This window comes from Solanum lycopersicum, chromosome 2, assembly GCF_036512215.1.
Source record: "Solanum lycopersicum chromosome 2, SLM_r2.1".
Taxonomy (NCBI): Eukaryota; Viridiplantae; Streptophyta; class Magnoliopsida; order Solanales; family Solanaceae; genus Solanum; species Solanum lycopersicum.
The window spans coordinates 44347253-44419341 of NC_090801.1; the positions used below are offsets into that span (position 1 = coordinate 44347253).

The window sequence follows — 72089 nt, forward strand, 5'->3', positions numbered from 1 at the left end:
TTGAATCAAAACGGAAAGGATCTTCAATGAACTGGAGAAGAATTTAGAATCTCAAAATTTTTGACAATCTTGAATCAAAATCGAAAGGATATTTGATGAACTTGAAGATTCACAAAATAAATCGTTTCTCCAACAACAATTCCATACAATTCTTCATATCTCATCTCGCCTTCCAAAATTTTGACAAATTTTTTTATGAGATAGAGAGAACGATGAACAAGAAGAAGAAATTTAATTTTTTGATTTTTTTGGTTAGTTACACTATAAGATTTTGAATTCTTGACAGTAATTTTGAATGGAATAACCTAATTTGTGGGATATTGATTTAACTTTCAGCTTTCCCCCTTAATTAGTGCAACAAATGAATTATATGAGATTTTAAATTAATTTTACTGTTTGTTTTCCCTTAATAAGTGCAACACATTGATACATAATATATCAAAAATAGTATATACGGATCCTTAATTATGTATCTCAAATGCCTAAAAAAATATGATATTTAGGTAATTATAAAAATAATAGAAATGGAAGGTAATTAAGATTTTACACACTGATATTTATTTAAGTTATGCTAATTAATATGGGGTCAATATTGGGAGGGAAATAGTAATTTCATGATAATAGTAAAAATGACCAATCAGGTTATTACAGACATGAATTTTTAAAAAAAATAGGAAAAAAATCAAAATTTTAAGCACAAAAAGAATTTTGATAGTTCAAATTAGAAAACGAATACAGAAAAAATTAAGTAATTACACAACTTTGAGATAACATAATCTCCAAAAGATTCCGACCTATGAATTAATTATGACTGTTTTTTATCTTCTCTCTGAACCTCTGATTATATCTCTCCACCTCAATAAGATACAATATAACTTTTATTGGTGTATAATGTATCTAATATAAATATTATTGTTGATACATAAATTTAATTATTTCAAATTAAAAGCAATATGAATTTTGTTTATAGTTATGTATATAATACATAACTTATATCTGATACATTGATTATGTATTGTTTGTTATATATTGTGAAGAAATAATATATTTGTGAGTTTTGGAAAATCCAAAATTATTGTAATCTGAGAAACTTTCGAATTAAGATGTAATTAATTATTTTGTGGGCTTCCAGGCAATATGGTGTGTTGTTTCCCATTTCTTGAAAGAAAGGCCAAGTTCAAACTTCAAATTATACAAGAATTCATAATAATCTCATTAAGAATAAGAGTACTAAATAATGTATCAAAATGAGGTAAAATGGGGTTTGAACATACAACCTAACCTTTGAAGTTTATAACCAAACAAATTGAAATTTAGTTTAAGGATTGTCACCATTTGGTATTTTCCTCTTCTCACTATATACACATATTTGGTAATCTTTGTAATGTCATGTGACACCATTAAACCTTCCTAAATCTGCACCTGAGTGTATGATCTTCTTATGAGTTACTGTAAGAAGAATATTAATATCAAGACCATTCTGAAAGTATATCAAAGACAAAAGTATAAGGACCAAAATGGGCCGAAGCAACAGCCAAAGTTGGAAGTGTTAAATGGGTGAGATAGGTTGAAATTAGAGATATTGAAATTGGGTCATGACATGTCCAGATTTACTTTAGGCTCAGATGGGCAAAAAATCAAGTTTCGTCATGACTCGTTTAACCTCAATAATTATATACTGTGATTTAACTTTGGGGAAAGAGTCAACAATACTCTTAAACTAGGGATAATGCACAAGTATCCCCTCAACCTATGCCCGAAATTTCAGAGAGACACACTTATACTATACTAAGGTCCTATTATTCCTCTGAACTTATTTTATAAGTAATTTTCTACCCCTTTTCGGCCTACGTGGCACTAGCTTGAAAGAAAAAAGTCAACCAGCGTTGGACCCACAAGATAGTGTCACGTAAACGAAAAAGGAGTAGAAATTTATTAATAAAATAAGTTCAGGTGAGTAATAAGACCTTAGTATAGTATAAGTGTGTCTCTGAGATTTCGGACATAGGTTGAGGGGGTACTTGTGCATTATCCCCTTAAACTATGTGTAAGGAACAATTCAAATGCCCTTCGTTTATAGTTTGGTTCAAAAATGTCCTTACCGTCAATACTTTGGCTCAAAAATGCCCTTAAACTATATGAAAGGAACAAAAATGCCCACCTTTTGTTGTTTGGTCCAAGAATATCTCTGTCGTCAATATTTTGATCCAAAAATGTTGTTATTGTTGTATAATGGGTCAAAAATGCTCATTTTTCAAATAAGTATACTATTATTTCTTTTAATACGTTCTTTTTCTAATACTATATTTTTTTAAAAAAAATAGCAAATGCTAATCCTACTTCAATTTAGAAAAAAATAAAAAAATATATTTTTTATTTTATTATCATTATCTATTATCGTTATATAAATATAAATTATGATGAATATACTATAATTATGTATATATGAAATATATTATATGTCAAAAGAGTACATGCAATTATTCTGTTTTAATTGATAAATCGATATTTAATAAGAAGGAAAAAAACATTTTTTACATTTTTATTCCTTGAAGTGATTTTAGAAGAAATATAGCAAGAATAATGTTCTTTAATCACATTTTAATTAGAAAGAAGACGTGTTTAAAAAGAATATATATATATATATATATATATATATATATATATATATATATATATATATTTGTAAAAGGGCATTTTTGACCCATTTTATAACTATAGGGACAATTCTGGATTAAAATATTAACTGCAAGAGCATTTTGAGCGAGAGTATTGACGGTTAGGGTATTTTTGAGCTAAATCATAAACGAATGGTATCTTTTGTTCCTTTCACATAGTTTAAGGGCATTTCTAACGCTTTTTTCTTTAAATTTTATAATCATAATTTGAAGGGAAAATACACAAGTACTCCTAGACTATGATCGAAATTTTAGACACACACCCTTTGACTTATCTTTTTTTGTGATTTTGTGTACTTTTTGTCTTACGTGGCACGCTCTGTGACTCCACGCAATTGATACGCTTTGGAGATATTTGGATGTCACGTAAGCTAAAAAGGTGTACAAAATTACAAAAAAAAAAATCAGGAATAATAGAACCTTAGTTTAGTTAAGTTATATCTCTGAAATTTCGATCTTAGTCTAGAGAACACTTGTGCATTTTTCATAATTTGAATTTCAAGTCAAGAAAATAAGAAAAATAAGGTACAAATGGATGTATAAATCGTATAAAATATAAAATTGATAGTGATGTCCTCTACGGCATGATATGGAAAGAGTTTAAAGAATGGAGGGTGGTAATTTATATAATTTTTGTCAAATAGAATATTTTGTCCAATGAAGCCAACAAGAGAATGTAATAAAAAAGAGAGCTGTGTTGTTTTGTCCAGTGAAGCCAACCACAGAGTAATGAGTGATATCAATCTCACACCTTCGAGAAAATGTATAAATATTCTTTCAATTTATGTCCGAAATTATAGAGACACACTTATACTACATTAAGATTCTATTAATCCTCTGGATATATTTTAGATCGAAAAAGATATAAAATTATTATATATTATTATAAGTAGGAAGATTTTAAGTTTAAAGTTAGATCACAAACATGTCCTTCACTAATTATTAAATTAAAAAATATTTTACTAATTTTTAAAACTAACTCAATAATAACAATTAAACTAGACCAAATACATGATTAGATGTTACAACTTATCATTTTTCATTTCTTAATGAATTTGATTGTTAAAACTTTTTAGCTTCTACTATTAAACACATTCATGTACAAACCTTTTATGTACTTAATTTCTTCCTTTATAAATCGGATAAAAAATATTAATCCACCACACTTTGTTTTCATCATCTAATAGTTCTTCTGTAAGGAGTATTTTTTATTGGTCACTATTTTTCTATTGATTTGTGTATTCTTTCATTTTTTATTTTCATGGTTCTTGGAGAAACACATAATCTAATAGTTCTTGTAATATTTTTTTATTGGTCACTATTTTTCTTATTGGTTTGTTTCCTTCATTCATTTTTTTATTTTTAATGATTGTTGGAGTATTTATATCCCAAGATTGCTCATCACTCACCAAAAAAAAATGTTGATATTTAAGTTGTAGGCAAAAAGTAAACACTAAAAAAAGTTTATGTTATATGCATAAAAAGACATAGGAGTACGTCAGACAATGCCGAACAATTTTATATCTTGGGCCTGTATAAATTATAACAGCAATAGAGGTCAAACGTGCAAAGCATGTTTCCAGAACTAGTTAATAAAATAAATTCAGAGGGTCAATAGGAGCTTAGTGTAGTATAAGTTTATCTCTATGATTTTGAACATAGTTGAGTGGGTATTTGTGCATTTTCCCTAATTTTGATACGAAACAAAAAAAATTATTTAAATGTATTTTTGTGACTTACGGATGAAGACAATTGGAGACAAAGTCCACTTCAAAATAGAATATTAAACATGATTAGTTGACTGTTAAAGTAGCCTTCCCTACACTTGTGCTCCATTGCTTATCTTCACTTTGATTCCACTTAATCAAAAGAAGAAAATGTCTCATCAATTTGTTCATCATGTATTTTTAAGTTTCATAAGCAATACCTTTGGAGATCATCTTCATACAGCTTTGTTAACTGCTGGTATCCCTTCATTTAGACCTGATGATAAAAAGCTGCAGAATGCAATTCAAGAATCAAGAATTCTAATAGCTATCATTTCAAAAGACTATGCTTCTTCACATAGATGCCTTGATGAACTCACCCATATGATTCAAACCAGAAAATCTTTTGGGAATTTTCTTCTCCCTGTATTTTATGATGTCGATCCATCAGATGTGAGGAAGCAGAAAGGGACGTTTGAACAACCTTTCTTTAACTTCGAAAAGAGGTATAAAACAGAGAAGGTGGATCAATGGAGGGCTGCTTTGAGAGAAGTTGCTGATTTGGGAGGAATGGTCTTACAGAACCAAGCTGATGGGTAATGTTTTTCTTCATAAAATTATCTGTTTAGGTCATTCAATTCTTGTTTACTAAATTGTAAAACTATTTCAGATCTGAATCAAGGTTTATACAAGAGATTGTTAAGGTGGTTGTAGGAAAATTGAGACGTACTGTATTAAGTGTTGCTCCTCGTCCAGTCGGAATAGATTGTCGAGTCAAAGAAATTGATTTGTGGTTAAAAGAGGGATACAATTATGTCGATATTCTTGCTATACATGGTATGGGAGGTATTGGCAAAACTACGATAGCTAAAACAGCTTATAACCTGAATTTTCATAGATTTGAAGGCAGTAGCTTCCTTGCTGATGTGGGAAAAGTTTTAGAAAAGTATGACGGTTTAGGTCGTTTACAAAGACAACTTCTTTCCAATATTCTTGGGAAGGATGTCGAAAAGATATATAATGTTAATGAAGGGTCCGTCAAGATTCAAGAAGCTATCAGCTGCAAAAGAGTTCTTCTTGTTCTTGATGATATAGACAACATAGATCAGCTAAATGCGGTACTCGGTATGAGGGATTGGTTTTCTCCAGGTAGCAAAATTATCATAACAACGAGAAATGGTCATTTATTAAGTTCTACTGAAGCATGTAGATGTAGGATGTATAAGCTAAAGACTTTGGATGCCAAAGAATCACTTCAGTTGTTCAGTTGGTATGCATTTGGTGAAGAAAGCCCCCCGTTAGAATATATGGATCTTACGATAGATGTTGTACATCATTGTAAAGGAATTCCGTTAGCTCTTAAAGTTTTGGGTTCGTCTCTTGGTGACTTAAGTATAGAGATTTGGGGAAGTGCATTAAGGAAATTGAAAGATATTCCAGACAGTAAAATCCTTGAAAAACTAAGGATAAGTTATGAATGTCTACCAGATGATAATGTTCAAAACCTATTCCTCGATATTGTCTGTTTCTTTGCTGGTAAGGACAAAGATTATGCAGTAAGAATACTTGATGGATGTGGTTTCTTTTCGGTCATTGGCATTCAGATTCTTGTTGACCGATGCCTATTGGAAATTGACCATAACAAACTGATGGTGCATCAATTACTTCAAGACATGGGAAGAGAAATTATTCGGGAAGAATCCCCTTGGGAGCCTAGTAGTCAAAGCAGGATTTGGAAACACAAAGATGCCTTTAACATATTGCAGGGGAAGACAGTAACAAATCTGACTCTGAGATTTTTAACGTGCAATCATCCATATCTATGTGCCTTAATGTATGATTTTTCGTTTTCCTGTAGGGTACTGAAAGGATCCAAGGTCTAGTTCTTGACATCCGGATGCTGAAGAAAGTAGAATATGTTGGTCAAAAATTGAACGGAAATGATGTTGGGCACCGGCAACTTGATGTGAGATCACTGAGAATGACTGATGCTAACTCACAAGGGAGACAGAGTTTAACTGTTCTTGAGCTGTTCAGAAATGTCTTTTCAGAAACTTCAAATGTTGTACAGTTGGAAATCGATGCATTTTCAAGAATGAAGAAGCTGAGAATTCTACGGCTAACAGAAGCAAAATTCACTGGTAGCTACCAATGGTTTCCGAAGAGATTAAAATTGCTTCATTGGCGTGGATTCCTTTTGAAGTCCATTCCAAAGGATTTGCCTTTGGAGAGCCTGGTTGCTCTGGATATGAGGAGGAGCAGATTGCAACAAGCCTGGGAGGGAACTAGGGTAAAGTTTTTATCGTCAGTTTTGGCATTGACAGTAGGGAAGTTGATAGTAAGTTAATAGACCTGAATCCTGATATACTTGTTATTGGCTATTGCAGATGCTCAAGTTATTAAAAATTCTCAATTTCAGTCATTCTCATTTCCTAAGAAGAACTCCTGATTTTTCCGGGCTTCCTAATCTGGAAAAACTCATTTTGAAGGATTGTGTAAGATTGTTCCATATTCATGAATCGATTGGAGATCTAGAGGAACTTGTTCTCTTGAACCTGAGAGACTGCAAGAGTCTATCGAATCTTCCAAGAAGCTTTTGTAAGCTCAAGTCCTTGGAAACACTCATCATTTCTGGCTGTTATGGACTTGCCCTATCAACAATCGATCTACGAAATCTGGAATCTTTGAGAACCCTTCATGCAGATGAAATTAATTACGGTCACGAGAAATCATGGGTTGCACTCTGGCAATCTTGGTCATCCAAATTAACAAAATCCCCAGATTATGACAACTTCTCTTTATATTCTTTATCAAGTTCCCTGGTTAGCTTAAGTCTGGCAAGATGCAAGCTAACAGATGATGCTCTATCACTTGGTGTTAACAACCTCTTCTCCTTACGCCATTTGAATCTAAGTGGAAACCTGATCTCTAACCTACCACAGAGTATAACAAATCTATGTATGCTTCAGGACCTTTGGCTAGACGCGTGCCCAAACCTCCAATCACTCCCCAATCTTCCTTCAACGCTCATCAAGCTGAAGGCTACAGAATGCACATTACTAGAAAGAGTTACAACTATGCCAAGCTTATTGGAGACTCATAGATTATTCTTGGATGTTAGAGGCAGCGAGAAACTAACTGAGATTCCTGGATTGTTCAAGCTGGAGCCAGTAAGAAATTTTGAAGAGGAAATGGTGAACACTCTGAACCATCTAAACCTGGATGATATACAAAACGCAGAAGTGGAACTATTTAATAGGCTTACCAACACAAAAAAGAAAAATTCAGTGCAGGTAACTTTTGTCTGTCAAATGTGTTTCATCTGTCTTGTAAGCTTCTTTCCTACTAAAACCACCTCGACAATTAACAAAACATGTTTCATAAGAAGGAACGAGTGAAATCTGCTAAATATTTCTTTTTTCCCATAGGGACTCTATGAGTTTGGCATCTTCAGCACTTACTTTCCTGGAAGCGAGATCCCAAGTTGGTTCAGCATGAAGGGCGAAGAAAACTTACTGACTCTGAAAGTGAATTCTCTTACTAATACAAAGATAATAGGACTTAATATCTGCATTGTATATTCACGTTCCGATCATCAGAAATCCCGATGCTGGGAAGAAAACCAACTTGCGAACTGGTATTCCTTCTTCATCAAACTGAATAATTTGTCCAAGGGTGTCAAATGGATTTATGAGCCTACATTCATAGGCATTCCAGGACCAAATGAGAACTTGACATTTTTATGCCACTGGAAATTGGGAAAGTACCTTGAAGCTAATGACGAGGTTAACGTCTCAATAATAGGGTGGAGTAATACTTTTCAGATGAAAGATTTCGGAGTTAGCCTTGAGTGTGACACAGTAGATGCAGATCTATCCGTACCATCAAACGAGCTTGCAATAAAAAGTAGTGATCCCAGTGCTTATCTATCTGGACAGTGTGTCATGGAAAGATATATGCCCGTGTATCAGCTAGCATGGAATCATTACTGCTTTTCTCACCCTGACTACTTTTTGTTTAATGGACACCAAAGGAAACAAGCAACAATGAGGTTTATTTTGTACCAAAAGTTATTCGATGATTTTGGGCAGAGTATGTACTGCAGGTTTAAGATTTATAAGCTTTCTGTTTCTACAATATTTCTTGTTACTGACCAGTAACATGCTTTCATGAAGGTCCTATAGATGCTGGAACACAAGATGATAGTGACATTGATATCTATCATGAGAAATATGCTGAGGAGGCTGCCTTGGCAGAACTAGAAGACGACATGGAATGGCCTTGGTAAAGAGCGATGACTGGTGCAGCGATCTTATATATTGGTTTAGTTAGCTATTACATGATTGACAAACTATTAGGTGATGTGTATCTTATAAAGTACACAACATATATCTTCTGGCTAGAGGATTGGACAACAATTACGCATACAAAACAGAAAAGTTGATGATTTATCCAATTTAGAGTACAAAACAGAAAAGGTGAACTACCAACAGGCAACAAAAAATCTTATTTCAAGAAGCTATATTTCATACTTTTGCAGTATAAAAATAAACTAAAAAGATTCATGTCAAAACAAAAAATTACTAATTCTAATCAAAATTAGCAAACTGCACTAAATAGTTATACATAAAATGAACATCTAAGTTATATCGGAACCAAAACAAGAGCCAGCCATGGAACCAAATGTTGATGAAATGACCACAACTGCACTACCATTTCAGGTTTGAGTTTATTCCTTTCTACTACTTGCATCCAGTTGTTCAATAACACATAACTCGAGCTGTTACTCCTGTCCCATTTTGTCAAATGAATTTTTGTTTGTTCAAGTGAAGGCTCAATCAAGTTGAACTGAATCTTGGTCTTTTTGTTAGACACATTTTTGGTCTCCAACACCATTTTCTGTTGGGGTGTCAAGAAATCCTTACTCACCACTTGGTTGACAGGGATTGATAGACGCATTTGCTGATAACTCAAATCTGTATCATAAAGAGCTTTCTGAATTACAAGTTTCACTTGAGAAATCTGAACGCCCATTCCTGAAATCTTCTCCTTCAACTCATCCGGCAAAACTGGAGGATCAATTATTGGCTTAACTTTTCTTCGCTTTTTCTTTGCATCTTCCGATTTACTCTGTTTTTCATCAAACAGATTTTCAGTCTTCTTTTTCTCCATGGGAAGACCTACATCAACTATTTCGTTTGTTTTGCGTTTAAGAGAGTTTCGAATCTCGAGACCCTTTTCCTGTGACGTTGATTGAGACGGGATAACAATCGGAGGCTTCTTTCTTGTGAAAATCTTGCTTCTTCTAGCCCTTGGCAAAAGATAGTAGTAGTGTTCAACAGAATGTTCACACATATATGGATTCTTTCTAAAGGTTTCATCTTTCTCATGCTCTTCATCATCCACACATTCACATTCAGAATCAGTAATGCACGATTCCTCTTTCCGCCCGCCGCCACCACCATCATCTTCATTTACAATTCCCATGGAAAAAGAAAATCTCCATAAACAGAGATAAATAGAAAAACTATTAGAAAGCAATGACATTGGGAATTCTCGATTTCTTGGACGCACACGCTACTAAATCATCCAAAAATAATATGCTTTTATACTTCACAGTAACTTTTTTTCATGGAATGCAAAAAAAAATAAAAATCTATATATTTTTTGAAATTTTTGCTCCTAAACTTTTATGCTCTTAAAATTGTGTTCTTCGACCACTAAAATGCACCAGTTTTGCCGCCTTCTCTCCCAACATATTCCCTAACCTCATCAGCTTTAGGGTTATTTAATACGTGAATACAGTTATGTAAGTATTAGTAATATATGGTTAATATATATAATCATACACAAATCAATTAAAGTCTTATTTGTTTGATGGAGGTATGGTTAAGACATTACGTCATTAAATATATTTATTTCTTCTACTGATAAATCTCTTAATCGTCTGAAAAGATTGGAATGAATCAGAACTGTGACAGTTATATTCCTATTAAGACTCTTTCTTTTAAAGACATTGTTATTTTCACGAAATTATATATATATGCATAGTGTTTTCACACATTATTATTATTATTATTATTATTATTATTATTATTATTATTATTATTATTATTATTATTATTATTATTATTATTATTCACACAATTTTTTTAATATCGGTGTCTGTGAAATTGTTCTCGAGTATTAACTACTACCACCTATTAATCAATATATTTGAATTTAGCATAATACATATATTGGATCCTAAAGTTGATTTCAAATTTTAACTTTGACTTTCAACTTTCATAATGCACAAACAGGACTTTAACTATCTAACTTTTAAATAAATAAACACATAAGTCCTACATGACACAATACACGTAGGACACCACGTAGGACAAAAAAAGATATGTAGGACATGTGTGTCAATTTGTTCAACTTTATACAAGTTTAAGTGTCTACTTGTGCACACCCAAAGTTGAAGGGCATAAATGTAATTCGAAGCCAAGTTAAATGACACATTTATGTATTATGTCTTTGAAAATTAACAAGTGTGTTTGGTATGGAGGAAAACATGTTCCGGAAAAATATTTTCCAATTTTCTCATGTTTGGTTGTGTCAAATGTTTTGGAAGATGTTTTCCAAATCAACTCATTTTCCTCAAATTTAAGGTATATGACTTCCTTTCAATAATTAAGGAAAACATTCTCTAAAACTCTCTTCCAACCTTTCCCCCCCACCAGCCCCCTACCCACCCCACCCCCGGCCCACTAGCCCCTTACCAGCCCCAACCCCCACACTACTCCACCCCACCCCCACCATGAAAAAAAATTTAAGTTTGTTTTTTTAAAAAAAAAATCAATTTCAAGAATTATTTTCTACTCTAGTAAAAAATAAAAAAAAATTCAAAAATATTTCTTACTAAAAAAGAACAATAAAATATTTTTTCGGAAAATATTTTCTAGTCAGCAAGCAAACATGAGAAAGTTCAAGAAAACATTTTCTAAAAAAACATTTTCCATGGAAAACATTTTCCTTCGTACCAAACACACCCTAAGAGTGAAATTAATGACTAGTTTGAGGACGGAAAAGATAATGAAATAGGGCAAATTTAAAATTTAAAATGGGTGGGGAGACTTTTCAAAATTTTCATATATTAATATATACCCCAAAATTTGTAATTACTCTAACCAAGTCCGCATTTTATTTAGGAAAAATTATATATAATAGCAAACTATTGTTATTTTCGTCTCTCTCCCAAGGTGGAATCTCACTCGCTACTCTAGTTTGGTGGCAGTCTCGCTCTTATACAAACACAAATGTATAAAATGTGTTTGTGTTTGTATAACGCGAAAGGAAATTGTATATATTGCATATATTTTCGTTCCCCTCTCCCAGATCTCACCCGCCACTCTCTCAGATCTCGCTCATCACCCTCGTCTCTCTCGCTTATACAAATAGAAACGAAATGTATAAATTGCATTTATATTTGTATAAACGCAGATAAATATATCTTCGTCCTATACACTTATCATTATACAATACAAATATCCCCCTGCCCAATTTTATTTTGTCTTTCTCTCTTTCTCGTTTTATACATACACAGATTATACAATAGATCTTTTGTATACAACTGCTTTCTTTTGTATATGTATAACGAATTATACAACTGACTTTTTTGTATATGTGTAGCGAATTATACAATTTTTTTTATATATGTATAGCGAAATATACATATTTATGTTTGCTATGGAGCACGATTTTGTAAACTATATCTATAGCATACAAATATGATTTTTATGTTTGCTATGTGTGAAAGTTATTTAATCTTATTTAACTAAACCAATATCACCAATTTTAATTTCTAAAGTTGAATGATATATACCTTCTACTCATTTCACTCCCGAAACATGAGTGTGATACATTCAAGGTTGCTAAGTTGGGGCAGCCTACTCCTATCGAATCGGTATTTCGACATGATATTGCATTTGAACTAGTAGTACAACTCAGAGATTATAACCATCCAAACAAAATGTAAATAAGCTATGGATAATGATGAAATTCCAGAGAAGTAAGTAGATGCAAAATTTCTTGATACAAAAAACACTAAGATGAGACCTTTGAAGATTTAGTGTATCCTAATGATTTTTTCATGAAAATTGAGACTACTCTTGATGGTTATTTTTTTAAGGAGAATGGATGTGGAATTCCAATAAAAAGTATATAAAGCATCTTAGGATTTATGAAACATATAAAGATGCTCCTAACAAAATATGAGCTCACAAATTCATAACTCCATCAATGAACGAGGAAATTGTATTGATCACAACTTATGTGTGTTACATCCCAAGTGAGAGCATTGCGTTGAGTCGTATTAACAAACTATGATAGCTCATCACCAATTATGAATTAACAGCCGATCGACCAACTAACTAACTAATGAAATCTTCCATTTGATCCTAGTATACCGTATACCTATCAACTTGACTATGTTTACAAACACAAATATTTTGACTTGCCTCTTTTTCTCTATAATAGAGTAAAATATCGTATGTTTGTTGAGTACATGATTCTGCATATGATATTATTTATGCAAATCCGCACTTCAAAGGAAAAAAAAGGGTGTGTTGTGGCTTCTGTTTATACCACTTTAAGTAATTTTGGAACATTTAATAATCTTTGCAGAACGCGTGATGGAGCTCTTTAATGAATGAAAGTGTAAGATATCGTAGGTCAGAATGCATTATTACTTGTGTATCTGGAAACAAAATCCATTGAAGCCTTGCTACTCGGCAGTGACAAAATCCATTCTGCAGCTTAGTGAAAAGCCATTTTCATTGAATACAACGGAATATGATCTGGTGTTTTTACAGTGTAAGTAAGCTATTTGCTTATCTATTGTTCCTTAGTTCAACTCATATTATGAAAAGAATTATCAATGATCAGATCTCCATGATATCGTAAGCGTGGTTGGTTTTCAATTAAAAAAAAAGATCAGTATGAACTTATTTTTGTCAGGATACTACAACTATCTCTTATTTGATGTTGATTCTATATGGAGGAACCACCTGAAAGGGGAAGTGGTGAGCTCCCGCCTTATCTTGAAGAGGAAACTAATGACTAGTGTAGAAAGATCCATTTACATTTTCTATGTGTCGAAATCAAATCACTAATGCTGTAAAAGGACAGTCATTTTTTATTTTATTCCATTTAAACCATGTGATTGTAGCATCATCACCAAGTTTTTGGGCCAATGGAAAGAAAGAGGTCGAGACAGTACCGAATCGAGTAAGTTATGCAACACAATCCTGCAAGGCAGCTTAATAACACAATGCAGATATGGAGCACTGTGTGTATTGTTACCAGTACTGCAGCTGATGATAGCTGACATAGTTTAGAGTACTGTGTTAATCCTCTCTAGTTAAGAGTACAAAACAGAAAAAGTGAAGTAGCAACTAAAAGTAAAGGCAATAAAGAATCTTAGTGTAAAAAGTTATATTATATTCAAATACACTAAAAACGATATCAATCAAAACAAACAAAAGAAGTTTACTAGGACGCTAATCCTACACAAAAGTTGGCAAACTGTACTAAATAGTTACAAATGAAATCAACGTCTAAATTATTATCGAACCAAAACAAGAGCCAACCATGGAACCAAATCTTGATTAAATGACCATAACTGCACTACCATTCTAGACTTGAGGATATTCCTTTCTACTACTTGCATCCAGCCATTCAATAACACATAATTAGAGGTGTTACTCATGTCCCATTTTGCCAAATGAATTTTTGTTTTTTCAAGTGAAGGCTCAATCAAGTTGAACTGAATCTTGCTCTTTTTGTTAGACACAATATCTCTCGTCTCCAATACCATTTTCTGTTGGGGTGTCAAGAAATCCTTATTCTCCACTTGGTTGATGGGGATTGAAAGACGCACTTGCTTATAACTCAAGTCTGTATCATAAAGAACTTTCTGAATAACGAGTTTCACTTGAGAAATCTGAACACCCATTCCTGAAATCATCTCCTTCAACTCATCTGGCAAAACTGGAGGATCAATTATTGGTTTATAAATCTTTCTTCTCTTTCTCTTTCTGTCTTTCGCTTTACTCTGTTTTTCATCCAACACAGTTTCAGTCTTTTTCTCTCTATCTTCCAATTTACCCTGTTTTTCACCGAACAGAGTTTGAGTCTTGTTTTTCTCTATGGAAAGGTCTTGATCAACTTCTTCAATTGTTTTACTTTTAAGAGAGATTCGAATCTTGAGACCCTTTTTCTGTGACATTGATTGAGACGGCATAACAGTAGGAGGAGGGTTGTTTCTTCTAAAAATTCTGCTTCTTTTAGCCCTTGGGAGAAGATAGTAGTAGTGATCAACAGAATGCTCACACATAAAAGGATTCTTTCTAAAAGCTTCCTCTTTTTCACGCTCTTCAACATCTATACATTCGAAATCAGTAATGCAGGATTCCTCTTTCGACCCACCATCAACATCGTCTTCCATTAGTATTCCCATGGAGAAAAGAAGGAAAATTTTAAAGAAAGAGAGGGAGATTGTAATTAAGAAGGCAACAACTTTGATGAATGTAATTGACGAAGAATAATTGTTGATAAAGAGGGTTTATATATTGAGGGTTTTAGAAAATAGGGGATACTTGATTTGTTAACGTTGGGGAGTTCTTCATTTTCTTGGACGCGCTAAATTTACACGCTGACTAACAAGTTTCTAAATATCTTCTTTTTTTTTTGAAACAACCAGTTCACCATTTATTTAAATAAAACATTGAAACTTAGCTAGTGGCTAGAATTATAATTTTTATTTTTCTTTGAATATACTTAGTTATGTACATGAGGGTGTAAGTTACTCAAAATACAAAACCCATTGTAAGAATGAAAAACGGCTAATCGTGACAATTTAGAGAATCAAATTATTTGTTCCCGGATGAGTCGCTAAAATGTGAAAACCTTAGCTCCACATCATAATCAAGGTAATGAGTAATGACCAAGTTTTATCATCCTCCACTCCAGATATATAGAAGTCTATAGACATTCTGGCTAGTCGTAGGGAGACATTTCGTTTGAAAAATCATCAGAATTATCACCAAACAAGAATTCAAACCAGCCCGTTGAATCCCATCCATAGATGGAACAATTTTGATGAACATCAAAGTCATGATGACAGAGGAAGTAGGAGCCTTGAACCTTATATGCAGAAACTAGCTTTTGAATACGTGCGATGCATGTTAATTGATAAATTTAATCTAAAATAAAATACATAAACATAGAATATGTGTATCATGAGCTACATGAGATTGTAGAGAAAAAAAATAAAGAAAAAAATGCTTAGAGATGTGTAGAGGAAAATTGAAGCATTAATATGATGCCTAACATCCTCAAATATATAAAAGAAAAATGTCAAGACATGAAAATTGGAAAAGAAGATAATATTTTTCTTCCGTAAGTTTATAGAAAAATAATAAAGAGTGAAAAAATTAAGCGATTATCAAATGTTTATCAAGACTGGCTAATAAGAATTTAAAAACAGAAATAGAGGAAACAATTCATGAAAAAACTATTTGAGATAAATAGAAAGTATTAAAATTAATATCATATTGTAGGCAAAGACACCAACATATATTATGAACAAAAAATGACCAAGTGATAAATATTTGGTATTTACATGTCTACATACAAGATAAAAATAGAATAATAAAAGTATAGTTACAAATTACAATAATATTTCAAAGTATAAATAAACATCAATCAAATACTAAGCTTCTGAGATACATGAATAGGTAGAGCAAAATGAATATCACCTAAGATTTGTAGTAGTGATTTATGTGTTCCGCCTTACCAAAACTACTTATAATTATAACACAACAAAAAAATTACTCTCTCCGTCCCATTTTATGTGGCACCATTCCCTTTTTGGTCAGTCCCAAAAAGAATGTTACATTTCCTTATATGGTAAGTATTTAAAGGTATAATTCCTCTTTTACCCTTGTTGATCCCACTTAATTTTAAACATAGTACTCTAATATATTTACGAGGAGAGAGAAAAGTGAGTATACTTTTTTGAAGGGCAATTCGATAAATATTTTAAAGTCTTCATTTTTTATTAAACTCCGTGCCCGGTCAAATATTGCCACATAAAATGGGACAGAGGGAGTATCAGATTTGAGCTTTTTGACTTTCTGTTCCATCGGAGTTTCCTTCTAATTGTCCATTCTTCATTATTTTTCCTCAAATCACTTTTAGTATATGATCTAGAGGACATCTACCATAATCAACTACACTATCTATATTAACTACGTCTGTAAAATGACGACGATGACAGATTCAAAGCCAAATTACAATGTAATTGATAATGAGAAAAGACACAAGAAATTTGCACAAATATGAAAGATATTAAGCGGGATGCAATTAAAACTAATGTCATCATCAACTCGATCTCTCTCTCCAAAGAAATCACCAAAATCTCTATTTTTATAGTGGAAGAAATGTCAATATTTGGTATGAAGGAAATTAAATAGGGAAAATAATTAAGTAAACTGGAGAATTTTATCTAAGACTTTATATAAGAATCTAAGGAAAATTGAATGGTTTCAGAAAGAAATTAAAGAATATGAATTATATTAAAGCTGGCAAGAAACTAAAACATTGGAAAATTTGGGTAAACGAATGTTGAGATATAATTATAGAATTAATTGACTCTTAAACATACTATACGACTCTTCACCACCCTTCACCTATATCTCTGTGTTACAACTCTTCATTACCCAAGTCTCTAACTTTTCACTTAAGTTTTAGTTAAAAGATGAAAACATCTAAAAAGAATGAATATATTAATGTCCAAAAAGATTAATAGATTATACTAAATGTTGGGCACATGCAGAGAATTCAGCTAATATTAAAATTTAATTGATAAGATATTTCATATAGTATAGGGGTATAATGGTAATTCAATTTTGAAGTTAAAACCTTCTCACTTATAATAATACAAGACAAAACAATAAGCAATATTTATAATATAAAAATAATCTTTCAATTTTAAGATATTGATAATAAACAAATGCAAAACATGATCTATATTAAAGAAAAAAATTATCTTTCAAATCTGAAAATTAAAAAAAAACTTATGTTGGTCATCTCTCATGGAAGAAGTATAGTTATATATCAATATAGTAATTGAAATATTCTTAGAGAAGACATAATTATTTATTAAAAAATTATGACCTATGGACTTCTATTTACTTAAATTTCCAAGAAAATAAAAATTTAAAAGGCAAAATGGTAATCTAACTTTGAAGTTAGGAGTTCATTTTTTCATATCGAATTTATGTTTAGTTCTTTTATATCATATGCTTAGTGCGAGATTGTTATAACAAAACTTAATTTATTTTTTCACGTTTAAACAATTCATGATTTAATTCATATTTAAACAAAACTATTATTTACGTCTATTATTATTCTTTTTATATCTCGATTCTCATATTATTATACATGTATTTATAATTTCACTGAAATGAGAAGAATAGATGAAGAAGATCATGTAAAGAGAAAATAAATATAAATAGAGAAAAGCCAATAAAAAATAAAAATAAGAAGAACGACTTATATATATATATATATATATATATATATATATATATATATATATAGAGAGAGAGAGAGAGAGAGAGAGAGAGAGAGAGAGAGAGAGAGAGAGAGAGAGAGAGGAAGAAAATCACCCACTAAAAAGAATCAGCAAATATGCTCACATTTTTATTTCATATTTTGCGTTGACTCACAAACAAAAGTTGAAGTTGAGATTTACTTTCGTGGTTCCTTCTTTTGGTGAAATTTTTGAAAGAGGTACTATTTAATTTTTATTGTATAATTTAATATCATGTTTATACAAGCATTGATTGCAATATATTGAAGTTTCAAATTTCACATTTGGTTAAGCCATTATGTTTTTATATGAAGTATGTTCAAATATTTCATATCAACTTTATGTTTAGATCGGTTATATAGTTATACTAGTCTCTGAAAACGTGGATTGCACCTTTATCCCAAAATACTTGATATAAATCTTCTATAGCAAATGATAAAATTTAAATGACATATATTATTAGACTTTTTATGTGCTACAAAAGAAAAATCAAAGTAAATACAATAGAAAACAAAAATAACTCAAAAGTTAAGATTATAAATTCTTGCAAACTTGATAGTACTTTAACATATATAGTATTAATTTAAAGATAAATATATATTGTAATGAAAAAATATTTATCTTGTGAAACTATTCATGAACAATAAAAACTAAATTGATGCATTGAATTGCTTCATGATCAATCCAAATGTGGTTAGAAGTCACAGAACCTTGTATTGATTCAGTATGAGAATTAAGAAAGTAAGCAAAAAAAAAAAAAAAGAAAAAAGAAGATGGGGTGAGTGAAGTGGATGGGATTGATAAATATCGAAAACTGAAAATGGTGGAGGAAAAGTCTAAAAAATATGAATGTTAAGACCAAATAAAATAGCAAAAAAAGTTATTTATAACGTTATATTAAGAGTAGTAGAAAAGACTCAATTTATTATGAGATGTTAGGAGAAGTAGAAGAGATTCACATTATTATAAGATGTTTGGAGTAGTTGAAAGACCAAAATTATTATGAGATGTTCTTTTTCTTTTTTTTCAAAACATAGATTTGATTTCTCAAACTTAATGCATTATACCTACATCCAAAGTGAATGTTAAAAGCCTAAAGCATTATCATATTAAAAGTAAATGAACTATTAGTCAAATGAATCTGGATTGTACTTAATTGAATTTACTCAAATTCATCATTTTTGGATTTTAAAGGAATAATTGAATTGATTTTTTTGGTTACATTTTTTAAATATTTGGTTATATTTTTTTAATATTTTAATTAAGTCTAGGAGTAAAATGATAATTTAATTTTATTATTTCGAAGCATTCAATATATATATATATATATATATATATATATATAGAGAGAGAGAGAGAGAGAGAGAGACAGAGACAGAGATAGAGAGAGAGAGAGAGAGAGAAGAGAGCATAGAGAATTATACATTTTTCCAACTATTTTGAGTGTGTACAATCTTGTATCAAATGTCATATTAATTATAGGATATGATTGAAGAATAAAAAGAGTTGTCATGACTCATGTATATGATATTAACTCATATGAGATCATGAATGAGAGGTAGGAGTAAACATCATAATGAACATAATTAATGAAAGTTATTATATTTACATGAAGAAGTTAGTGAAAATAGAATTTATGTTACTACTTTACATTAATACAAATATTTACAAAAAAACTCTATATAATATAGATCCGATTTTTTTATTTTTGGGAGGACAAACAACCATTCATATTTCTGATTGGCATACAAAAAGAATAAAAGATTCATGAATTTACTCCAACATGAAATCAATGCAAAGATATCCAATAGACATTATGGTGGTTGATTCATGACTAATGTTATGAGTTACTATTTAATATTTAGTTTATTAAATAGTTAAATATTTTAATTTAATATAGAAGTAAAACGGTCATCTATCTTTTGTCAAACATCCTTTTTACTTTTAAGCGTATATTACTCTTACGAAGGAAATATAAACTTCTTAAAATTCACAAAAACATTATATAAAATCTGTAAGTGTTAAAGGAATAAATTCAAGTTCCTAACAGTAATGAAGGTAAACATTAAATATCTATTTAGCAAATAAAGAAGTCATATCCAATTACTTATCATGAAAAATAGAAGCAACAACGTAATTCAACTACCTGCAAAAGCATCACATATTTATCCATGAAATTAAAAATCTACCTCATAAGTGGTGATAACAAAATTTTAGTAATTTTTTTTCATGTGAAAGATCAAATGCTTAGACAACAATTAAAGAATTGAGCATAATTTATATGATAAATAAAAAATTAAAACATTAGATGGAATATAAAATAGTTGAAAAAACATACCATAAGAACTTTATGCCAAAAAGGAAGAGAAGATGAGAGACTTACGTTGTCTAAACAAAATTTAACTACACACTATTGTCAGTAAAAGAAAACATGAAAGAGAAAACATGTACATTAGGGATGAAGAAATACGAATTATTGGGGATTGTAATATATAATAGTTTCTTTTAAAAGTTTTCATTTGAAATGCTTGAACTTCCACTTAGCAAATTAATGTAACCTATTTCATTCATTTGAATCCCTTTTTTATCTTCCATTATATATTTACAACAATTTCAATTTAATACATTTGATTTGATTATTTAATTAGTTATTAGAATATATTTTACATTTTATATATTAAAAAAAAGAAATAATATTTTAATGAAGGACAAATGGTAATTCAACTTTAAAGTTAGGAGTTTCAAACTTTTAAGGCATAATACATATATTGGACCTTAAACTTGGTTTCAAATTTTTAACTTTGACCTCCAACTTTCATAATGCACAAACAAACACTTTAACTATCCAACTTTTAAATAAATAAACACATGAGTCCTACATGACACAATACACGTAGGACACCACGTAGGATGAAAAATGACATGTATGATGACATGTAGGACACGTGTGTCTATTTGTTCAACTTTATACAAGTTTAAGTGTCTATTTGTGCACATCCAAAGTTGAGGAGCATAAATTTGATTTGTAGCCAAGTTAAAAGGCATATTTATATATTATACCAAATTTTAATAATATATTATATCATATGATGATATCCAACCCATTCATGAGATGGTGTGCAGGAGGAAAAGATGATGTATTACATCTCAAATTGTTGTCATTTTGCTTATAGAAAATGTGGATGCCAAATTCCTTCGACTGAGCACCAGCAAATAGAGTCACTGAAATGCATAGAGCTCTAGTATCCAAGTGCTCTCCTATTTCCCAATGGCATAGATTGTGATATCTTCACCATTATCTAGAAGGCCCTTAAACTTTGGACTGTATGTCCATCTCAAATCCTTCGTCTTATTTGCTACTCTAACATGAAATTCATTTCAAAATTTGTTTCTCCTTGTACAATAGGATGTTCTGGCATTCTCATAGATAATAAGTTCAAACCCTGAATATCATGATTAGGCACATCAAATCTGATTGAGGAAGATCCCGTAGAATTGTAGCTTAGCCAGTATGGAAGCTCACTTCCATGAAAAGAAGTGCTGAATATACCAAATTCAGAGAGGCCCTGCATATTAAACGCAAATATGGAAACGAAATGAGATTATGTTTTATCCAACTACATCTTGGTATCTTACTTCATATATAAGTGTGACAGAAGCAAGAAACTCGTATTTCTTTACCAGACATGAAATATAAATGGGACTTGTAAGAGATGGAGCAAACCTGTATAGAACCTTTCCATCTTGTTAGAGTCAGACTGTTGTAGAGATCCACTTTCATGTCACTCAAGTTCTGTAATCCCAGAACACTGATTAAATCAGCATGAAATGAAGAAATACATATTAACTGGAACATTTCCTGAACCTCAATAAGTTTGCTGCAAGATAATCCAAGAAAATTCATTGTTGTCAATAAGTTTGGTAAATTGTGCATCCGTTGGAGTGACCTGCATTGCCAAGTACTCAAGATTTTCACACTAGCTGGGATCTCTGGAAGATATTCAAGTTGTTCGCAATTTTCTAAATCAAGTTTCCTGAGATTGGTAAGCCTCTTGATGCTTTCTGGTAGACTGTGAATTGGATTCTCACTTAAAAACAAGTTCCGCAGCATGGAGAAATCACCAAGCTCCTCTGGAATCAAATCACTAGATAGACCACATCCAGTAAGGCTCAAGGTTACTAATGTATGAGATACCGTAGTTAACAGGATTCCAGGAGATTTTCTTGGGCTTAAGACTGAAGAGCACATCAGCAACTGCTTCTTACATACAGAAGTAGAAATTTGATCTTTAGCAGTTCCACCGACATCAAGTTATAGCAATGGCTGCATCTTATTAAGCTCTAATGAAGACCATAAAGTTTTGAGCAACCATACATTATTATCTTCTCGAGGGAATGAAGACTACTAATACATCTGGGAAGCTTCCTTAGGCTTTGGCAGCCTCTTAGATACAAAATGATGAGTCTCTTTAGTCTCCAAATTAATTTATCAATCTCAATCAACCTAGTGCAGTACTTGAGAATTATCCTCTCAAGATTTGGGAGATTTGAAAAGACAGGGGTGCAGGACAGACCTTCTGAATGACTAAGATTCAGAATCTTCAACGCACTGAGAATCTGTAAGAGAAACAAATAAAAATCAGTATTTGACTCATCTATCAATCTTTAAACAATCAACGACTCAAAGGGTTTACAGAAAAACTGTTATTTGTAGTTTTGATGATTTGACAAACTTAGGGACCTCATAAAGGTACCGGGTTTTCTACTTGAGTATTGCAGGTGTATTGTTCGAAGTATTGCAGATAAAACAAAACTCAGGGACCTAATAGAGGTACCAGGCTCTCATGATGACGAGTCAGTCAACTGCCAGCTGGAGATGGTGCAGAAAGTAGGTGCACTGTCACGACCGGAATCTAGACCCCAGACGAGACCGGCGTCGTTGACCTCTCAGAGGTCGCAGACAAGCCTACTTACGTCATTCTTACTTTACATAGATTAATTTTAGCGGAAAATTTGAAATTTTTGATTCTTTAATCATACTTGCTGAACATTCTTAACATTTCGTAATCGTTCATCATCAACCATCTAACATTTAAGAGATAAGCAACTGAAAGAAATAATTCATTAAGTATTAATTGTATATCGGCCAAAATAGCACCAATACAAAGTCTGAACCAAAACAGGAAAGAAACGCTAGTGGAACATGCTCCACTAGCTCAACTCTAAAACTACGCTAGAATGTAAAACAGTAGCATCCTCGAAAGAATGAGGACCTACTAAACTCCGGATGAATACTGACGTCCGGATAGCTGCAACAACGAACCTGTAGCTCTAGCGTCCACCTGTGCCTGCACCTAAAAGTAGATGTTCGTATGGAATTAGTACACACTTGTACTAAGTATGGGTATATGCAAGTACACACCAGGGACATGCATGAGGAAGAAGAGCTCTTTCCTAACAACATGATGTTTGGAAGTCAAGTCAGTGGACTTGCTAAAATGAGATTAGGAAAGTTATGCCATGAGAGTGACATGCATCATTATAATCATCGTATTGCACACAAGACATAACATCTTCACATATCACATAACATATAACACATAGTTTCTTTCATATTATTCATTCATATACCATGAGACCTTATTATCATAGACTTAACCTTAAGACTTTCCAAAATGAGGGCTCAACATATGGGACCTCAACTAGGGAGCCTTCTTTAGCAAACACAGAGTCTGCTTCATTCATTCATTCGTATTTCACTTCAATTCATTCATAGGCCAGTGCGAACACCAGCTATACCTAGATGTAGTTTAAGACTTTCATCGGGTTTGCTGTGCAATGATCAGGAATGACCTAATGTCATTACCTGAATCTAGCTCACCTCTTGATTATCCTATCCTAACACCTTCGGTATCATTCATTTCTTTATATGATTCATTTGAGGCTGGCCTCATTCATTCATTGGGAACTTTAACTTTAACCGACATAGATCATGTGAGCATCATGAAATCCAGTGTCTCCCCCACACTGAAAAGAGGTGGAATCACCGGCCAAAGCGATTCAATAACATGCTAGCGTATATGGGAATTTAACCCCGCCAGATCCCTATAGTGGCAATATAGGTTCAAAGACTAGGAGATGTATGGAGACCCATACCCGGCAAGCCGGACAGTCTCATCTCGTGAGAATTACGTGAACCTCCGCCCTTCCCGAAAGAAGGCATCACCACTCATAGCTAGCCTATCGGTGCTCGGTATAAAGTTCCATTACATTCAACTCATACATCATAGAAGTTTGCTTCTAGTATGAGGACATCATATCTCAATAGATGATTTCTCATCTCATCATTAGTATTAAGTGTTTTAAACTCAATATTTTTATTAGAGTATTCATAGAGGCTAGTCTCTTCATTATCTCACATTCACATTGGTAAATACGTATTAGTAACATTTACTTAGGCTCATTTGAGATTTCTCTCATCATATACATTAGCCTCACACCATGGTTGTCACCACATTCTTCATTTCATTACGTATATCTTAGGTCCACTTATTTTTGAACGTATGTTAAACTTATGTGTCTATACATACAAGCCACGGGACTTCATTTATAGTTCGTTAAGTGATTCTTATTTCTCTAAGATTATGTATTACAAGACTTATGTATCTTGTATATATGCCAAGATCTTTGATTTTTGATCTAAGTAGATGACATTACTCTTGAATATTTCACTCACGTATGACTTATGTATCAATACGGAGGTTTGGACACGAGAACCCAAATCTTGAATTATTTGGATATCATTTATATTTTTCATTGACTTTAGTTCCAATATTCGTAAATTTAGAACTCTAAATTAAATCTCAACATTTTCGTGACATAATAAATTTTCTATTTTAATTAGAATTCTAAATTAAATTTCAATCATTTACATGAAAGAATAATTTTCTAATTTAATTAGAATTCTAATTTAAATCTCAATATTTACATAAAAGAATTAATATTCTATTTTTTAATTAAAATTCTAAATTAAATCTCAATGTTTACATGAGAGAATTAATTTTCCAACTTTAATTAGAATTTTAATTTATTATTATTATTATTATTTTTAATTAAATTCGCTTGAATAGGGAGGTTGTGGGTTCGAACCCCCACAGCCCCCCCTTATTTTCCTCTTAATTTCGCTGGGAATGGAGGCTGTGAGGTGGTGGGTTCGAACCCCCACAGCCTCACCTTTATTTCCTTAATATTTGTACTCCCCCTTTCAGCCCTGAGGTCGTGGGTTCGATCCCCACGCCTCGCATCCTTTTATTATTATTATTATTTTTTTTGTTTCTGCGAACTGGGGTCGTGGGTTCGATCCCCCGCCCCAGCATTCCCTTTTAATCCTTTTTTTTTCTTTTCGCGGACGGGGGTCGTGGGTTCTATCCCCGCCCCCAGCATTCTTTCTTTTTTCTTTTCGCGAATGGGGGTCGTGGGTTCGATCCCCGCCCCCAACATTTTTTTTTTCTTTCCTGCGAACTACTACTGCCTCGCGGGTGAGGTCCCAGGTTCGAATCCTGGTGGCCTCATCCCTTTAAAATTTATTAAATTTCCAGATTTCCTTCATTAAACTTTAGTCTAAATTAAAGTTGCATTTTTTCTAGAATTTTTGGTCATTTTTCAATTCGTTTTTATCAATATTTTCACTTGAATTTCTAAGAAAATTCGTAGACTATTTTAACACATTTTAAGTGTATCTTTTATGGGTTTGTTTGGCTAAAAGATTGTTAATCAATTACTATATATTTCACCATAATGGACATCATCTTGTACACCCATTATACACATAAAATACACAATAAATACAATCATATTACATTAAACTTTTGGAGCATTACATAGAGAACCTCATTCACCGTAACATACTTACACAAAATTTCAAGAAAAACATGATTGCCATTCATACGATTCCAAGTACACAAACATAATCATATTCATCGCGAAAACATAATATACCTCTAAATCTACCAGCAATCATACCCAACCTAAAGTTCATTGGGAGCTAGTGACAAGGACATACAAAAGGGAACAACCCTAGTTTTCGGAATGAATATCTTGAACCTTAAGGGGGTCTCTTGGGAAAGGGACCAAGAGAGAAGAAACCCATACCTTAATCGATGTTCAAACTTTAATGTTGCTGCCCGGAAAACTCCTCCAAACCACTCCCAATTCACTTCAACGTACACCTCTCTCGACAAACCTCTCTTAGCCTTGACGTTTTGATTACTTTTTCTTTTGCTTAAAAGTTTTTGTTAGTTCTTCAAGCATGAAAACTGTTGATGTTTTGGCAGAAATAATGTGAGGAAGATGGAGAACGTGAGAGAGGGAGTTAAGAAGCGTGAGAGAGAGAGGACTATTTGGATTAGGAGACTAATTCAAGAATTAGTCAAATAACATTTAAAATAAATAAATACAAATCTGCTTTATTTATTTACTTATTTATTTATTTATTCATTTAAAACGTGAAAGGACAATTATGCCCTTAAATACCTATTTATTCTTATTTATATAATTCTCTTTTTTTTGAATCGTTACATGCACACTTTCCGATGGCGTCAGAAAGTGTGACCCTTCCAGCCAATGGCAAAGAAGTTTAGGAAAGTGACTTGCCCATATAAAAGGCACTTTCCTAAACACTTCTCTCTAGTTTTTGCAACTTGATAAACACTTTTCAAGAACTCTTGCAAAGGCTAATACAAAGCAAAGGCAGAATCATTCCTAGGACAACAGCAACATCTGGAGCTTTTCGTCTAGTTGTTTAGGAATTTATTCTCTTGTTCTTAAATTGTAAATCACTCCTAAATCTATAAAGGAATTGGTGTGTTGTGTTCAAAGTCTAGGTTGTCCAGGTGGGATAGCTTAGTGGGTAGATTGTTTTTTCTACTTTGTCTTGTTGAGCAATAGAGGTCTATTGCTTAACGGTAAGATTGATAACTCTTTCTTACGTTTGGTGTAATCGTGTTTCGCTTTTGCTTTTGAAGATTAGTGAAAACGATTGAAAATCCTGTGAGACAGGTCGTGGTTTTACTCCCTTAAGCAAGGAGGTTTCCACGTAAAATCATTGTGTTAATTTTACTGCATTTAACTTTCTGGTAATTTTCTGAAGTAAAGTAAGGGACCTGGTCCATTACTCGTAAAGTGAAGGCATACATTCTATCAAGTGGTATCAGAGCAGGCACTACCTATTTGGTTAACACCAAGGAAGTGATTTTGTTCTAAGAATGGCAGCTCCACTTAACCTCGAAGAAGGTAAGTCATCACACAGACCTCCTCGTTTCAATGGACACTTCTACAGTTGGTGGAAAGTTAGAATTCACGACTATCTCATGGCTGAAGATAGCGAGTTATGGGATATTATACTAGATGGACCCTTTGTTCCAATGATGGAAGTAAAGGATGGAGAAAGGACCATTACTGTTCCAAAGCCCAGGCAAAAATATGATGATGCTGACAGGAAAAAGATTGAAAAGGGTTTCAAAGCTAAAACTCTTCTGGTCTGTGGGATAGGACCTGATGAGTACAACAGAGTGTCAGCCTGTGAGTCTGCTAAAGAAATTTGGGATTGCTTGTTGACTGCACATGAAGGAACTGAACAAGTCAAAGAATCCAAGATTGATATGCTCACCTCACGATATGAGAACATCAAAATGAAGGAAGGAGAAACTATACATGACATGTTCACCAAGTTTTCTTCTATTACAAATGAGCTGCAAAGTTTGGGTGAACCTATAAGAATGACCAAACAAGTCAGGAAAGTGCTTCGAATTCTTCCAAAGTCTTGGGAGAGCAAAGTTGATGCCATTACTGAAGCTAAAGACTTGAAGGTGCTGACCATGGATGCCTTGATTGGCAATCTTAAAACACATGAGATGAATCGAAACTATGATTTGTCAAAAAGGGAAATCAAGAAGGACAAATCATTGATGTTGAAGTATAAATTAGATGAAGATTCAAGTGATGATGATGATATGGCATATCTCATCAGTAGATTTCAAAAGATTGTGAGAAAGAACAAAATGTATAAAAGAGGAACAAATGGGACTCGAAATGCTGCTCAAGGAGATACTTGCTACAAGTGTGGAAAATCTGGACACTTCATCAGAGAGTGTCCTTTGCTCAAGACTGAAAACAAGGAACATCAAAAACACAGGGGTGACAAAGAAAACAAAAGGGACTTGGTACTTGGAAACAGAGATCGTAAAGCTGCTGCTGATATGGTTGTCAAAAGAGCTCTTGCTGCATGGAGGGATTCTTCAAGTGATTCAGAAGATCCTGATGAGTCAAAAGATGTGTCTATGGTTGCTGTGCATGAGGAGGAAATTGTCTTTAATGAAATGTTTGCTCTCATGGCACACACAGAAAATGAAGAAGAGGACAATCAGGTAACTCTTCTTGACATGAAAATTGACTTGGATAAATATTCTCTTAAGAAATTAAGAACCTTGGCAAAAGTCATGCTAGATTCTGTGATAGATTTAACATCTGAAAGAGATGCCATGAATGCTGAACTTGAAATTTTAACTGAAAACAAAGTTCAATTTGAAGAGACAATGGCAAGAATGGTGTCTCTAGAGTTAAAAAATTCTGAACTTAAGCATCGGTTGTGTCGGTTTACTGAAGAAGCTGAAAAGCTGAATGGAAAACCAAACAGTTTGCAAGCTGAAATTCAAGAAAAATTGAAAAACTCCGAGACAAATCTCAGATTGTCACTTGAAAAGAATAACAAATTAGAACAGGATGTTGTGAAACTTAAGGAGGAACTTGAAAAATCTCTTAAGTGGACCAAATCCTCAAAACTGCTGTCAAATGTGACAAATCAGAGTAATTTCAATAAGAAATGACTAGGAAGTCTGAACATAAGTCCTCCTTATAATCTTCACAGTAAGTATGTGTTTGTGTCTGACAATCTGTTGTGTCTGCATTGTGGTAAGAATGGACATTTGAAGAATGAGTGTGTTAGCTGGAAAAACTCATGTGAAAGATACTCTAATTATGCTGAAAGACAGAATGTACCAAATGAGAAACCTGGTCCTAAAGAACCTGTCTCAACTCACAGATTTTCAAAGAACAAATCTGTTCCTGCTCCTAGGTCCTTTGTTAGAAAGATTCAAAGTCTACTATATTGGACCAAGTACAATCTGATCACTTCTTTGTCTGCCTACTGGGAACTCAAGCTGAAATGGGTTCCCAAGCTTAACAAGTGATTTTTGGTGCAGGTGAGTGAGAGGGGTAGCAGTCAATGTTGGTATATGGATAGTGGCTGCTTTAAACATATGACTGGTGATGTAAAGAACTTCTTCTCACTCAAGACCTCCAAGGTGGAGGTGTCTCATTTGGTGATGGCAAGAAGGGGTACATTTTGGGAGTTGGCAAAGTAGGAAGATCTCTTGAAGATTCAATTGACAATGTTTACCATGTGGATGGGTTGAAGTACAGCTTGCTAAGTGTGTCACAAATCTGTGACAAAGGAAATGAGGTCAAATTTACTTCTGAAAAATGCACTGTGGTGAGTTTCACTAGAAACAAGGTAATTCTCACTGCACACAGAAGTAAAAATATGTATGTGGCAAACTTGGAAATCTCTCATGGAGATGACTTAACATGTCTCAGTGCTCAAAATGAAAATGCTGATCTCTGGCATCGTAGGCTGGGACATGTGAGTTCATCTTTATTGAATAAGTTATTTCAAAGGACCTGGTCCGAGGGTTGCCCAAAATGAAGTTTGCTGAAAATAAAATATGTGAAGCTTGTGTTAAAGGAAAGCAAATCAGATCATCATTCAAGCCCAAGAATCAGATTACATCATCACGAACCTTAGAGCTGCTTCACATGGACCTCTGTGGACCCTTGAAGGTTCAAAGCAGAAATGGAAAGAAGTACATCTTGGTGATTGTTGATGACTTTTCAAGATACACCTGGACGAGATTTTTTAGATCAAAGGCAGAGACAGCTGATGAACTGATGGTATTCTTCAAAATGATTCAAACCAAATTGAATCAAGTTGTTTGCAGCATTAGATCTGATCATGGCACAGAGTTTGAAAACTCAACATTGGATAGATTCTGTATGGAAAATGGTACAAGCCACAACTTCTCTGCTCCAAGAACTCCTCAACAAAATGGAGTGGTGGAGAGAAAGAACAGAACCTTGGTGAACATTGACAGAACTATGATTATTGAATCAAATCTTCCTCAAAGTTTCTGGGCTGAAGCTGTTAACACAGCATGTCATGTTACCAACAGGTGTCTAATAAGAGCTGTGTTGAACAAGACTCCATATGAACTGCTCAACAACAGGAAGCCAATGCTGAACTATCTTAGAGCTTTTGGATGCAGATGTTTTGTGCTGAATAATGGGAAGGATGATCTGGGAAAATTTGATCCCAGAAGTGATGAAGGAGTATTTGTTGGATATTCTTCATCCAGCAAAGCCTACGGAATATTCAACAAACGAACACAATGCGTTGCAGAGAGCATTCATGTTGTGTTTGATGAAAATGGAAGCTTGAAGAATGATGGATCAAATGATGATGATGATGTACTCAGAATGCTAACATCCAAGAAGATTGAAGGTGCTGAAACTGATGCAGATCAACAACTGAATAATGATTGTGATGATCAGAATCACAGTCCACCTGAAGAGGATGCTGAGGTTGAACAGGATGATAGGGTACCTGGTACTACTCAAAACTCCAGCCAGAGTACATTAGACTCCCCAAAAGATGATGTCACTCCTGATGAAGAAGATCATGATGATCTGCCAAATCAGTCTGCTGCAAGGTCAGGATGGAAGCATAGTTCATCACACCCTCTTGATAATCTCATTTCTCCCTTGAATTCTGGGATTCAAACTAGATCAAAAATAAGAAATTTAGTTGCATTCTCAGCATTCATATCATCCATTGAGCCTAAGAATGTCAAAGAAGCATTAAGTGATGCAAACTGGATTAATTCTATGCAAGAAGAACTTCATCAGTTTGAAAGATGTAAGGTATGGTACCTGGTTCCTCGACCTGAAGGCAGAACAATAATAGGAACCAGGTGGGTATTCAGAAACAAACTTTATGAAAATGGAGTTATTACTAGAAATAAATCCAGGCTGGTGGTGCAAGGATACAATCAAGAAGAAGGAATTGACTATGATGAGACTTTTGCACCTGTTGCCAGAATTGAAGCTATTAGAATCTTAATAGCTTTTGCTGCTTTTATGGGGATCAAGCTGTATCAAATGGATGTGAAGAGTGCATTTCTGAATGGAGATCTCAAAGAGGAGGTGTATGTCAAGCAACCTCCTGGTTTAGAAGATGCAGAGCTACCAAATCATGTGTTCAGATTGAATAAGGCATTATATGGTCTGAAACAAGCTCCAAGAGCTTTGTATGAAAGATTGTCAAAGTTTCTGCTAAGAATGATTTCAAAAGAGGCAAGATAGACAATACTTTGTTCTTACTAAAAAGAGAACAAGAATTGCTTATCATTTAAGTTTATGTGGATGACATAATTTTTGGAGCTACTTCAGAACATCTCTGTGAAGAATTCTCATCATTAATGGGAAGGGAGTTTGAAATGAGTATGATGGGAGAGTTGACATTCTTTCTGGGGCTGCAAATCAAGCAATCATCAAATGGAACTTCAATATGCCAGGAGAAGTACATCAAAGAGCTGATGAAGAAATTCAATATGTTTGATTCCAAACCTATTGACACTCCTATGGGAACAAATTCCAAGATGATAGTAGAAGAATCTGATCCCCTTGTGAATCAGACAATGTACAGAGGAATCATTGGCTCCTTGCTATATCTAACTGCCAGCAGGCCTGATATTGTTTACAGTGTTGGAATGTGTGCCAAGTTTCAAGCATGTCCTCGTGATTCACATCTGAAGGCTGCAAAACGCATTCTTAGATACCTGAAGAAAATAGGGGACCTGGTTCTCTTTTATCCTGTAGGTGATACTTTTGATCTGGTTGGCTTTGCAGATGCTGATTTTGCAGGTTATCAAGTTGACAGGAAAAACACCTCTGGAATGGCTCATTTCCTTGGATCATCACTTGTCTCTTGGGACACTAGGAAGCAGAACTCTGTAGCTCTCTCAACTGCTGAAGCTGAATACGTAGCTGCTGCAGCTTGTTGTTCTCAATTGCTGTGGATCAGGCAACACTTAGAAGATTTTGGGATCCACATCAAAGCAATTCCTCTAATGTGTGACAACACTAGTGCTGTGAGTATGGAAAAAACCCAGTTCATCATAAGAGAACAAAGCACATTGATGTTAGACATCATTTTTTGAGAGATCATGTTGAGAAGGGAAATATTGTGCTCACATACTGTCCAACAGAGGAACAGATTGCAGACATCTTCACCAAGGCTCTCAGCAAGGATCAATTTGAGAGAAATCGACTAAAGTTGGGGATGTTGATCTCCAAGTGATGTTTTTAGCCTTCAACAGTAGAACTCCCTTGATGGTTAGAATTGTTGTGCAGGTATCCTTTGCGTGAATTTTAAATATTTGTTCAAGATCACTTTTTGTATCTTTCGTAGGTATACTCTCAATAGGGACCTGCTCAGCAAAAGAAGAGACTAGAACAATTAAGGAATGAAGTTAAACTCTATCATGGTACCTGGTACCTGTCCAAATTAGCATTTTTACATTAAATTTAAACTAAAAATTTGACCGTTGAAAATGCCACGTGTCAGTCATCGGTTACTCTGACCGATCAGACCAATCGTTTCTCTCTCAAACGACGCATCTAATGAAGGACCTGGCACCTTTTCACATCTTTTAAAAAGGGTTCTTTTCTTCTTGAAACTCTCATCCGTCTCTTAACTTTATCTCTCTCATTTATCACAAAGGCCTCTCACATTCAAAGGCAAATCTGTCTTCATCTTCTTTTTGTTCTTCAACGACCCCTTCCAGTATCACAAATATGTCTTCTTCTTCATCTTCTTCTAAGCAAATGCTGGACGTACTTAGTGAAATTGCACCCCTCGCATTCTATTCTCCAACCCCTGCTCAAACCAGCATTCCTCCCCCACCCAGTCCTCCACAAAATACTCCAGATAACCCTTTCTTCTCCATCGATCTAAACACCTCTACAGTACCTGGTACATGTGAAGACATGTTGCCTGACAACATGTTTGAGGGAGATCTACCAAAACACAGGGCTTCAGAGTCAAATATTCTAGCAGCGAGTGAGGAACTCGTGATTGAGAGCCTGGCAATGATGAGAGAAGAGGCCAGAACAGAACACACTGATGCCCTGGAAAGAGAAGAGGTAAGGCCTTCTCAACCCATTTTTGATAAAACCCTAGATTTGGGGCGGTACTCTTCTTCCTCTTCATCTGAATCTGCAAGTGAGGAAGAACCATTAAAATGGAAGGTGGAGAGTAGAAAGGGGAAGGAAAAGGTTGTGGAGGAGGCTCCTAGGAGAAGACCTAATACAAGGTCTGCTGCACAAAAATTGATGGTGGATGCCTTGAAGGCAAGTGCACGATCTGCTGCTGCAGTCAGAAGTGCACGAACTTTCAAAGTATCCAATTTTAAGATACCTAAAGAAAAATTGGTTGAGTTGTCTGGAGAAGAGGTTGAAAAGAAAAAGAACAAGAAGAAGTCAGAAAAGAAAAGAGAAAGGGTTACAAAGAAGGTTGAAAAGTCACAGTCAAAAGGGAAGAAATCTGAAAGGAAGAGGAAGCGGACACAGGAACCTGGTCCTCAAGCCAGGAAGGTTGAGAATGTCAACTTGTAGGAAGTAGTTGACAGTCTGAGGAAACAAGCAGTTCTCGCTGGAAGAGTGTTTGATATGGGGATTATTACTCTTCCGGGCATGGACTCTCTGCATGACATGGTGGAGATCCAGTCTTGGCTGCACCTGTTCAGCAAGAAATCTCCCATCCATCATGAAGAAGAGGTTTGTGAATTCTATTACAATGTTCAATTTCTGGAAGATGGGAGTCTCCTCACACGTGTGAACAATGTTGCTATTTCTTTGAATGAGGAGGTGTTGGGCAAAATCCTCAGAGTGCCTACAGAGGGGACCCGGTCCGTGCAGGGAAAAACTTGCTCTTCAGAATGTGCATCTTTAATTTCTAAGACTCCCACAACCAAGGTTGCTGGGATCTATAAGAAAATTATGAAGAGTGACTATCAGCTGGTCTTCGAGTTTGTCAACAAAGTGATTCTCCCTCGCACAGAAAAGAGAACACTTGCTACTGCTACTGACTTGTACGTCATGGAGAGGCTGTGCAGCTTTGAAGCTCTGTGCCTTCCTAGTCTCATGATTGAACACATTCACAAAATAGTTATTGAGAGGAAAGGAGTACATGGAATGGGGTATGGATACTTTCTCACTAAAGTATTCAAGCACTTTCAGATTCCTCTTGGTATTGGAAAGATGGGGACAGTTAAAATAACCATCTCTGAGCACACCTTGTTTGAATGTGAGTGTATTGAAGGCAGAGGCTTACCAAAAAGCAAGATGGCTCAACTTCTTGAGGACTTGGATCAGCTTAAACACGAGACTGAAGAACTCACTGTGCGGTTGAGTAGTAAAGAGGCTGAAATTGCTGTACTCAAAGCAGAGCTGCTTACTGCACAGAGTGAGTGACCTGGTTCTTCAGTTGTACAAGCCCTGTAGAAAGAGAACAATGAGTTGAAGGCGAAGATAACTGCCATGCAAGAAAAGTCCATCAAGGATAATGATGCTGCCAATGCACGACTCACTCTTGTTATCCAGTCCCTGTCCAAAACTCCCCCCTCTTCCTAAACTTTCAATCAATCCTTCCCTGTGTCTCTTTTGTTGTGTGGCTACTCATCGTGTTAATGGATTTTTAGTTTGTTTTTAATGTATTTATGTTATAATGGCATGTTGGTTACTTTATTCCTTTGTTGTTCTTCCTATGTTCTTTTGTGAATGCTTTTCCTCTACTGTTTGATTGCTGATTCGCTCTGATCTTGTTCAGTATTTATGTTGACTCAATGGTTTACTGCATATCTTTTTTATGATGCCAATAGGGGGAAGTAAACTGTAAGTAGCTAAATAAGGGGGAACATACTTTAAGGGGGAATATACAGTAAGGGGGAATACACAGTCAGGGGGAACGATTTTGGTATCATTGTTTGTCATCATCAAAAAGGGGGAAAACGTTATTTGTAGTTTTGATGATTTGACAAACTTAGGGACCTCATAAAGGTACCGGGTTTTCTACTTGAGTATTGCAGGTGTATTGTTCGAAGTATTGCAGATAAAACAAAACTCAGGGACCTAATAGAGGTACCAGGCTCTCATGATGACGAGTCAGTCAACTGCCAGCTGGAGATGGTGCAGAAAGTAGGTGCACACTTTCCGATGGCGTTAGAAAGTGTGACCCTTCCAGCCAATGGCAAAGAAGTTTAGGAAAGTGACTTGCCCATATAAAAGGCACTTTCCTCAACACTTCTCTCTAGTTTTTGCAACTTAATAAACACTTTTCAAGAACTCTTGCAAAGGCTAATACAAAGCAAAGGCAGAATCATTCCTAGGACAACAGCAACATCTGGAGCTTTTCGTCTAGTTGTTTAGGAATTTATTCTCTTGTTCTTAAATTGTAAACCACTCCTAAATCTATAAAGGAATTGGTGTGTTGTGTTCAAAGTCTAGGTTGTCCAGGTGGGATAGCTTAGTGGGTAGATTGTTTTTTCTACTTTGGCTTGTTGAGCAATAGAGGTCTATTGCTTAACGGTAAGATTGATAACTCTTTCTTACATTTGGTGTAATCGTGTTTCGCTTTTGCTTTTGAAGATTAGTGAAAACGATTGAAAATCCTGTGAGACAGGTCGTGGTTTTACTCCCTTAAGCAAGGAGGTTTCCACGTAAATTCATTGTGTTGATTTTACTGCATTTAACTTTCTGGTAATTTTCTGAAGTAAAGTAAGGGACCTGGTCCATTACTCGTAAAGTGAAGGCATATATTCTATCAAAAACGAAAAACAATTCATAAGAATGTCAAATCTTAGACGTGGTAGTGACTAAATAGTTACAATAGTTTGTTGCTCAAAGAAACTACAAAATCTCTATAAAAAGGAATTGTGCAAGGAACAAGTTTTCGAGGCAGAGAGAATAGACATTGTGTAAACTAGAATATTCTGGTCAAATTGACAATCCAAAGAAACAAAAAAAACAACGTCCATTATTATCTCCTAAAAGCAGACATGTTCATAAATTTAATGTCATGCAGACTTCACTTCATAAGCTAGATGTTCAGTAAGGTAGGCGGGATTATCAATACAATATAACGATTTCTGTTTGTTAAATATATAATATATATGGAGTTTGTGCCATATTTACCTTGTTTCCTTGGAAAAGATGATGCAATCTACTATGACACATTTTCAGGGACACCACTTCCTCCAAAGGTAAGCCATCAGGTAAACATTTATATGGGAATTTGTGCCAGCACAACCACCTCAACAACCTCGGGAATTCTTTGTAATTTCCTTCAACTGCTAAATTGTCAAGTTGCAGCAGTTTTAATTTGCGTATACCAGAAAAGGAATCAGTGTTGATGTTGTCCACCTTCTTTGATTATGAGTTATTATTATTAGAACCATAAAGGAGAAATTTACGAGGTTGTGGTTGCTGTGGTGGATCATTTTGGCGTGACAGTCTTATTTTCCTCATTATATTGGCACATTTCTGCAAGTACTCTTGTGATGTTGGATGATGGAAACTCCTTAGTGTCTTATGTTTCTCTGCACATGACCTAAGGTTAAGGCCTTGAATCATACCTGAACCCTGATGAAACATAAACTGATCATTGATTAATTGATTTATGAAACAACATGATTTGCAAAAGTAAATGAAGATGAAAAATCTTACATTTTTCTCTTTCAAAACTTTAAATGGGTCCTTGTAATGCCACAATCTACTACGTCTTTTAGAAGGCTTAGGTGATTCTTGATGTATAATTTCTCGTCCCATATCTCTACCTAATGGATGCATCATCAGTCTACCATATTCATCAATTTTTAACAAGAATATATCTTGGATATTCCGAATCCCAACCATTGAATAATACCCATATGCATCAAATATAGATACAACATGGTCTACATTCTTTCCAAGAAAGAAACAGGTGTAGGGGGAGGCGCAAAACAACACAAGTAGGATACAACACCTACAAGGATCGACTTCAAGACAGTCAACCAATTATACTTCACTCAATTTACCAAAAGAAATTCACCACTAAATTAACCAAGCTCAAATCAGCAACATATCAAAAAAATCACAAGCAAATATGAATAATAAATATGCAAGTGACACACGAGATTTATACGTGGAAAACCCCTTCGGTGTGAAGGATAAAAACCACGGGACTTGTAGGAGTCCACCCTTCTTCTTCTGTTATTATGAAAATTGAGGGTAAAGACACCCAAATCATTCTACAAGGATGTCACAGCCCACCAACAACAACATACATAAGAGCCAACATAAAAGAGAAGAGAAATTGGGAAATATCACCCAAAAAACGCAGGTTACACCAGCTGCAATAACAGACGATCAAGAGCTTCGATTGACGATCTGAACCATCAAGATGTAGTGCTATATGTTGTGAACCAGGTGTGAAAATTTCAGAACGATCCAACGGTCGGATCTCCGGAAAACTGAAATTTTGTCAAGGCTGTCCAGAAAATCTGCACTCAAACCCTCTCTCAAAAATCTGCTTCTCTCTCTCTATCACACACCCTCTCAATTTTCTCTTTTCTTCACGTCAAAAAAAAAAACCCAGAAGAAAACAGCAGCTCCCAAAGACTTCTAGAAGAAGTCAACAAAGCCCAAAACATATGGGCCACACATCAATAAGTGATTGGGCTTTCACTTAAAAAAAAATATAACAAATGGGCTGGACCCTTAACAATCTCCCCCTCCAGCCCAGTTCGGGGAGACCAAACATAAAAGGTCATCAAGAAGACATACCTGCAAGCTTGGAACAAAATTCAAGCTTGCTTCCAGGGACCACCTTTGTCAACATATCAGCACCATTCTTGTTGGTGTGAATCTTCTTCAACTTCATTAGTCGCTCTTCAATGACAACACGCAACCAATGATATCTCACATCAATATGCTTTGTGCGAGCATGGTACATGCTGTTTTTGCTCAAGTCCATAGAACTTTGACTATCACAAAATACAATATACTCACTTTGCTTCAAACCTAACTCTTGAAGGAAACGCTTTAACCAAAGCATTTCTTTGCTTGCTTCCACTGCTGCTATATATTCTGCCTCGGTTGTAGACAACGCTACACACTTCTGTAGCTTGGATTGCCATGAAATGGCTCCCCCTGTAAATTTGAACAAGTAACCCGAGGTAGACTTCCGGTTATCAAGATCTCCAGCCATGTCAGCATCCGTAAATCCCTCAAGAATAGGCTCACCACCTCCAAAACACAAACTCAGATTTGATGTGCCTCGCAAATATCTTAAGATCCACTTTACAGCTTCCCAATGAACCTTGCTCAGATTTGCCAAGTATCTGCTAACCAATCCAACAGCATGTGCTATATCCAGTCTTGTACACACCATGGCATACATAAATGAACCAACAACAGAGGAGTAAGGAATATGAGACATACTTTCCTTTTCTTTCTCGGTTGTAGGACAACAACGCTTGCTCAACTTGAAATGGGCTGCAAGTAGTGTATTAATTGGCTTGACATTCTTCATATTGAACCTTTCAAGCACCCGTTCAATATACTTTTGTTGTGACAACCAAAGCTTACCAGCTTTTCTATCACGAGCAATTTCCATACCAAAAATTTGCTTCGCAGGACCCAAATCTTTCATACCAAAGGACTTTGACAAATCCTCTTTCAACCTGCAAATCATCTCAACATCTTGTCCCACAATCAACATATCATCAACATACAAGCAAAGGATATGAAGTTACCTTCAGAGAATTTTCTAAAATACACACAAGGATCTGCAGTAGTTCGCTTGTACTCATTACTAATCATGAAGGAATCAAACTTGTGATACCATTGCCTTGGTGCTTGCTTAAGTCCATAAAGACTCTTTTTCAACTTGCAAACAAAATTCTCTTTTCCCTTAACTTCAAATCCTTCCGGCTGCTCCATGTAAATCTCCTCATGCAAATCACCATGTAAGAAAGCAGTTTTAACATCAAGTTGTTCAAGTTCAAGATTCAAACAGGCAACTAGTCCCAAAATCATACGAATGGAAGTCATCTTCACCACCGCTGCAAAAATCTCATCAAAGTCGATGCCCTTTTTCTGATGGCATCCCTTCACCACTAATCTTGCCTTCCGCTTCACTAGCTTGTTGCCATATTTCTTGTTCTTAAACAACCACCTGTTCTTCAAGACTTTCTTCCCTTTTGGAGGCTTCACCAAGTCATAGGTTTCATTCTTCTTCAAAGAATCCATCTCCTCTTGCATACCTTGAGCCAATGGTTTTTGTCTGAATGTGACAAGACCTCTTGAAGGCTTTCAGGCTCCCCCTCATCAGTGATTAGGATGTATTCTGAACTTGGATAAAGTCTTGAAGGTTGACGAACTCTGGTCGATTTTCTTAGTGTTGGCTCTTCTACCTGTGGGCTGGATTTCTCCCCCTAATTAGAAGACTCTCCATGTTGAACATCCACAGCTTCATCATCAGGTTGTGGTACAACAACATTAGGTTGTACCTCTTCAATATGGTCATGTTCATGAGCAATTTCATGACCATCCTCTGGAGCATCACCTATTAATTGATCATCTGAAGCAGAAACATGAGGCATGAGCATATCAATAACATCATGAGAGAAATTAGAATAATAAGTCTTATCAGCACCCAAGAGATGAAAACCCATGTCGTGCTCATAAAAGACAACATCTCTACTTCTCACAACTTTTTGCTTTGCTGGATCATAAAGTCTGTAACCAAACTCTTCATCACCATATCCAACAAACACACAAGGAGAAGTCTTGAAATCAAGCTTCAATCTATGTTCCTTCGGCACATGCATAAAAGCCTTGCATCCAAACACCCTCAAGTGAGAATAAGAGGGGTCTTTCCCAAACCAAACTCTCTCGGGAATCTCAAACTCCAAAGGAACTGATGGTGCTCTATTTATCAAATACACAGCAGTTCCAACTGTTTCACCCCAAAATGACTTAGAAAGATTGGACATTCGAAGCATGCATCTCACTTTCTCAATAATGGTTCTGTTCATCCTCTCGACAACGCCATTGTGTTGTGGGGTACCCGGTTCTGTTCTCTCATGTCGAATGCCATATTTTGAGCAATATGCTTTAAACTCATTTGAAGTGTATTCACCTCTATTATCAGTTCGAAGACGCTTCAGTTTGCAATCTGTCTCCCTTTCAACCATTGCATGAAACTTCTGGAAGATACCGAACACCTCACTTTTGTGCTTCATCATATAAACCCAAGTTCTCCGAGTAGCATCATCAATAAAAGTAACAAAGTATTTGTTACCACCAAGTGATTCCACCTCTATGGGACCATACACATCAGAGAAAACCAACTCTAACTTCACTTTTTTTCTTGTAGATGTCCTCGGAAAAGAAACTCTGTGTTGCTTTCCTGCTAAACAATGATCACAAGGGTCAAGTGAAATAGTAACATCAGCAGGAATAAGAGATTTACCGGCCAACAACTTTATACCCTTCTCACTAACATGCCCCAATCTTCGATGCCATAAGTTAGGAGAAGTTTTCTCCTCAATAGCATTCAACTCACCACTACACACTTTCAAATGTGTCTTATACAAGGTACAACAAAGCTTGCCACGAGCAACAGTCAAGGAACCCTTAGACAATTTCCATTTACCCTCACCAAAAGTGTGCTTGTAACCCTCTTTATCAAGTACATTAGCAGACAATAAATTGAGGCGTAGATCTGGAATGTGGCGAACATCTCTCAACGTCAAATAGCACCCAACATTGGTTTGGACTCGAATATCTCCAATGCCAACAATACTTGCTGAGCTCTGGTTCCCCATCTTCACACTGCCAAAATCTCCAGCTCGGTAGTCAATAAAGTACTCCTTATTAGGAACACAATGATAGGAAGCTCCTGTATCAATAAGCCATTCAGTGTCAAAACTATCAACATGACAACACCCTCCAATAGCACATATCAAAAAAACATGATCATCAGAACTAGAAGTTGTAGCAGCTGTATTCTTGTCATCACCCTCTTTATGATGGTCATTTTTCTTATTTCGCTGGTCTCTTTTCAACTTGTAGCAAAACTTTTGAATGTGGCCTAACTTGCTACAATAGTGGCATATCGTAGGTTCTCTCCCATCCTTGGACTTTGACCTATACTTTGACTTGCCACGCCCTTTGGGACCTCTACTCTTGCTTCTTCCTCTATTCTCTACCACAAGTGCCTGCGAAATATCAACACCCATCTCCTTTCTTCTAAGCTCTTCATTGAACATGCTCTCTTTGATGACATCCAATGAAAGCGTACCATCTGGAGCTGAGTTGCTAATGGACACAACCAAAGTTTCCCAACTGTTTGGCAAAGAACTCAAGAGGAATAAAGCCTGCAACTCATCATCAAGGACAATTTTCATAACAGTCAACTTGTTAATAATATCTTGAAAGTCACTAAGATGCTCAGAAACAGACTTCCCTGGCTTCAACTTGAGATTAACAAGCCTCTTAATCAACGAGGCCTTGTTATGAGCGGTCTTCCTCTCATAAAGACCCTCCAATTTTCTCCATAGTTCAAGCGGCTCAGTCTCCTGGGATACATGATTGAATATGCTAATATCAATCCACTGTCTGATTGTCCCCAAGGTCTTTCTCTTCAGCTTTTCCCATTCTTTATCTGTCATCTTCTCTGGCTTAGTGGGCTGGACATCTTTCTTTGTTTTATCCACATCAATTGGGTCAAACAAATCCTTGCAATATAGCAAATCTTCCATCATCGGACGCCAAATGGAATAATTGGTTGATGTCAGTTTAACCATAGAGTTATTTCCATGCTCCATGTCTATGGTTTAACACTCCGCTCTGATACCAGATGTAGGGGGAGGCGCAAAACAACACAAGTAGGATACAACACCTACAAGGATCGACTTCAAGACAATCAACCAATTATACTTCACTCAATTTACCAAAAGAAATTCACCACTAAATTAACCAAGCTCAAATCAGCAACATATCAAAAAAATCACAAGCAAATATGAATAATAAATATGCAAGTGACACACGAGATTTATACGTGGAAAACCCCTTCGGTGTGAAGGATAAAAACCACGGGACTTGTAGGAGTCCACCCTTCTTCTTCTCTTATTATGCAAATTGAGGGTAAAGACACCCAAATCAGTCTACAAGGATGTCACAGCCCACCAACAACAACATACATAAGAGCCAACATAAAAGAGAAGAGAAATTGGGAAATATCACCCAAAAAATGCAGGTTACACCAGCTGCAATAACAGACGATCAAGAGCTTCGATTGACGATCTGAACCATCAAGATGTAGTGCTATATGTTGTGAACCAGGTGTGAAAATTTCAGAACAATCCAACGGTCGGATCTCCGGAAAACTGAAATTTTGTCAAGGCTGTCCAGAAAATCTGCACTCAAACCCTCTCTCAAAAATCTGCTTCTCTCTCTCTATCACACACCCTCTCAATTTTCTCTTTTCTTCACGTCAAAAAAAAAACCCCAGAAGAAAACAGCAGCTCCCAAAGATTTCTAGAAGAAGTCAACAAAGCCCAAAACATATGGGCCACACATCAATAAGTGATTGGGCTTTCACTTAAAAAAAATATAACAAATGGGCTGGACCCTTAACAGCAGGCAATATCAGGAAATAAGCTTTTGTCATGATCATCTTGTATAAAGGCAAACCTAATCTGAAATTTCTTGGATACTTGACTATTAGGAATTAACCCTAGTTTCCTCAGTGTACTTTCCCATACATCTAGACTTTTACCAGAGAGAGAAGAACCAAAAACTTGTAAAGCTAGAGGACATCCAATACAGTATTCTATAATCATTGTGAAGAACTTGGTGTAATGCTCGACTGGATGGCCTTGTCCGAATGCATGCCAACTAAATAGTTCAACATATTCATCTTTGTTCAGTTTTTGAACATCATCAATCAATTCAATTTCACAAGCCCTCAGCAACTCTATGTGCCTAGTTGTCACTATAATTTTACTACCTGAGTAAAAGCAATCTCGCATTACAACGATAGCAGATAACTGGTCCACTTCATCAATATCATCCAGCACAACAAGAACCCTCTTACCATAAACAACACTTTTTATCTGATTCGTTCCATCTTCAACACTGTGAATGTCAATTTCCTCCCATCGGTAGACTCGGAAAAATCTCTAACATTGTAGAGGAAGTTGCTTCTTTCAAACTTTCAAAGTTAGAGTTAAATGCATATTTGGCGATTGTTGTCTTTCCTATACCACCCATTCCACAAATTCCCCAAATACCAACATCGTCTGTTTTATGTTGCAACCACAAGCAAATATCGTTAAGCAAAAAATGTATACCAATTAGGTAAGGAGAAACACTGAGGATTGAACGGTTTACTTTATTTTCAGTAACTTTGACAAGTTTCTCTATAAATCTCAACTCATCAGTCCTATAATAAAGATCAAAGTGGAACAAACAAAAACGTAAATGTTGGTTAGTCATATGTGTTACGATTGACAAACAGAGTAACTATGCTTGATATTTATGAACTTCTACGCCTGATATTGATTTGGCTACTCTGACAATGAGTATTTACTCAAGCTTAGGTTTTGTATGTCTGTTTTCACTTAAGTGAGTAATGTTTTCAGTTATTGCACTATTTTGTTAAAGCAAGCATTGTGTTTTCATTGTTTGATGTTAGGCATGGCAAGCCTAATAATGGAAGTTCAATCGAAAGCCATCTACAAGGAAAAGTCAGCCATCTAAAGTTTTAACAAGAGATCATAGTTTTATTCAAAAGCAAAAGTCAAAGTCTCACTCCTGGTAAACTTCAACTTTTTGTTTGTTTCATCCAGAAGACGTATCCATACTTTCTATATGCTCGAATCTTATATGTTGTTCGTTTTTTGGCATCAACATGAACTAGGTAGATGAGAAAAATAGAAAAAATAAAGAGACGATAAAGGAATTTACTCTTGAGCTGAATTCTGTAAAACTATGTCACTACTACGTTGATCAGCCATTTCCCTGAGTGCTACTGTTATTTGAAGTTTTAATGATTTGACAAGACATAGGGACCTTATGAAAGTACATGGTTCTTAGCTCAAACTGTTTTTTGACTGCCAGCTGGATAAAGTACAAATAGTTGGTGCACCGGTTTCAACAGAGGCAGAAGCGTCAGAAGTGTCATAAATCTTAACCAATGGCATGGGTTTAAGGATAGTGACCTTTCTATACAAGGACAACATCTCCATACACTTCACTTAGTTTTTGCAACTTGAAAAAGCACATTCAAGAACTCGTGCAAAGTCTTAGAAAATCAAGAAGAATAAATATTACAAACAACTCAAGCTCAAGCGAACATAGTGTGTAGTTGTTTAGAAATACTTTCTTCCGATATTACATTGTGAACTGATCCTAAAACTATAAAGGTTTCAATGTGGTTTGATCGGGAAATTCTAAGTTAGTTAGTTAAACTAATTTAGTGGGCAACCTGTGTGTTGCTTAGAAAATTCTAAATCATTAGTAGTTTGAGGGTTTAGGGGCAGTCTGTAAGATTGCTTAGAAAATCCTAAGTTGTCTAGTGTGATAGCTTAGTGGATAGAGTAATATCTACTTAGGCTCATCAAGCAATAGAGTTATTGCTTGATAGTGAGATTAAAAACTTTTTCTCACATTTTGTGTAACCGGTTTCCTTTTGCTTGTGAAGATTAGTGAAACGTTTTGAAAATCCTGTGAGACGGGTTGTGGTTTTACTCCCTTGAGCAAGGAGGTTTCCACGTAAAACTCCTTGTGTCAGTAAAGTGCATTTACTTACAGCTATTACATTTTTGTATGTCAAGGGACCTGGTCCATTGACTTGTTGTGGACGCATATATTCTAACAAGTGGTATCACATTAGGTACTCTCAATCTAGTTAATACCAAGAGAGTGATTCCTATTCTAGAATGGCTGCTCCACTCAATCTGGAAGAGGGTCAGTCTTCAACTCGACCTCGTTGTTTCAATGGCCAATCTATAGCTGGTGGAAAGTTAGAATACATGATTTCCTTATGGCTGAAGACAGTGAACTGTGGGACATCGTCTTATATGGACCATTTGTTACAATATATGAAGAAAAAGATGGTGAAATCACTAGATTTGTTCCAAATCCCAGACATAAATACAATGAAGCTAACAAAAAGAAGATTGAAAAAGCCTACAAAGCAAAGAAGCTTCTTGTTTGTGGTACAGGTCCTGATGTGTTCAATCGTGTCTCAACTTGTAAATCAACAAAGGAAATTTGGGATTGCTTGAAAACATCTCATGAAGGAATTGAACAAGTAAAAGAGTAAAAGATTGATATGCTTATCTCTCAGTATGAAAATTTCAAAATGAGAGAAGGTGAAACCATTCTTGAGATGTTCACCAAACTGTCATCAATCACAAATGAGTTAGGAAGTCTTGGAGAACCCATCAGTATGAGCAAGAAGGTCAGGAAAGTTTTTCGAATCCTTCCCAAGTCCTGGGAAAGCAAGGTAGATATCATCACTAAAGCAAAGGATTTGAAGGTGTTGACAATGGATGCTCTTATTGGAAATCTCAAGACTCATGAGATAAGGAAGCCAAGAAGGATAAGTCTTTAATGTTGAAATGCAGGTCTAAAGAAGACTCCAGTGAATATGAGGATATGTCTTACCTCATCAAAAGATTTCAGAAGATTGTGAGGAAAAACAAGGGATTCATAAAGGGGAGCAAATGTTCCACGAACTGCAACTCTAAATGATACCTGCCACAAGTGCGGAAAGGCTGAACTTTTTATAAGAGATTGTCCATTACTCAAAGCTAAAAACAAAGAATATCAAAGACCAAGAGGTGAGAAAGAAAAGCACAGGGACTTGGTACTTGATAAAAATGATCGAAAAGCTGCAGCTGATTATATGGTCAAGAAAGATCTTGCTGCATGGGGAGATTCTTCGAGTGATTCAAAAGACTCTAATGAACCCAATGATGCATCAGTGGTAGTGGTTTATGATGAGGATAATATATTCAATGAAATTTTTGCTTTCATGGCTCAGTCAGATGATGAAGATGAAGAGGATAAGGTAACTCTTCTTAACTTTAAGCAAAATCTGAATACTTAATCTCTTAAAAGACTGAGAAATTAGAAAATGTTTTGATTGATTTTGTGATTGAGTTAACTTCTGAAAGAGATTCCATAAATTCTGAGTTTGAAAGTCTAAATGAAAACAGAGATAAAATGGGTGAGAAAATGTCACTAATTGTAAACAAAATGGCTGTTCTAAAATCTAAAAAACTATAACTCAAAAAACAATTGTATGTGATGACTGAGAAGTCTTAAAACAGAAAGGAAAGTCTACTAGTTTAGAGTTCAACTGGAAGAAAAACTGAGAACTACTGAGACAAACCTTGTTTTAGCTTTGGAAAAGAGCAATAGCCTAGAGAGAGATATTGCCATATTTAAGGGTGAACTTGCAAATTCCCTTAAATGGACAAAATCCCCTAAGCTACTTTCAAATGTGACAAATCAAAGCAACTATAATAAAAAGGGTTTAGGAAGCTTGAATATTACTCCTCCTTTTAACCTCACAGCAAATATGTATTCGTGTCTGATAATTTGTTGTGTCTTCACTGTGGTAGAAATGGGCATTTAAAAAGGGAATGTATAGCTTGGAGAGAGAGTCACATGAAAGATTCTTCAATTATACAAAAAAGAAAATGATTTCAACATGAGGATCTGGTCCTGCTCAAAGCTCTTGATAAAAAAAAATCTAAATTTACCTCACTGGCAAGAAACACCTTGATTAATCCTTTATCTGCCTTCTGGAATCTTGAATTGAAATGGATTCTCAAGTCTAATAAGTGATTCTTGCTGCAGGTGAGTGAGAGGAGTAGCAGTCAATGTTGGTACATGGATAGTGGATGCTCCAAACATATGACTGGAGATACAAAAAACTTCCTCTCGCTCAAGGCACTTCAAGGTGGAGGTGTCTCTTTTGGTGATGGAAAGAAGGGGTATATTTTAGGTGTTGGTAAAGTGGGTAAAACTCTTGAAGAATCCATTGATAATGTGTACCATGTCAATGGGTTAAAGTACAGTCTTCTCAGTGTGTCTCAAATTTGTGACAAGGGAAATGAAGTAATGTTTACATCTGAGAAGTGTACTGTAGTTAATCTGACTACAAAGAAATTGATTCTCACAGCTCAAAGATGTAAAAACATGTATGTGGCAAACTTAGAAACATCTCATGGAGATGATCTAACATTTCTAAGTGCTCAGAATGAAAATGCTGATATGTGGAATTGGAAACTAGGTCTTGTGAGCTCATCTTTATTGAATAAGTTGGTTTCTAAGGACCTGGTACTAGGTCTGCCAAAGCTAAAATTTTGTGAAAGTAAAATCTGTGAAGCGTGTGTAAAAGGAAAACAGATTAGAACGTCCTTCAAGTCAAATAAGATAGTGACCTCATCAAGAGTATTAGAGATGTTGCACATGGATTTATGTGGACCCTTGAAAGTTCAAAGTGGAAGTTGAAAAAAATACATTCTGGCGATAGTTGATGATTACTTAAGGTTCACTTGGACAAGGTTTTTAAGATCAAAGTCAGAAACACCAGATAAATTGATAGTGTTTTTTAAAATGATTCAAACAAAATTGAATCAAGTGATAGCTAGGATTAGGCTTGATAATGGAACTGAGTTTGAAAACTCAAAAATTGATCAATTATGTCTGAAAAACGGCATAAGCCACAACTTCTCATCTCCAAGAACTCCTCAGCAAAATGGAGTAGTGGAAAGGAAAAACAGAACCTTGGTAAACATTGCATGAACCATGATTATTGAGTCAAATCTTTCACAAAAATTTTGGGCTGAGGCAGTCAACACAGCATGCCATGTAACTAATAGATATTTGATAAGGTCATTGCTTAATAAGACTCCCTATGAACTACTCAACAACTAGAAACCTATGTTGAGCTATCTTAGTACATTTGGATGTAAGTGTTTTGTCTTAAACAATGGTAAAGATGATCTTGGAAAGTTTGATCCTAGAAGTGATGAAGGAGTTATTGTGGGATACTCTTCATCAAGTAAGGCATACAGAGTATTCAACAAGAGAACTCAATGTATTAAAGAAAGTGTCCATGTAGTTTTCGATGAAGATGACAATCTAAAACGGAAACCATCAAATGATGAAGATGAGTTAAATAAGTTGTTTCAAGCTCAGCAAACTGAAAGAAGTAAAGATGAGACGGGTGATCAGTTGAAGATTGACAATGCTGATCAAAGTTTATCTGAAAAGACTGATGAAGTTGATAATTATGAAGAGGAACCTGGTCCCATTCAGAATTCCAATGATATCACTCACTCTCCAGAAAATGAGGATTCTATCGATGAAAAGGGGGGCACTGATCAGTTACATCCATTGACATCAAGACCACGATGGAAACATAGTTCATCTCATCCACTTGATAATCTCATTTCACCTCTGAACTCTGGAATCCATACTAGATCAAAACAAGAAATCTAGTTGCATTTTCAGCTTTTATCTCATCAATTGAGCCTAATAATGTAAAAGAGGCTTTGTCTGATACAGACTAGGTTAACTCAATGCAAGAAGAAATACATCAGTTTGAGAGAAGCAAAGTATGGTACCTGGTCCCACGACCTGCTGACAGAACACTTATAGGAACTAGGTGGGTGTTCAAAAATAAGCTTGATGAAAATGGTGGGATTACAAGGAACAAATCCAGATTATTTGTTCAAGGATATAATCAAGAAGAGAGCATATACTATGATGAAACCTTTGCACCAGTTGTAAGAATGGAGGATATCAAAATTCTTATAGCCTTTTCTGCTTTCATGGGTTTCAAGTTGTATCAAATAGATGTCAAAAGTGCGTTCCTAAATGGAGACTTAAAGGAAGAGGTGTTTGTTAAACAACCTCATGATTTTGAAGATGTTGAGCTACCAAATCATGTGTTCAAATTAAGTAAGGCCTTGTATGGGTTAAAAATAAGCTCCCAGAGCTTGGTATGAAAGATTGTCAAAATTCCTGTAGAAAAATGGCTTCAAAAGGGGGAAATTGACAATACCTTGTTCTTAATGAAAAGAGAACAGGAACAACTTATCATACAGGTATATGTGTATGACATAATCTTTGGAGCTACATCGGGGCACTTGTGTGAAGAATTTTCATCATTAATGAGAAAGGAGTTTGAGATGAGCATTATGGGTGAACTGACTTTCTTTTTGGGGCTAAAAATTATGCAATCATCAGAGGGAATCTCAATCAGTCAGGAGAAGTATACAAAGGAGTTGCTGAAGAAATTTAACATGTTTGTTTCAAAACCTATAGATACTCTTATGGGAACAAATTTCAAGCTTGTAGCAGATGAAGTTGATCCTCTTGTGAATCAAACCGTGTAAAGGGGAATTATTGGATCCTTGTTGTATCTGATTGCTAGCATACTTGACATCGTATATAATGTTGGAATGTGTGCTAGATTCCAAGCATGTCTCGAGATTAAACTGCAAAACGGATTCTGAGATACTTGAAGAAAACAGAGGACCTAGTCCTTTTCTCTCCAGCTGGTGACTCTTTTGACCTTGTAGGCTTTGCAGATGCTGATTTTGAAGGATATCAAGTAGACAGGAAGAGCACTTCAGGGATGACACATTTCCTTGGATCCTCTCTTATTTCTTGGCGAACGAAGAAACAGAATTCAGTGGCTCTTTCAAAAGCTGAAGCCGAATATGTAGCAGCAGCTGCATGTTGTTCACAACTGTTGTGGATTAAGCAACATTTAGAGGAATTCGGCGTAAGAATCAAGTCAATAACTCTTATATGTGATAATACAAGTGATGTCAGTATGGGAAAGAATCATGTTCATCATAAGATAACCAAGCACATTGATATGAGTCATCATTTCCTGAGAGATAATGTTGAAAAAAGGAAATATTATGCTGATCTACTGCCCAAAAGAGGAACAAATTGCAGACATCTTCACCAAGGCTCTCATCAAAGATCAGTTTGAAAGTAACAGGTTGAAGTTGGGCATGCTGAATTCAAATTGATCTCAAAGTTATTCAAGCATGAAATTTCCTTGGTGGCTAAAACTTGTAGTGCATGTATCCTCTTTATTAATAATAATATGTCTTAGTAAGATCAATGTTGTACCTATTACAGGTATACATTCATAAAAGATAGGCAAAAGCAAAAACATGGCCGGAACCATTCAGGAATGGTGCTTAAGTTAAATTAAGGGTTTTTGGTCCCTACAAAGGTTAGTTTTCTTTACATTAATTTTAAACTGGCTTAAAGAGACAGTTTATATTACCACGTGTCAGTTATCGGTCATTCTGACCGTTAAACCCATCACTTAAACTCCAAGCGACGCATCAAATCATAGGGACTGACACTGTTTCACTTCTTTTTATACATCCCCTCTCTTTCCAAAAACTCTTCATACTTGTTTGTAGTTTCTCTTCTGAAAACCCTAAAATACTCTCTCTCTCTCTCTCTCTCTCTCTCACTCTCTCTCTTCTCTCTGTTGTTGCTCTTTACTCTTCTTCTCTCCTTGACTGATAAACATGTCGGAACCATCATCCTTATCAAAGAAGATGCTCGCATCTCTAAGTGAGATTGACCCAGTATCTTTATACACTCCATCATCTTCAGGGTCCAAATCCAAAGTTCCAACAACCTCTAAAATCATCCTTCTTTAGATAATCCTCAAAACCCTTTTCATTCTATCGATCTAAACAGTCCTAGTCTTCCTCTTGGACCTGGTCCCTATCAATAAATGCTTTCAGATACCATTTTTGAGGGAGACTTACCAGAGAGCAAGACATCCGAGTCAAAATATCTTGATTGGGAGTGAAGAATTGGGTATTCAGAGTCTAACTTTAATGAGAGAAGAAGAAAGACTAGAGGAATGTGAAACCCCCCCTGAATGACGACATCACAGAAACCCAAGCTGTTTTTGACAAAACTCCAGATTTTGGGAGATATTATTCCTCCGACTCTTCTGACACAGAGGGTGATAATCGTCCTATTCGGTGGTTGCTGCAGAAGAGAGATGAGAATGTCTTTAATAAGAAAAGGAAAAGGTAGTTGAAGGTGATTCCATACGAACACCGTTTACTAGATCCGACTCGAAGAAAATACCGGTTGATGCTATGAAAGCTAGTGCAAAATCCACAGCCAGAAATCGAAGTGTAAGAACCTTCCGAATGTCAAAATTCCAAATGTTTTCGTCTGCTGTGGTGGAAGTGTCTGGAGGAGAGTCTGATGGGGGATCTGGTAAGAAAAATTCAGGAAAAATGACACAAAGTGTACAAAAGAAGTCTGAAAACACAAAACCCGCAAAGGTGGCAGTGAAAGAGAAAAGGAAGAGAAAGACATCTGCAACAGGAACTAAGATGTCTGAACAGGGACCTAGTCCTTAGGTGCATATGGATGAAGGGTTAGTCAACAAGCAAGAAATCGTTCATAATTTGAGTAAGCAAACTGTCATGGCTGGAAGGGTGTTTGACATGAACATTGTTAATCAACCTCGAATGGACTCTCTTCATGATATTGTAGAGATTCAATCAGGGATGCATTTATTTGATTTTATGTCTTCCGTTCTTTATGAGGAAGAGGTATGTGAATTCTATTACAATATTTCATTTCAGGAAGATGGTAGTATACATACCAGAGTGAAAAACATTATTGTTCATCTTGATGAAGACCTACGGGGAACAATTCTTGGAGTACCTCGAAGAGGTATCAGGTTCGTAGTTGGAAAGGTTTGTTCGGTGGATTTTGTAAAGATTTGTTCTAAGCTTCCTACTACCCGATGTGCTGGACTATTCAAGAAATTGTGAAGAGTGAATACCAGTTGGTATTTGAGTTTGTCAACAAAACCCTCTTTCCAAGAACTTAAAGGAGGACTTCAGCAACTTATGTTGATTTGTTTATCATGGAGTCATTGTGCAAATTTGAATCTCTTGATCTTCCAGGACTTATCCTCGAACACATGTGCAAAACTGTCATTGAGCGAAATGGAAAACATGGTATGGGTTATGGATACTTTTTAATTGAAGTATTCAAACACTTTAACATTCCGCTTGGTGTTGGAAAAGTTGGTACTGTGAAGCAATCTTTCTCCGAGTCTACTATGGTTGAATGTGAATGTATAGAAGGGAAGGGAAATCATAAGAACAAAGTGGCTCAACTTAATGAAGACCAAGATCAACTGAAGCATGAAGTGGAAGAGATGACTATGAGGTTGAGTAGTAAGGATGAAGAAATTGCTATTCTTAAGGTCAAGCTACTCAAGGCGCAGACTAAGGGATCAGGTACCTCTGTAGTTCAAGAACTGAAGCAGGTTAATGCAGATTTGAAGGCCAAGATTGTTGTTTTACAAGAGAAAGTAATCAAGGCAATGATAATGTTAATGCTCGACTTACTCTTATCATTCAGTCCCTTTCCCATCAGCCTCCCCTTCATAGTCCATCCTATCATATCCCTCTATGTCTTTTGTATGGCTTATCTACCAAGTCTTTTGAATCCTAGTTTAATTTTAATGTTTTGAATGGTACTTCTGGATTGCTATTAATCTTATTCCTCTTTTGTTCTGGTTGCACTCTTTTATGCTTGATTGCCTAAAGTCTATGATCTTACCTGACTGTATTATTGATAATATGGTTTACTGTGACTCCTTTTTTACGATGCCAAAGGGGGGAATATTATGTGTGGGTGATTCAGGGGGAATGGTGAAATATGTGCTTCAAGGGGAACAACATTGGTGTGTTGGTGTGTGTTACAGCTGGTCTCTGGTTTTGTGGTCTCTGGTTTTGTGAGTTTTCTTCATTTCAGGTGTATGGACAAGAAATTCATGGGGAACAATAAAAAGTGTGATAGTGTGTGGTGTTGTCTTGAAGTCTGGAGTATAGTTTGTCATCATCAAAAAGGGGGAAATGTTATTTGAAGTTTTGATGATTTGACAAAACACAGGGACCTTATGAAGGTACCAATTCTCAGCTCAAACTGTTTTTTGACTGCCAGTTAGAAAAAGTACAAATAGTTGATACACAGGTTCCAACAACAACAGAAGCGTCAGAAATCTTAACCAATTCATGAGTTTAAGGATAGTGACATTTCTATACAAGGACAACATCTCCATAAACTTCACTTAATTTTTGCAACTTGAAAAAGCATATTCAAGAACTCTTGCAAAGGCTTAAAAAATCAAGAAGAAGAAATATTCTAACCAACTCAAGCTCAAGTGAACATAGTGTGTAGTTGTTTAGAAATATTTTCTTCCGATCTTACATTCTGAGTTGATCCTAAAACTATAAAGGACTCAGTATGGTTTGATATGGAAATTCTAAGTTAGTTAGTTAAACTAATTTAGTGGGCAACCTGTGTGTTGCTTAGAAAATTTTAAATCATTAGTAGGTTGATGGTTTAGTGGGCAGTCTGTAAAATTGCTTAGAAAATCCTAAGTTGTCTAGTGTGATAGCTTAGTGGGTAGAGTAATATCTACTTAGGCTCATCAAGCAATAGAGCTATTGCTTGATAGTGAGATTAAAAACTTTTTCTCACATTTTGTGTAACCGGTTTCCTTTTGCTTGTGAAGATTAGTGAAACGATTTTGAAAATCCTGTGATATAGGTCGTGGTTTTACTCCCTTGAGCAAGGAGGTTTCCACGTAAAACTCCTTGTGTCATTAAACTGCATTTACTTACAGCTATTATATTTTTGTATGTCAAGGAGCCTGGTCCATTGACTTGTTGTGGATGCAAAGAGTTTAATAGCTGCCCTCCACCGTTTGATCTTCTCGATCCACTCCTCTTTACCTTCATCAGATAGTTCCACTATTCGTTTTTCATAACTAGCAAATGCAGCAGCAAAGCTCCCCATTTGCTTTCCAACATCGAGCAGATCCACATAGTAGAAAATTGGCAATATAGCATGTCCTCTTTTCCTCTTATTTCCAAGAATCATGACCAGCTCATCAAGGCACCAACTAAACATTGCATAATTTTTTTGACAAGACGAAAATTGAACTCTTTGAGCTATGAATTGCTTTGTCCAGTTCAGATTTAATATCTTCCCCTCTTTCAATTTCATTATCATCTCTGAATGTTTGATAACCCTCATCCATTAAAGCTTTGTAAAGCTGATCTGTGAAAGTCTTACGAGTATCCTCACCTCTAAAACTCATAAACACATCGTAATACATCTGGACCTGAAATTTGAGGCTTCCTCAACTCTCAAAGCTTCCATTTCAGTCTTGCTGAAAAAAGACTCTCTTTTACAAACTCTGAAAATGTGAAAGTTAAATTTCATTGAGCACTAGTCCAAAAAGTTATTGGAATGCAACATATTAAAATCTAAAAGTTACGAATAAAATATTGATAGGGGTCCACAGAATTCCAACAAAATAAGTAGCAAGTTGACTTGAAAAGGATTAAACTAATGTGAATTATGTCATACATCATGGAAAGCAAATGGATTTAAAAAGAAAAAAGACTGTCTGCAAAACAGCACGATCATGACTTTCTTCTTTAAGGCTTACAGATTCGAGTCCAAACCAAACAAAAATGATTGTATAGTCATGTGTTGAATGAATCTTGCAAGAGAACGACACCTTCTCTTTTTGTATGTATTCCTCAAACATTGAAGGTAGATTTATATAGAGAAATTTGTTTGTTTTATTAATATATAATCCATGAAATGTGAGTTTATCATTGCTAGCTACAAGCTCATGTTAACAAGTACACCCTCAAGTTACTTGACGATTTTCATCCAAAAGTTTTTTTGGTATTTCTAAAGGGGCAATTGAAATATGCCAAGTGTAAATGACAATATTTCGTTCTTGAATAATAATAAAGTAATAATATTTTATTTCAATAATCCTCTAATTCTTCTACACACGATAGTCAATTCAAGAGTGGAGTGGAATATAATTTTCATTGTTAGCCCAATCCAGATCAATTCAAGTAATATTTGGGTGGTTCAATAATATGCTTAACTAAATTTATTTTGACTCGCTCAAATTAAATTCAATCTGTCAATTCTAATTAATGATATCTTTTTTAAAGAAATGAACTTTTTTGAATTCGGGAGGGTTCCTCAATTAAACCCTTATATGTGTAATTGAGGAGTAAAAGAGTTCAATCCTTCTCTCTCTTTCTTTGATTGAACTAAAAACTTTTTTGTCATGAACTTGGTTCACATGGGAAGTACTTGATTACAAGCTGATATACAAATTTAGTCAAGGATTGAAGTTTTGAAGTTAAGTTATTTGCAAGTTGCTTATTCATTGACAAGTTTATGCAATAAATCTCTTTCTCAAGCTAGGTAGTAAAGTCTTACTTGACACCTCTCTTTATTCAGGATTTTATTTATTTATTTTGTCAATTTTTTAAATTTTTCTCATAATTTATTCTTTACAAAAAATAAAACAATAGGTAAATTTAAATTTTTTCTTTCTTCATTATTATTATTACACTATTTATATTTTCCTCCATTTCCTTCTTTATTTTCTGTTTTTTTTTTCACCAAAATAATTGTGCTTTTAATTTCTCCTTTTCCTTCTTTATTTTACGTTTTTTTTTCTGACTAAAATAATTGTGCTTTTAAAATTTTCAGAAAAATACCTACACACTTAGATTTTTTCTTTCCTCGTTAATATTATACTATTTATATCTTTTCAATGTTCCTTCTTTTAATTTCTTTATTTAATTTAAAAATATCTGTTTATAATAATAAAGTTGAATACAAAAACGATGATGTTACGCTTTCGAAGAAATTGAATTCTATTTATCTTTTTTGGATGACTTGGCGCCAAGTCCTATTTGTCTTTTTGGAATTTATTTTGGCATTTTAAATTTTAAAAAACATAAAATTTTACTTCAATATTCTACCAAACATTAAAGTGCCATTTTTAATTTCTATCGTCAAAAAAGCTGTTAATATTTTTTCCTAAAATGGAGATTTATAGAATTTTGAAAGTCGCTATATTTACTTTGTTTCATTATTAATGTTACTCTTTCCTTTTCTATAATATATTTATTAATTTTGTCTTATACGCTTCATTTATCATATTTATATCATTTTCTTAAATCACTTCATTTTCTTTATTTTATTTTTGTTATTTATTGTATTAATTTCTTAAATCACTTCAATTTTTTTGTTATATTTTCATCTGTATATTTCTTTGTTAGAACAAGAGAATACACATAGCAAAAAACTAGACAAGCTGCAGATGCAACATTATTTTTATTATTTTCACCTCACCATAAAATACACAAAAATCGTGTATTTATAATTACAGTATTCTTATGTAGACATATAGTTGTAAAGGGAGACTAAATATATTTTTGTGCCTAGCCTTTGTAAGTGAAACTCATGTTAGAGTTGGACACTAATTGACGTGTCTCAATATTCTTCATTTTTTTCCTTTATTTATTTTAAAGGCATTACCTCTGTAACTTATATTTATTAAACTTCCTCTCTTAATAATATCATTAACCCCATGATTTTTAAGTTTTCATATTCATGACCTCCAACTATTAAATCATAAATTATGATATTTCTTCATTTTATGTTTATATAAATTCACATTTTTATATTTTTTGAAATCCTAATTCAAAATTGTGTTTATATAATATTATTGTACTATTAAATTCATGTTTTAGCTTAACACAATGAAAAAGTCTCTTGAATGTCGATTAATTTGTCAAAGGAGATATCTGATAAGAGCTCAAAAAATTATGCACTATAATTTTGTATTCTTATTTTTATCTATTTTCTTATGATTATGGTTCAAAGAACCATGTGTGTGTTTGCGGTCTCTCCATCTAACTTCTTTAGTTTGGAATTTAGTAAAAAATATTATCATTGTAAGCATGTATTTTTATGTAGATGCCAATTAATTATGATAACTTTGTGGGAAATAATACTAACTACTAACCAAGGTTCAAGAATACTATTTTGTAAGGTGAACTATTTATGTTTTTTTAAAGATTCATCCATCTTTTGATAGAATAAATTCATAATTTTATATTTTATGAAATCCTTTGTCAAAATTATCCTTTTTATTTCATATTTCAAAAGTAGTGTTTCCTTATGTTACTATATTATAATATCAAATTCATGCTTAAGCATAATTCTCTGAAAAAGATTCTTGGATATTTATATTGTTAGCTAGATAAAGTGTAGATAAGAGCTAAGAAATTATGCATTAATTCATTATTTTTTTCATGTATTTCTTATGATTAAGGTCATAAGAAAGGTACGTGTGAACTCTGTTCTTTCTATGTAATTTTCTAAATTTGAATTTTTATATTTTTTTGATTTTCGCAAGTTTATACCTTCATTATACACAAATTAGTTATTGTATTTTTGTCAGTAATATGTTAATTAATAGTCAAGGTCCAAACCCTACTATTAATAAAGATTAAATATACATTAAAAATTGAAAAAAAAATTGATGATGTTTCGTATGATACAAACCATTTATAATTTCCTTAAAGATTTATTCTTTCTAATTTTGTAATTTTTTTTTACAGTCAAGAATTATTCATAAATAGAATAGAGGAAGCAAAAGAGAGAAAAAAAAGTAATAAAAACGTATAAAACAAATATTACTACAATAAATGGTAGAGATAAAAATATTAAAATGTGTATACTTATAATGAATGGATAATATCAAAACGAAAATGTTTCTAATTTATTTTTCTCCTAAGAAACTTGCATAAAATTAAGATACATCTCCTTTTCTTTCGCCTTATATTTACCTAAAATAAATTTAAATATTAAAATATACTCCACCTTAAATTACATAACACACATTTAAAAACAAATAAAAACTTGTATATTTTGTGCATACTTATATGAGTATATATGTTTAAAAGAAAATTACAAGCTGTTATATATATATACACACTCTCACTAAAGGTTCAACTCTAAGAAATCAAATTATTTTTTCTTATCCAAAAAGAAAAGAGTAGTTTCACGAATGTAAGAAACATATTCAGAGATGATTTAAAATTGCAAAAAATATATATAATTTTAGTACTAATAATAAAATTAAGATTCTTTGTGATAAAATTTAACACTCAATAATTTTAAAAGATATTTTATTAAATTAATGAGGTATTTTTTTTCTTATATGGATTCAGAAACTCCTTTCACTATACTAAACATACTTGTCCTCAAAAGTGAAGAGTAACCCTCACCCTCCTAACCCTTCTTCCGTCGTCGTTATCACCTCCTCCACCACCATCACTTTATCCTCTTCTTCCTCCCCCATCATAGCCCTCATTATCTCCCTTCATCAATATTTCAATCAGTGGAGAATCTTTGACTCTATTGAACATATAGAAAATTGGAGGTAGCTTTCTCCCGATATCAAGTCATGGACGAATTTCTTCAGAAAGACTTTTAAACTGAGAGGCAAGACTTCTCAAAATTTTTGAAAAATTAATATATACCCCAAAGTTTTTAATATTCTAATCAAGTCCACATTTTGTTTAACCTCACATATATCACCAATTTTAATTTCTAGAGGTAAATGCTATATACCTCCTACTTATTTCACTCCATAAACACGAGTGTGATACATTCAAGGTTGCCAAGTTGGGGCGGCCCACTCCTATCGAATCTGTATTTATATATGATATTGCATTTAAATTAACAGTACAATGTAAAGATAACAATCATCCAAACAAATTGTAAATCAATCCGTGGAAGATGAAGTTCCAACAAAGGAACATTGAACATTTAGAAATTAATGCAGATAAGATATTTGACAAATTGTGGTTCACATATAATGGCGGCAAATGGGAGGGTTGAAAATGGGTAATCATTCAATCCGCCCATATTTGATATAGGTAAATATGGGTTGCGTAAAATATAAGTTATTCATATTTTATCCATATTTCATGAATAAATAGTTCTTTGCTTAAGAATTCAATATCGAGAAAATATTTTAGTCTTTTTTATACATGAAATCTGTTGAAAATGCTTCATTTAGTTTTATTTTATTATAAAAGTAAAAAAACTTTTTTAAAAAATTCGGGGTTGGGAGGGGAGGGGTTGATAGGGGGCTACCGAGGGGGTCCAGGAGAAAAAAAATTTACTGGGATAGGATGGGTCCAGGGTAGAGAGAAAAATAAATATTTAAAGTTGAAAACATTTTTTATAACAAACTTAATTTTTTTTTGATGGGGTGGGGGTGGGGGTGATAGGGGGACGATGGTAGGGATGAAATGATGAAATTTTAAAGTTGAAAACATTTTTTCAAATAAACTTAAATTTTTATTTTTTGTGGGTTGGGGGTCGAGGGTAGGGGTGAAAAAATGAAATTTTGAAGTTCAAAATATTTTTTAAAAATAAACTTTAATTTTTTTATTGAAAGCGTGGGGTGGAGGTCGAGAGTTGAAATATTAATAGGGACCCAACCCATATATGAATGTTTTGAAAAATCGCTTCTAAAACTTGGTATCACAAGGTCTTTTGAAATTTTGGACAAAACTTGCAATACCCATATTTTACTCGTACTTTACCCATAATATACCCATATTTTAATGGTTAAAATATGGATATAGTCCCAAATATTACTCATATTTAAAATCACTCTTTTCAACCAATATTTGATGTGCTATTTGGACGGGTTCATAAAAATGAACTTAAATTGCCAGCACTATTTAAGATACTATATGTAACAATTATTTAATCTAGTGTGACAGATATAGAAATTTCGTCAAGAGTGTTAAAGACTTTAAATGAATGGATGATGTTTTAGCAAAGTGGGTGCACAAAATATGTAGTGTTTTACTCGTTGATGGGTGCATCTAAATTTAAAGGTACGGGGCAGCTATTTCTGTTTCTTTCCTTCTTTCTTTGTTATTTTTTGAAAAAAAAAGATTTTATTCAAGCAAGGACCGAAGCAGGGACCTTGGAGACATATGAGCATGCCACGGTCTAATTTTCGGTGAAGGGTTGACTGACCAAGGACCATCCTTACTTAGTTGTAGCGTTGCCCCTGCTAGTGAGGCTCGTCAGGTCAATAACAGAGAAAATGGTAAAAATAAAAAAAAGTAAAACTATTTTTACTCCCTCTGTTCTTTTTTATTTTGTTGCAATTTATTTTCGACTAATTTAAAAGCTAAATTGAATTTGAATAATTTATCATTTAAATTTTAAATATTCAAAAACTATATGAAAAAGAATATTGTCGGTTGTCATCTTTTCTATATTAGCATATGATAAAGTAGATCTTAAAATTGATTATTTGAAAGGGTTAAAGGACTTGATGAGTCAGTTCTAAGACCACAGATTGAAGGAGTGGCATTCTTCCCTAATCTAAAAAACAGAGAATTAATGGTGATGTAACTTGTCTTCTTCAAACTCTTGAGCAACGAAAGGTTGTCCATTTTAACCACTCAAAAAAAATCCAGCTTGTTACCTTTGATGGCAGCTTATAGTGCTGTAACTTGTCTTCTTCAAACTCTTGAGCAACGAAATCCACAACTCTTTGATGCTCACACTACTCATGATGATGATGATCAAATTCTTGAATTATCGAGGGATTCCTTAATTGGCGCTTCTCCTAAATATTAGGAAGATGATATTGTGCACGGACTTGATGATGACTTGGAATTATAATTGAAAGATTATTGACAGGACAATCGCGGGATCTTGAAATTGTCACGATAACAGGCATGGGTGGCATTGGCAAAAACAACACTCGCTACAAAAGCTTATGATCATCTTGCAATCAGGTATCATCATTTTGACATTCTTTTTCGGGTTACAATATCTCAAGAATTTCGATGTAGAAATGTATTGGTAGAAGTTTTACGTTGCATTTCATAGAAAACGGTTAGTTTCAATCCAAAAGATTATGATAACAAGGATGACTCTGACTTAGCAGGCCTAGTGAAGAAAGAGTTAAATGGTCGAAGATACCTTGTTGTTGTTGATGATATTTGGAGTAAGGATGTTTGGGATAGCATAAGACGAATATTTCCTGATTGCAACAATAGGAGTCGAGTCTTATTGACTAGTAGGGAGACTAAGGTAGCAATTTATGCAATTACTAGTAGCCCTCATAAGATGAACCTCTTGGATTTAGATAACAGTTGGAAGTTACTTCGTGATCAGGTTTTTGGACTAGAACACGATCATCCTCCTGAATTGGGAGAAATTGGAAAGGAAATAGCAGAAAAATGCCAAGGACTACCCTAACAATTTCAGTGATTGCAGCACATCTCTCTAAAGTGGACAGAACATTAGAAAGTTGGAAGGATGTTGCCCGAACCTTAAGTGAAGTCCTGCTAGTCATCCAGATAAATGCTTACCACCACTTGCCTAATTCATCTCAAACCTTGTTTTCTTTCTATGGCTTGTTTACCGGAAGATTTTCAAGTTGATACTAGGAGATTGATCCAATTATTATGGATCGCAGAAGGTTTCATAAGGATGTCTGCTAGAAGTCGTAAAAGCTTGGAGGAAGTGGCGGAATATTATTTCAGGATCTTATTAGCCGGAACTTGATAATGGCAAGAAAAAGGAGATTCAATGGTGAGATAAAAGAATGTGCAATGCATGATCTACTGCGTGAATTCTGTTTGATAGAAGCTAAAATGACAAAGTTTATTTATGTTGAGAGAACTGACCAAGAAGTTTTTTAGTACTCTTCCAACACAAAAGCATAATGGTGGTCGCTGCAGTTTTCAATCCCCATTTTGTTCAGCTGAAGATTTTATCTATTTTTACCAGATCTATCTACATATTTTGTTCAACACGCTTTGTTCATTTCAGCCATTTCAATGTTCTTAGGGTATTGGTCTTCCCCCATTCTTGTTTTGCATTTCCGTTCGACTTAACTAATTTATTTCATTTGAGATATCTTGAAGTTGAAAGGTTTGATTGTCTTCCTGAATCAATCTCTAAGCTTCAGAATTCGCAGACTCTAATTCAGCACGAACAATGTGGGAGCTATATAATCTTACCAGGGATGATTTGGCTGATGAAGAACTTGAGGCATGAGTATATGGGGTCACCGAGTTATTTACCCAGTCTAGTTTATCAGAACTTGAGATAGGAATATTGCCAGATCAAGAGGAACTTTCTGGTCTATGTTCCTTCAGTTGTACAAATGACCTTTTCAAAAGCATTCCCAATCGAAAGAGATTAATGGTTCGTGTATCTTATTCGAAAGAAGATGTTATGACCAAACGCCTTATTGATATCTCCAGCTTGACAAAACTCGAAGCATTCAAGTGTTTCAGAAATGCTTGGGAAGGGATCTCCATCAGGAGGTTCAGTTTCCCAACATCACTTAAAATGTTGATTTTAACCGGTAACTTTCTTTTTCCGTGGGAAAAATATCAACTCTTGCATTGTTACCGAATCTTGAAAAGCTCAAACTTAATGTAATGATCCGTTTAGTCGTTTTGAGCAACAGACTTCAATTCTGGAAAAACTGGCAGAAGCGACGGACCCCACGACGGAACGTCATGGGCACGACGGACCGTCGCAGGGTCTCGTTTCAAAACACTTAGAAAATCTGAAATTGGGTACTAAAAATCGACTCTCTGAACTTTGTGACGGAATGGCAGGACGGACCGTCACAGGTGTGACGGACCGTCACAGACCCTTGGTGGAAATTTGGGTCTCTGAACTCTGCGACGACCTGCAGGACGGACCGTCGCAGGCACGACGGCCCGTCACAGTTTGCATAATCCCAGCTGGAGTCGGATTTCTGGTTAAGTTTTAAGGGACGTTTTTGACTGTTCTTGCCTTAATTATAAAGTTCGTGGGTTTATATTAATAACTCAAATTCTTGGGGGTTAAAAGAGGTAACCCTAAGTTAATTAGTGGGGTATTATTGCCATCTTTTATTCTTAATTATATACTAATTAGGGTAAAAGAAAGAGGGTTTGAATAAAGAAAATAGAAAGAACAAGAGAAAGAGAGGGAAAGTTGAACGAGAGAGAGGATCGAACGAGAGGAAAAACACAAAGCTTGGGAAATTACTTGCTTGATCACGAATCTTCGGTGGAGGTAGGTTATGGTTTCCCTTACGATATTCGTAGTAAACTCTTAATAGAGAATGATATGTATTGATAATATTGTAAACCCTGCTATATGCTTAATTGTATGCTTGCATGAATATGATTATGTGATTGTGATAAGATAAGCATGATGAAAATATTGAATCCCAAATCTTGAAAAGAAACTTTAATATACATTATTAAGGATGATGCCTTGGTATAGAAGAAGGCTTGATGAATTAAAGCAATGGGATTGATGATGCCTTGGAATAGAGAAGGCTTGATGATTTACAGAATGATATTAGTGGATCGGAGTGTCACGTACCGACACATGTAGGGGATCGGGTGTCACAAACCGACACGTAGAATTAGGGGATCGGGTGTCATGAACCGACACGTAGAATTAGGGGATCGGGTGTCACGAACCGACACGTAGAATTAGGGGATCGGGTGTCACGAACCGACACGTAGAATTAGGGGATCGGGTGTCACGAACCGACACGTAGAATTAGGGGATCGGGTGTCACTAACCGACACGTAGAATTAGGAGATCGGGTGTCACGAACCGACACGTAGAATTAGAGGATCGGGTGTCACGAACCGACACGTAGATTTAGGGGATCGGAGTGTCACGTACCGACACAAGAGGAATAATGAATATGAGGGATCGGAGTGTCACGTACCGACACAAGAGAATTAAAGATAATGAATCTTGAAAGATGTTAATATACTCAATCTAACGAACATGATTCCCAAATGAGTATGGTATTGGGGCTTGAGTCCTCATGTGTGAACTTGACGGTAATTGTTAATGATATAGTGCTTGTTGTTGCTACATGTTGAGTATCATAGGTGATTTTATGATATTACTTGATATATACTGTTTTCTATTTTGAGTTGGCCGATGATATCTACTCAGTACCCGTGCTTTGTACTGACTCCTACTTTTATTGTTTTCTTCTTGTTATTTGTGGAGTGTAGCAAACGTGCCGTCATCTTCGACTCAATAGTAACTCAAGCCAGTCTTCGTCACATCGGATCTTCAGGGTGAGCTAACGCTTCTAGCTTGGACTGGATGTTCTCCTTCATGTCTTGATGTCTTGAACCTCCGGCACGGACTAGCTTCTTATGTATTTTTAGCTTCTTAGAAACTCTTAGAATTAGTAGATGTTCTTGTGATGATGACTTCCAGGTTTTGGGAATAATAGATGTTGAATATTGATAGTTATTGAATTGGTTTTATTAATGAGTTAAGTCTTCCGCATTATTTTCTATTGTTATTACATTGAAATGTTAAGGTTTAGATTGGTTGGTTCGCTCACATAGGAGGGTAAGTGTGGGTGCCATTCGCAACCCGGTTTGGGTCGTGACAAACTTGGTATCAGAACATTAGGTTCGTTGGTCTCATCACACAAGAACAGGTCTAGTAGAGTCTTAAGGAACGGTAGGGGGACGCCTTTACTTTTCCTTGGGAGGCTATAAGACTTTAGGAAAATTTCACTCTTTCATTCTTTCTTTCATGCTACTACTTGAGTCCAATTGGTATCTAGGCGATACGAATTGGTATCTGACCATCTTCACTCTCTTTCGCAGATGGTTAGAACTAGAGCAACGACTACGTCAACACCAACACCGGCCAGACAAGAAACAACTGAGCCAGCCACTGGGGCTGTGGCTCGAGGAAGAACAGCGGCGAGGGGCCGTGGAAGAGGTCGTGGGAGGACGTCCTCTAGGGGAAGAGGACAAACACCTAGCCCATCTGATACTAGGGCAATGACTCCTCCACCGACCGAGGAAGTAATAAGAGAAGGGGAGGATGGGGAAACTGAACAAGTGCAAAATGAGGAAATGCCACCCCAACCTACCCCAGAGATGATCAATCAGGTTCTGGCTTATCTTAGCGGGTTATCTGATCAAGGTCAGGCACCTCCAGTGTTTTCTGCGCCAACACCTCCGGTTTCAGAAGTACAACATGCGGCTACTATGGCTCCCCGCATGGATGTTCCATTGGACATAGGCACATTTCCACGTCTGACTACTGGGCCTATAATGACAAATGATCAGCATGAACTTTAACTTTTCAGTAAGTTCTTGAAATTGAAACCTCCGGTCTTCAAGGGTGCTGAATCGGAGGATGCTTATGATTTTCTGGTTGACTGTCATGAGCTACTACACAAGATGGGTATAGTAGAACGGTTTGGTGTTGAGTTCGTGACTTATCAGTTTCAAGGGAACGCCAAAATGTGGTGGCGGTCACATATCGAGTGTCAACCAATAGAGGCACCACCTATGACTTGGGCCTCATTCTCTAGTTTGTTTATGGAGAAGTATATCCCCCGGACTTTGAGGGATAGGAAAAGGGATGAGTTCTTGAGCCTAGAGCAAGGTAGGATGTCGGTTAATGCTTATGAGGCTAAGTTTCGTGCACTATCCAGATATTCCACTCAACTCTGTTTCAGTCCTCAAGAGCGGATTCGCTGGTTTGTGAAGGGGTTAAGGTCAGAATTGCGGATTTCGGCCTTACAGATAGCGGCAACGGCAAAATCCTTCCAAGAGGTGGTAGACTTTGTGATAGAAGTGGAAGGAGTGAAGCCAGACGACTTCACCACAACATCGACATCAAAAAGGCTTCGAAAGGGAGGTGAGTTTAATGGTTCTTACACTAGAGGACAGGGTTCGGGAAGTTACGCAGTTCGACCCATTCAGTCTTCACTACAGACTGTAGTTGCGGGTCCACCTCAGACCGGTCAACACTTCTCCGAGGGGCATATGATCGACTCCAAAGAATGTTATGGATGTGGGGAGATTGGACATATTAGGAGAAATTGTCCCAGACCAAGTTACAGACCCCCAATAGCTAGAGGTAGAGGTGGTCATGGTAGAGGCCGTTTTTCTGGAGGGCGTGGTGGTCGAGGTAATAGTGGTCACCAAAACGGCAGAGGTAATGGGAAAACTGGGCCCACTGCATCACAACATGGTAGGGGCAACGGACAGACGAACGATAGGGCCCATTGTTACGCTTTCCCTGGGCGGTCTGAAGCGGAGGCATCTGATGCTGTCATCACAGGTAATCTTCTGGTTTGTGATTGCATGGCTTCTGTATTGTTTGATCCTGGATCCACGTTTTCTTGTGTATCTTCCTCATTTGCTAATGGTCTAAATTTACATTGTGAATTACTTGATATGCCTATTCGTGTTTCTACTCCGGTGGGTGAGTCTGTGGTAGTTGAAAAGGTGTATAGGTCTTGTTTGGTGAACTTTGTGGGGAGCAACACCTATGTAGATTTGGTTATCTTAGAAATGGACGATTTTGATGTGATTCTGGGTATGACTTGGCTTTCTCCGCAATTTGCGATCTTGGATTGTAATGCTAAAATGGTGACGTTAGCCAAGCCTGGGACAGATCCGTTAGTGTGGGAGGGCGACTACACTTCCAATCCGGTCCGTATCGTCTCCTTTCTTCGTGCTAGGAAAATGATTAGTAAAGGGTGTTTAGCTTTCTTGGCACATCTCAAGGATGACACTACCCAAGTACCTTCGATTGAGTCGGTTTCAGTAGTTCGTGAGTTTCTGGATGTGTTCCCTGCAGATCTTCCTGGTATGCCATCGGATAGGGATATTGACTTCTGTATTGATCTTGAACCCGGTACTCGCCCCATTTCTATACCCCTTATAGAATGGCTCCCGCGGAGTTAAGAGAGTTAAAAGCACAACTTCAAGAGTTATTGAACAAAGGCTTCATTAGACCAAGTGCATCTCCTTGGGGTGCTCCGGTTTTGTTTGTAAAGAAAAAGGATGGCAGTTTTCGAATGTGCATAGACTACAGACAACTGAATAAGGTAACCATAAAGAACAAGTACCCTCTTCCCCGCATTGATGACTTGTTCGATCAGTTACAAGGTGCTTGTGTCTTCTCTAAGATTGACTTGAGATCCGGTTATCATCAATTGAAAATACGGGCAACGGATGTGCCAAAGACTGCTTTTCGAACGAGGTATGGGCATTACGAATTTGTAGTGATGTCTTTTGGTCTTACGAATGCCCCTGCTGCGTTCATGAGCTTGATGAACGGGATTTTTAAGCCATATTTGGACCTCTTCGTGATCGTATTTATTGATGATATATTGGTATACTCAAAAAGTAAGAAGGAACATGAAGAGCATTTGAGAATGGTATTGGAAATGTTAAGGGAGAAAAAGCTTTATGCCAAGTTCTCTAAGTGTGAGTTTTGGCTAGATGCAGTGTCCTTCTTGGGACACGTGGTTTCTAAAGATGGAGTGATGGTGGATCCTTCTAAGATTGAGACAGTGAGGAATTGGGTAAGACCTACTAATGTGTCAGAAATAAGGAGCTTTGTTGGGTTAGCTAGCTACTACCGCCGATTCGTCAAGGGATTCTCTTCTATCGCTTCCCAATTGACGAACTTGACTAAGCAGAATGTCCCATTTGTATGGTTGGATGAATGTGAGGAAAGCTTTCAGAAGCTCAAGACTTTGTTGACTACCGCACCTATCCTTACCTTGCCAGTAGAGGGTAAGAACTTCATTGTTTACTGTGATGCATCCTATTCTGGTTTGGGTGCAGTACTAATGCAAGAGAAGAGTGTGATTGCTTATGCTTCAAGGCAATTAAAGGTGCATGAACGTAACTATCCGACCCACGATTTGGAAATGGTTGAGGTAGTGTTTGCATTAAAACAATGGAGACACTATTTATATGGGGTTAAGTGTGAGATCTATACGGATCATCGTAGCCTTCAGTATGTCTTTACTCAGAAAGATTTGAACTTAAGACAGAGGAGATGGATGGAGTTACTAAAGGACTACGATATCACTATCTTGTATCATCCGGGGAAGGCGAATATTGTAGCGGATGCTTTAAGTAGGAAGGCGGGAAGCATGGGAAGTCTAGCTCACTTGCAAGCTTCTAGACGCCCATTGGCTAGAGAGGTTCAGACTCTAGCTAATGACTTGATGAGATTAGAAGTAAATGAGAAGGGAGGATTGTTGGCTTCTGTGGAGGCAAGATCTTCCTTTCTTGATAAAATTAAGGGAAGACAGTTCGATGATGAGAAACTGCGCAGAATCCAAGATAAGGTATTGCGAGGAGAGGCTAAGGAAGCACAAATCGATGAGGAAGGTGTTTTGAGAATCAAGGGAAGGGTATGTGTACCCCGCGTCGATGGGTTGATCAACACTATTCTGACAGAGACTCATAGTTCAAGGTATTCTATACATCCGGGCGCAACCAAGATGTATCGTGACCTAAAGCAACACTTTTGGCGTGACATTGTGGATTTTATTGCCAAATGTCCAAACTGTCAACAAGTAAAGTATGAACACCAAAGGCCCGGAGGAACACTTCAGAGAATGCCCATTCCGGAATGGAAGTGGGAAAGAATTGCAATGGATTTTGTGGTTGGTCTTCCGAAGACAATGGGTAAGTATGACTCCATTTGAGTGATTGTTGATAGGTTAACTAAATCTGCTCATTTCATTCCGGTCAAGGTGACTTACAATGCAGAAAAGTTAGCCAAACTTTACATCTCGGAAGTGGTGCGATTGCATGGGGTTCCACTATCCATCATATCAGATAGAGGTACGCAGTTTACTTCTAAGTTTTGGAAAACATTGCATGCAGAATTGGGTACTAGGTTGGACCTTAGTACTGCGTTCCATCCCCAGACCGATGGTCAGTCTGAGCGAACGATTCAAGTGTTGGAGGATATGCTTCGTGCGTGTGTGATAGAGTTTGGTGGTCATTGGGATAGCTTCTTACCCTTAGCGGAGTTTTCATACAATAATAGCTATCACTCAAGCATTGATATGGCTCCATTTGAAGCATTGTATGGTAGGAGATGTAGGTCTCCCATTGGTTGGTTTGATGCATTTGAGGTTAGACCTTGGGGCACTGATCTCTTGAGGGATTCGATGGAAAAAGTGAAGTCTATTCAAGAAAAGCTTCTAGCGACGCAAAGTAGACAAAAAGAATATGCAGATCGAAAGGTTAGAGACTTAGAGTTCATGGAGGGTGAACAAGTCTTGTTGAAAGTTTCACCCATGAAAGGGGTGATGCGGTTTGGTAGAAGGGGTAAACTAAGTCCAAGGTACATTGGACCATTTGAAGTACTTAAGCGAGTAGGAGAGGTGGTTTATGAGTTAGCCTTGCCTCCAGGGCTTTCCGGAGTGCATCCGGTATTCCATGTGTCTATGTTGAAAAGATACCATGGGGATGGAAACTACATCATCCGTTGGGATTCAGTTTTGCTTGATGAGAACTTGTCTTATGAGGAGGAGCCTGTTGCTATTTTAGATAGAGAAGTTCGCAAGTTGAGGTCAAGAGAGATTGCATCCATCAAGGTGCAATGGAAGAATCGACCGGTTGAAGAAGCCACTTGGGAGAAGGAGGCGGATATGCGAGAAAGATACTCACATCTGTTTAAAGATTCAGGTACTCCTTTTCGCCCTTGTTTTCCTTCTTTTGATCGTTCGGGGACGAACGATGGGTAAATTGGTATCTAATGTAACGACCCGTTTAGTCGTTTTGAGCAACAGACTTCAATTCTGGAAAAACTGGCAGAAGCGACGGACCCCACGACGGAACGTCATGGGCACGACGGACCGTCGCAGGGTCTCGTTTCAAAACACTTAGAAAATCTGAAATTGGGTACTAAAAATCGACTCTCTGAACTTTGTGACGGAATGGCAGGACGGACCGTCACAGGTGTGACGGACCGTCACAGACCCTTGGTGGAAATTTGGGTCTCTGAACTCTGCGACGACCTGCAGGACGGACCGTCGCAGGCACGACGGCCCGTCACAGTTTGCATAATCCCAGCTGGAGTCGAATTTCTGGTTAAGTTTTAAGGGACGTTTTTGACTGTTCTTGCCTTAATTATAAAGTTCGTGGGTTTATATTAATAACTCAAATTCTTGGGGGTTAAAAGAGGTAACCCTAAGTTAATTAGTGGGGTATTATTGCCATCTTTTATTCTTAATTATATACTAATTAGGGTAAAAGAAAGAGGGTTTGAACAAAGAAAATAGAAAGAACAAGAGAAAGAGAGGGAAAGTTGAACGAGAGAGAGGATCGAACGAGAGGAAAAACACAAAGCTTGGGAAATTGCTTGCTTGATCACGAATCTTCGGTGGAGGTAGGTTATGGTTTCCCTTACGATATTCGTAGTAAACTCTTAATAGAGAATGATATGTATTGATAATATTGTAAACCCTGCTATATGCTTAATTGTATGCTTGCATGAATATGATTATGTGATTGTGATAAGATAAGCATGATGAAAATATTGAATCCCAAATCTTGAAAAGAAACTTTAATATACATTATTAAGGATGACGCCTTGGTATAGAAGAAGGCTTGATGAATTAAAGAAATGGGATTGATGATGCCTTGGAATAGAGAAGGCTTGATGATTTACAGAATGATATTAGTGGATCGGAGTGTCACGTACCGACACATGTAGGGGATCGGGTGTCACGAACCGACACGTAGAATTAGGGGATCGGGTGTCACGAACCGACACGTAGAATTAGGGGATCGGGTGTCACGAACCAACACGTAGAATTAGGGGATCGGGTGGCACGAACCGACACGTAGAATTAGGGGATTGGGTGTCACGAACCGACACGTAGAATTAGGGGATCGGGTGTCACGAACCGACACGTAGAATTAGGAGATCGGGTGTCACGAACCGACACGTAGAATTAGGGGATCGGGTGTCACGAACCGACACGTAGATTTAGGGGATCGGAGTGTCACGTACCGACACAAGAGGAATAATGAATATGAGGGATCGGAGTGTCACGTACCGACACAAGAGAATTAAAGATAATGAATCTTGAAAGATGTTAATATACTCAATCTAACGAACATGATTCCCAAATGAGTATGGTATTGGGGCTTGAGTCCTCATGTGTGAACTTGACGGTAATTGTTAATGATATAGTGCTTGTTGTTGCTACATGTTGAGTATCATAGGTGATTTTATGATATTACTTGATATATACTGTTTTCTATTTTGAGTTGGCCGATGATATCTACTCAGTACCCGTGCTTTGTACTGACTCCTACTTTTATTGTTTTCTTCTTGTTATTTGTGGAGTGCAGCAAACGTGCCGTCATCTTCGACTCAATAGTAACTCAAGCCAGTCTTCGTTACATCGGATCTTCAGGGTGAGCTAACGCTTCTAGCTTGGACTGGATGTTCTCCTTCATGTCTTGATGCCTTGAACCTCCGGCACGGACTAGCTTCTTATGTATTTTTAGCTTCTTAGAAACTCTTAGAATTAGTAGATGTTCTTGTGATGATGACTTCCAGGTTTTGGGAATAATAGATGTTGAATATTGATAGTTATAGAATTGGTTTTATTAATGAGTTAAGTCTTCCGCATTATTTTCTGTTGTTATTACATTGAAATGTTAAGGTTTAGATTGGTTGGTTCGCTCACATAGGAGGGTAAGTATGGGTGCCAGTCGCAACCCGGTTTGGGTCGTGACACTTAAAGAATCGCCAGCTACGGGTGGAGTATGGAGACTGAGTGATGATGACAAGTTCCAAAGTCTCAAGCTGTTGATATTTAGCTATCTACATTTTCAGCACTGGGAAGCTAGCAGTGATAGCTTCCCAAATCTAAAACGCCTTGTTCTAAAGACCTGCAGTTTCCTGCGAGAAATTCTAACAGATTTTTGGGGAAATTGGTACTTGAAATTGGTACTTTGGATTCAATTGAGTTACATTATTGTGGCACTGGTGCTGAAGATTGTGCCGGAAATATTGAAC

General features: G+C 35.7%; 6 protein-coding genes and 1 pseudogene across 7 annotated transcripts; 3 read left to right on the forward strand and 4 right to left on the reverse strand.

The window, feature by feature from the left end:
- Positions 1 to 4468: 4468 nt before the first annotated feature.
- Positions 4469 to 8861, forward strand: LOC101264270 (disease resistance protein RPV1-like). Of its 2 annotated transcripts, none has more exons than XM_004231629.5 (6): positions 4469 to 4980; positions 5055 to 6159; positions 6243 to 6674; positions 6772 to 7677; positions 7813 to 8476; positions 8560 to 8861. In XM_004231629.5, exons 1-6 carry the CDS (start codon positions 4556 to 4558, stop codon positions 8670 to 8672), a joined length of 3645 nt encoding a protein of 1214 aa, XP_004231677.3. In that variant the 5' UTR covers positions 4469 to 4555; the 3' UTR covers positions 8673 to 8861. The 2 variants fall into 2 exon arrangements, with proteins under 2 accessions (XP_004231677.3, XP_025884979.2); XM_026029194.2 differs by having other exon boundaries at positions 4473 to 4980; positions 8569 to 8861.
- A 167-nt stretch (positions 8862 to 9028) lies between these two features.
- On the reverse strand, positions 9029 to 9871 carry LOC101264573 (B3 domain-containing protein At2g24670-like). The gene has a single exon (XM_004231630.5). It carries the CDS (start codon positions 9869 to 9871, stop codon positions 9029 to 9031), a length of 843 nt encoding a protein of 280 aa, XP_004231678.3.
- A 3763-nt stretch (positions 9872 to 13634) lies between these two features.
- Positions 13635 to 17498, reverse strand: LOC101264875 (putative B3 domain-containing protein At2g27410). The gene has a single exon (XM_069294634.1). It carries the CDS (start codon positions 14883 to 14885, stop codon positions 13992 to 13994), a length of 894 nt encoding a protein of 297 aa, XP_069150735.1. The 5' UTR covers positions 14886 to 17498; the 3' UTR covers positions 13635 to 13991.
- Positions 17499 to 21379: 3881 nt separating this feature from the next.
- LOC138342066 (TMV resistance protein N-like) lies at positions 21380 to 27193 on the reverse strand. The gene is made up of 5 exons (XM_069294249.1): positions 27185 to 27193; positions 22598 to 22640; positions 21971 to 22259; positions 21748 to 21901; positions 21380 to 21589 (listed from the first exon to the last, which is right to left on the reverse strand). The coding sequence occupies exons 1-5, from the start codon at positions 27191 to 27193 to the stop codon at positions 21380 to 21382; spliced, it is 705 nt and encodes a 234-aa protein (XP_069150350.1).
- Positions 27194 to 27286: 93 nt separating this feature from the next.
- On the forward strand, positions 27287 to 31496 carry LOC138342067 (uncharacterized). The gene is made up of 3 exons (XM_069294250.1): positions 27287 to 28886; positions 29357 to 29592; positions 29757 to 31496. Exons 1-3 carry the CDS (start codon positions 27287 to 27289, stop codon positions 31494 to 31496), a joined length of 3576 nt encoding a protein of 1191 aa, XP_069150351.1.
- Positions 31497 to 42871: 11375 nt separating this feature from the next.
- On the reverse strand, positions 42872 to 45108 carry LOC101265493 (disease resistance protein Roq1-like; annotated as a pseudogene).
- Positions 45109 to 60704: 15596 nt separating this feature from the next.
- On the forward strand, positions 60705 to 61481 carry LOC138342068 (putative late blight resistance protein homolog R1A-3). Its single transcript, XM_069294251.1, has 2 exons — positions 60705 to 60722; positions 61110 to 61481. The coding sequence occupies exons 1-2, from the start codon at positions 60705 to 60707 to the stop codon at positions 61479 to 61481; spliced, it is 390 nt and encodes a 129-aa protein (XP_069150352.1).
- Positions 61482 to 72089: the final 10608 nt, after the last annotated feature.

What these genes read in the sequence shown, in the direction of transcription:
- LOC101264573 (XM_004231630.5), bottom strand. Translation starts at nt 9,871, where the DNA reads ATGGGAATTGTAAATGAAGATGATGGTGGTGGCGGCGGGCGGAAAGAG.
- LOC101264875 (XM_069294634.1), bottom strand. Translation starts at nt 14,885, where the DNA reads ATGGGAATACTAATGGAAGACGATGTTGATGGTGGGTCGAAAGAGGAA.
- LOC138342067 (XM_069294250.1), top strand. Translation starts at nt 27,287, where the DNA reads ATGGCAGCTCCACTTAACCTCGAAGAAGGTAAGTCATCACACAGACCT. An exon ending in GTCAAATGTGACAAATCAGA is followed by an intron (nt 28,887 to 29,356) that starts GTAATTTCAATA and finishes GGTGATGTAAAG; the next exon opens with AACTTCTTCTCACTCAAGAC. An exon ending in TGAGTTTCACTAGAAACAAG is followed by an intron (nt 29,593 to 29,756) that starts GTAATTCTCACT and finishes GTTATTTCAAAG; the next exon opens with GACCTGGTCCGAGGGTTGCC.
- LOC138342066 (XM_069294249.1), bottom strand. An exon ending in TTGAGTACTTGGCAATGCAG is followed by an intron (nt 21,902 to 21,970) that starts GTCACTCCAACG and finishes ATTATCTTGCAG; the next exon opens with CAAACTTATTGAGGTTCAGG. An exon ending in GATGGAAAGGTTCTATACAG is followed by an intron (nt 21,590 to 21,747) that starts GTTTGCTCCATC and finishes TTTAATATGCAG; the next exon opens with GGCCTCTCTGAATTTGGTAT.
- LOC101264270 (XM_004231629.5), top strand. Translation starts at nt 4,556, where the DNA reads ATGTCTCATCAATTTGTTCATCATGTATTTTTAAGTTTCATAAGCAAT. An exon ending in TTACAGAACCAAGCTGATGG is followed by an intron (nt 4,981 to 5,054) that starts GTAATGTTTTTC and finishes AAACTATTTCAG; the next exon opens with ATCTGAATCAAGGTTTATAC. An exon ending in ATTCGATGATTTTGGGCAGA is followed by an intron (nt 8,477 to 8,559) that starts GTATGTACTGCA and finishes GCTTTCATGAAG; the next exon opens with GTCCTATAGATGCTGGAACA.